Below are 61,851 nucleotides of genomic sequence, written 5' to 3'. Positions count from 1 at the left end.
TTTTTTGTCGTCTTTTCTTTTTACAAGAACAAGTCACATGACTGATGATGTAATAAACCCTTTAAGCACACAACAAAAATAATATACAGTAATCCTTTGTTTATCACAGTTAATTGGTTCCAGACCTGACGGTGATAAGTGAATTTAAGTAGACCTTCTCCCGGCTGGGCAAGCCCAGAACACCTCACCAGGGAGACGTCCGGGAGGCATCCGGACTAGAAGCCCGAGCCACCTCAACTGGCTCCTCTCGATGTGAAGGAGCAGCAGCTCTACTCTGAGCCCCTCTCGGATGACAGCGCTCCTCACCCTGTCTTTTAGGGTGAGTCCTGCCACCCTACAGAGGAAACTCATTTCAGCTGCTTGTACCCACAATCTCATTCTTATGGTCATGGCCCAAAGCTCATGACCATAGGTGAGGGTGGGAACATAGACCGACTGATAAATTGAGAGCTTTGCCTTCCGCCTCAGCTCTCTCTTCACCACAACGGTCTGGTACAGCGACCGCATTACTGCAGACGCTGCGCCAATCCACCTGTCGACCTCATGCTCCAACCTTCCCTCACTCGTGAACAAGACCCCAAGATACTTAGACTCCTCCACCTGGAGGAAGACTTCATTCCCAACCCAGAGGGTGCCATCCACCCTTTTCCGACTGAGAACCACAGCCTCGGACTTGGAGGTGCTGAGTCTCATCCCCGAAGCTTCACACTCAGCTGCAAACCACTGCAGCAAATGCTGAGACAATCGTCTGCAAATAGCAGAGACAAGATCCTAAGGGCCCTGAACTGGACTCCCTTGACGCCTTGGCTGCGCCTAGAAATTCTGTCCATGAAAATTGTGAACAGAATCGGTGACAAAGGGCAGCCTTGGCGGAGGCCAACGTTCACCGGAAACAGACTTGACTTACTGCTGGCAATGCGAACCAGGCTCTTGCTTTGTTTGGACAAGAACCGAATGACACGTAGTAGCGCACCACCAATCCCGTACTCCTGGAGCACACCCCACTGGACACCAGGAGGGATCCGGTCAAATTCCTTTTCCAGGTCCACAAAGCTCATGTAGACTTGTAGGGCAAACTCACATGTACCCTCCAGTACCCTTGCAAGGGCGTAGAGCTGGTCCAGTGTTCCGCGACCGGGACAAAAACCACATTGCACCTCCTGTAGCCGAAGTTCAACTAACGGTCGTACCCTTCACTCAAGCACATTATTTACTTATTTATTTATCTGTATCATTGTTTGTATTTGTAATTTTGCTGCCTCTTGGCCAGGTCGGTTTTGAAAAAGACATTCTATATCTCAGTAAGCTTCACTTGGTTAAATATAGGTTTAATAAAAAATAAAAACAGACTTTCCCAGGGAGGCTGAGGAGTGTGATCCCCCTATAGTTGGAACACACCCTCCAGTCACCCTTCTTGAAAAGGGGGACCACCACCCCGGTCTGCCAATCCAGAGGTACTGCTCCCGACTTCCACGCAATGTTGAAGAGACGTGTAAGCCAAGACATTCCCTCAGCATCCAAAACCTTGAGGAATTCAGAGCAAAACTCATCCACTCCCAGAGCTTTGCCACTGGGGAGCATTTTGACTACCCCAGATACCTCAGCCAAATTGATGCAACTGTCCGTATTTGTGTCCTCAGACTCTGCTTCCTCTGTGGAAGGTATGTCAGTGGGATTGAGAAAGGCCTCAAAGTATTCCTTCCAGAGTCCGACTATATCCTCTCGAGGTCAGCAGGCTTCCGTCCCCACTGTAAACAATGTGGACCGGGCACTGCTTCCCCTTTCTGAGGCGTTGGACGGTTTGCCAGAACCTTTTCGGGTTCGACCGAAAGTCGTGCTCCTCCCACACCCAAGTTTTTGCCTCGACCACCGCCACAGCTACGTGCTGCTTCAGGAGTCCCACAAGCCACCCATGCTCGATAAGACTCCTTCTTGACCTTGAGGGCTGCCCTGACCTCTAGTGTCCACCATCGGGTTCGGGGCTTGTCGCCACGACTGACACCGACCACCTTGCGGCTGCAGCTCCGATCGGCTGCCTCAGCAATGGCGGCACCGAATACGGCCCATTCGTACTCGATATCCTGGGTCTCCCCCAGAATGCAGGCGAAGCTCTGCCAGAGGTGAGAGTTGAAGACTCGACAAAAGGCAGACTCTGCCAGACGTTCCCAGCACACCTCACTACACGTTTGTGTCACCCAGGTCTGTTCAGCATCCTCACCCGCCATCTAATCCAACTCATCACCAGGTGGTGATCAATTGACAACTCAGCCCCTCTCTTCACCCGCGTGTCCAGAACATGTGGACGCAGGTCTGATGTTGCGACAACAAAGTCGATCATAGACCTGTGGCCCTGCGTGTCCTGGTGCCAAGTGCCCTTGTGGACATCCTTATGTTTGAACATGGTGTTTGTTATGGACAAACTGTAGTTCCCACAGAAGTCCAATAACATCACACCGCACGAGTTCAGATCACGCCCTTCCAGGTCACACTGTCATTGCCCACATGGGCGTTGAAGTCTCCCAGTAGAACTACAGAGTCACCAGCTGGGGTGCTCTACAGCACCCCTCTGATGGACTCCAAGAAGGCTGGGTCCCCGAAGGCGTAGAAAAATGACCCTCTCATTCATGGGGGATGACGGAGGCACCGAGCTGGGGGGAGTATTAATAAGCCCACACCAGCTTGCCGCCTCTACCCTGCAGCAACTCCAGAGTCGAACAAGGTCCAGTCCCTCTCGAGGAGTTTGAGTCCAGAAACCAAACTGTGGGTCGAGGTGAGTCCGACTAGGTCTAGTCAGAATGTTTCAACCTCTCGCACAAGTTCGGCCTCCTTCCCCACCAGAGAAGTGACATTCCATGTCCCAAGAACCAGATTTGGCTACTGAAGACCAGGTCTTAATAAAATTGAACCCTAAAAAAACACAGCAAAAATTGGAAAAATAGAGCAAAAAGGCAGAACGTAAAGAAAAAAACTGTTACTGATTAATAACACAAAGCCTTCGTTTTAAATATCTGTAAAAAACTATTTATAAAATAAATAGTAAAAAAAAATATTTACAAAATAAATAGTTTTTAAAATAGTTTTTATCTATATTTAAAACGAACCATAGTGTTTTTGCTTTGGACTCAAAAATGTCCATACGTATGAATGTGAGCGTGAATGATTGTTTGTCTATACACTGTATGTACCCTGCGATTGGCTGGCGACCAGTCCAGGGAGTACCCCGCATCTCGCCCGAAGTCAGCTGGGATATGCTCCAGCATACCCGCGACCCTACTGAGGATAAGCGACATAGAAAATGGATGGATGAATGGAGATACAGTGTATATATATATATACACATATATATATGTGCAAACTTTTTCCACCGAGGGCCGCATACAGAAAAATGAAAGAATGTTGGAGGCCACTTTGATTTATATATATATATATATCAAAGTGGCTATATATATAAAATGAAGGAATGCTAGAGGCATATATATATATATATATATATATATATATAATATATATCTGATATATATATTTATAAAAATAAAATGAAAGAATGCTGGAGGCCACTTTGATTTAATCAAAGTGGCCTCCAGCATTCTTTCATTTTTCTGTATGCGGCCCTCGGTGGAAAAAGTTTGCACATATATATATGTATATATATATATATATATATATATATATATATATATATATACACACTGTATCTCCATTCATCCATCCATTTTCTATGTCGCTTATCCTCATTAGGGTCGCGGGTATGCTGGAGCATATCCCAGCTGACTTCGGGCGAGATGCGGGGTACTCCCTTGACTGGTCGCCAGGGTAGGCCACTTTGATTTATATATATATATATATATATATATATATATATATGGCCTCCAGCATTCTTTCATTTTATTTATATATATATATATATATATAGCTCTAGCTCTGTTTATATATATATATATATATATATATATATATATATATATAAATAAAATGAAAGAATGCTGGAGGCCACTTTGATATATATATATATATATATATATATATATATATATATATATATATATATATATATATATATATATACACATATATATATGTGCAAACTTTTTCCACCGAGGGCCGCATACAGAAAAATGAAAGAAAGCTGGAGGACACTTTGATATATATATATATATATATATATATATATATATATATATATGAAAAAGTTTGCACATCCTTGCAGTACACAGAAAGATACAGTAAGCCATACAAGAGGTGGGCGATACTGTGCAGTTTTGTATCGATCTGATACCAAGTACCGACAGGACGGGTGAGAGGTGGGTGACACCCTGGACGGGTCGCCAGTCAGTCGCAGGATACCAATACTTTGTACCTGAAAATTGTCAAGGTCATTGAATTATTTTGTGAGTTTGCCTTCAATTTCTTGATCATCACTATAACCTGAATAAAACAGAGGACAAAGCTTTTAGGGAAACAAAATTAACAAATTATAAACAAACTAATCAGTGAACAATTTAACAATGTGACACAATATCAACAAAATAATACAATTATTCATTTATACCATGCAATTGTTTGAGCAAAATAAAGTGAAAAATAACCAAATAGAAGCAAAAGCGACTATTTGCGCTCATCCAAATCTTTTTGTCCCCAAAGCCCTCCTTGGGCCAAGGATTTAGAAGTTTGTAAACATTATAACAATATCAACAACGTATCAATACAAAACCATAAAACACAGATATTAGTAAGACTAAACATAGACTAGAGAGAAAAATATCAATCTTATCACGCTAGTATCCATCAAAAACTGATACTGTACTGCCTCTGGTATCTGTATGAGCAATATTTGGTTCCATCCGCCGGCACTCCCATCGCCCAAAAAACAGCATACTGTATGGATACACACATAGGACTTTACGTAAATAGTACCAATCTTGCTAAGTGTAGGCTTTAGCATGTTGCTACATTTATCACCTAATTGTCTATTGAAGCAAGAGATGTTTCCATGGTATCATAAGGTATCCACGCAGGTCTCTAGCGCGCTAGCTGTTAGAATGCTAGCTATTAGCATCGATAGCATTTAAGCTTCGTTGGTAGGTTCAAACAGTTCAAAAGCCCAGCTCAAGACGGCCTCAAATGCCAGACCAGATGTTAGCAACAGGTAGCAGGCCCATTTAAAATATCATTGGGATTTTTTTTAGTAATGATGTCAAGAAGTAATGCCAACAACTGCCTTGTCGCCACACCTGCACTTCCACTCTATTCCAGCGAGGGGCAGCATGCTCCAATTTAAGTGTCCCACATGAAGCTTTACGCAAAATGAATTGTTTTCCTCCAGTAGATTTGTTGTGTGCGCAAAGCAACAATTCTTCTCCTGAAGTTTGCACACGAATATTAGACTTTAGTAGAAGTTCACTGGGACAGGAATAGACTTGTGTCCAGCAGTGCCAGTGTGAAGACTCGCCCTCGGACGTGGACGTGGTCAGTTTGCGTGTCCCGACCCAGAGTGTGACGGACGTCTGGGCAGACATACCTCCCAAACACAGTTTTTATTTTTTTTGGAAAATAACATTAAACAACACCACACTGCCAACTTTCACATTGAAGAAGTCGAAGAGTCCTCCAAGATGTCCGTGGCAGGCTTGAAGAAGCAGTTTTATAAAGCCAGTCAGGTTTGTCAAACTTTTCTCGCCCATGGCTAGCAAGCTAGCTCTGTTTAGCATCGGCGCTAACACTAGTTTTCTAATGCTTAAAAGCAGTTACCGTCGTGTACATGACAGTTAGAAGCTAACACTAGCACATTTCATATATTGTGATATTTTACTGTTTTACCCAAGCTAATTACTACAGTGGAGTTTACTGGAGCCTTAACTTAGCCGTGTTGCGTCTAAATGTAAGCAAAACTGATGTAAGCGTACTTTTTACTGGGAACCATGAAGTTCCAGGTGATCCACGCTGATAAGTACAGTGTAAAGAACTTTACTGAAGTGTTTTTGGGTGTGTATTTTCTTGTTTGAGCTGGAGGACCCGCTGACCTCCTTTTCCACCAGTTGTGTCCAGCTGTGTTGTGTTTTGGCTTTTGCGTTTTAATCCAAGAGGTTAAATGTGAACCCCCGCTGATTTGAAATACAGAAAAGCAACAACACAATTTTGATGAGTTTAGCTGTTTTTTTTATTCCTACTCAAGAATTTCTGCACCGCCCCTGCTGATCTAAGCAGGAAGAGTTTGTATCTGGCTCGGATTCCTGCCAAGAATAGGCGCAGATCACGGTTAGAAACGCAGTTAAAACAATAGCTGCAAATCAAATACATGCATAGAAATATGTACACACAGCTTCTTTCTCTGTACTGCTTTTGTTTTTCCCCTCAATAACAGTTGACACAGCTCAGATTTTCCTCACTGTGGGCATACAGGATGTTAGACTGGATATCTGTCTCCAACAGTGCACACATCCTTGTTTATCTTACACTCTTTCTTTGCCTGCTTCAATTGTGCACGATCATCTACTCTAAATGACTTCACCCTACTTAATGTACACTGCGGAATATATGACCGTGGGATGGAATGTTGTGTGCTTTTATAAACATCTTTTTTGAATTGCAGTGGAACCTGAAAACAGTTTCACACCAGCTGAGTAGCAAAATTTTAAAGTGCATGCAGAGGTAAATAAAGCCGCTTGATGCTGACCACTCGTGCATACCTGTCAACCCTCCCATTGACAAAAAACTGCCATATTTTGGTCATCTTTCCCGACGCCCTCCCGTTAATACTTTCCTGTAGTTTTCACAGGGAAAAAAAATTAACTGGCAAAGTCAGACCTTCAAAACAAAATAAGCACAAAATCAGATTTCGTTTTATTTCATAATGCAAATGTTGACAGGTATGCACTTGTGATACTTCAGTTGCATTTACTAGGAATGTCCCAATCTGATATTGATATCGGATATCAGTCCAATAAGCCAAAAAAAAAGATTATATTGGCCTGCATCTAAAATCTCAGATATTTGCACTCTGATACAAGCACTCCATCCCATTTCATTCATGCAGAACCCATGTGACCACAGCAACAGTGTGTGCTGAAAAAGACGTTGCAGCTGACTGCAAGATTTGTCATGCGCAAGTTTTCTGTGTTGGCACAGAACCAGCAAAGTTTAATACGACCAATCTCATTGCGCATTTGAAGAAGGACTTTCGCAACACCACGGCTTCCTGAATTATCCACCGCTGTTTGAAGCGTTTGCAAAGCGTGAGAAACTTGCACGGGGCAGCTAAAAGTCATTGGCTGTAAGAGAGAAGAGCCAGCCCCTGTCGGTGGTGAGTGATGTCGGGTTTAAACTGGGGTGCTCCGATCAATTGGCCACTGATCAGTATCGGCCGATTTGTGGTTGAATTCGAGGAAACCAGGTTTGCCTGGGGGTCCTGCTGGAGCGCCATCAAGATGCTCTCGCATCCAAATTCTCCTTCAAGCAGGCGCCTGATCCTGTAAGTTTCACCAGTGATTGTGAAAAAATAAGTCAAATATGTTTTTGTCTACATTTTTTTTGGTTCCCCTTTGAGATCATATAGCCCAGGGGTCACCAGTGTGATGCAACCAGCATATTCGTTTTTTTGGGTTGAAATAAGTTATGAAAATAAATGTTGCAAAAATGAGTGCCTCTTGACCATTTTCATTTTGTAAAAGTAGCTCTCACAAGAAAAAATGTTGGTGACCCCGATATAGCCAATAATAAATAAAAAAAATTTACACTTAATCTGTACACTTAATTTACACTTCATCAGTATCTGCTGATTTCACCCATGGATGATCGGTATCGGCAGGATAAAAACCTGATCGGAGCATCCCTAGTTTAAATGCTTCATTGAGTCGTAGAGCCTTGCTACATTATGCCTATTGTCGGTAAAACTATACACCAGACGCATCAAGAAGTAACCGAGTCCGTTTTTGTCATACCTGCTGTTGCTATTATTCTCTGGTTAAATGGTAACACTTGATCAAGCCTTTTCTAACATTCTACTACACAAGTAAATAAAAAAAAAAGTATGTATGATATATCCTGATATCGGATTGGATAGATATATCACTATTGGCCGATAATGAAGGCTGCAATATCGGAGTAGGATCAGAAGTGGGAAAAGTTGTAATCGGGACACCCCTAGCAGCAACTATACATGTAATTTATCATTTTGAAAAAAAAAACATCAGGATGTTACCCACACCCATATAATGTTTTTGGACCCGCCGTTAATTAGAGACTGGAGCTTATTTGCTTTTGTAGACTGTACACTCGGCGACTATATAGGAGGATAGTCTGTGGTTGAATGAATAGAGGCGTTAATAGGAGCACAGTTTTCATCCTTTCTTCCTCTTTACTTGACACCGACATTCATTTTTTCTCAATTTTTGAAGCTGAATTTGAGCTTTAAAAGGCCTTTCTGATTAGTGTCACATTTTTGTTACATTTATCGTTGTTTTATGCGCCACTCCCCTAATCTTGTGTGCATGTAAATAATGCTTATATGGGTTTTGTGTTGGGAAACCTGTGGATGCTACCACATAAGCAGGCATACACATGGAGGTTTAAATAAAGTAGCAATTCACTAGTCAAAAATCCATGCAAGGTGTTTTAGCGTGAATATGAAGGACTGCACAGAGCAATCTCGCTTCTCTTGGCTGTTAAATACTAAGTAGGCCAAGGTTGGAACTTGCAGATATCTTAACTTGTGACCTGAAGGCCTCAAGGCTACATTTCAACTTTAGCCTTGCTCCCAAATATGACTTTAATTCCAGTCATGACAAAAGGAGATCAGGCTGATTCGTCAAGCTGTCATAAGATAGTTACAATTGCTGGATCTAAAAATGTTGCTCAACTCATTGCTGTAAAAGCTGGCCTGCTTTAAAAAAAAAAAAAAAAAAGTCAATATATTTATTGTACTTACAAAGTGGGTCAGAGGTAATTTGCAACTCAGGGCTGTAAATCATCCATGTTATCTGAGATGTAAACACTCAAGATAGTTCTTTTATTTAACTTCTCCATGGCTGACACACTCAACCATGAATAAAGCCTGCTTAGAATTAAAATACCTAGTCAATAAGTCTGTAAACGTAATAGATCACACACATTTGAATTAAACGTATTTGTGGGTCAAATTTTTTCTGTCGTTGGAGCTAATAATGCCTTAAACTCGAATCACTTTGTCAGGGAAAGCTGAGTCATAACTAGTGTTAGCCTTGACAATAATGGTCCAAAAATATCTGAGTTTTTCTGCAAGAAGGACTAACGTGAGATGATTGACAGAAAAGCCCTGATTTAAAAATGACCCCCCAATACAGTTAAACTTCACATTTTGGGGTGGCCTTTTATTGTGGCCAAACCTAAGGCACACCTGTGAAATAATCTTGCTGTGTCATCAGCATCTTGATATGCCACACCTGTGAGGTGGATAGATTATGAGTCGTGAATGATGGATGCTCCCTAACGAATTTAGACAGATTTGTGAACAATATTTGAGAGCGCTAGGCCTTTTGTGTTCATAGAAAAAGTTTTACGTCTTTGAGTTCAGCTCATGAAAAATGGGAGCAAAAACAAAAGTGTTGGGCTTATATTTTTGTTGAGTGTAGTACTGTGGTTCCAATCATTCCTCCCTTCCATATTATGTGTATTATCAATCACAGTAGTGATGCCATAGCTCAGTGCCCTCTTCCTGATAAATATTGTCACGTTTTAATCTTGAGATCTCATGACACCCCTAATAGCTATCATTAGTAGCTAAACTAACTAGTGCGCACATGTTACGTCGGCCTATTTGTCACTACACGATCTGTACCGGAAACACGATCCGTTCTGCGCATATGCAAAACATGTCTACATCTGGTTGACAGCTTGTCGACCTATTTTTTGGCATTCGGCATTCATGTGTCAGGCAACCCTGTACTACGCATGTGCAATATGCGTCATTGCCCTCCCACCCAAAATTGTTTAGGTTCAAGAAATGACAACATAATCAGTCTTCTTTTAAAGTATATCTTTTGTGCAAAGTGGAAAAATGATAAGCCATCTTTTACCGGTTGTATAAATTATTCTATACAAAACTGAAAAAAATTCTGACAAAAACATTTGGTAGCAAGATATGTTAAGTTGGATGTATGGTATTTTTCTGTTTAGGAAAAAACTGTAGCTGCCAGTACGCAGATTTATCCATCTATGCCAGGGGTGGGCATTTAACCTTGAACATACAAGCTGGCAATATGACTTACTAGTAGTCAAGAGTCAATCTGAGACAACCTGGACTGGTCGGCAGCCAATCGTAGGGCACATATAGACAATCAACGTTTCACACTCACATTCAATCACGGACAATTTAGAGTCGCCAGTTAACCTAACATGCATATTTTTGGAAAGTGGGAGGAAACATGCAACGTGGGGAGAACACGCAAACTCCACACAGAGATGTCCAACGGAGATTCGAACCCAGATCATCCAAACTCCTGACTGTACATGCTTACCACTTAGTCACCATTTATGTTCATAAATTTAAAAAATACTAATAAATATCAGTGCTCGTGACGTCACAGAAGCTCTGTTGTACAAAGAATTTTGAGTGGATAAAGTGATGTAGATCTTTCGCATGCGCAGAATGGATCGTGTTACTGGTGCGGATCATGTGGTGACAGTGCTCAAAGCAGGAGGAGGTGCGCTATAATACTAGCAGTATGTTTGAATGTTGGCGCCCCCTAGTGAGCTGGAGGAACCCACTGCATACAGTCCCTGCCCTTTTTTGGAATTTTGGCACAGGTAACAGGTACATTCATGGTGACATATAACACTTATTTTGGTCCTTTTAAGCATTACCGGAACTTTGTTCCTTTGCGCATTGATTTCACATAGCAACATAGAAACTAATGCCTACAGCTAACCTAAACTTTTCCCAAATCCAAAATAAAAACACAGCAGCAGTGGCGGCAGCTCCAATATGTAGCCTTATGTTTTTGGTACTGGTCTGAGACACTGAGCGCAGCACTGACGTGTGTGTGTGGTGAAGCTAGTCGCTAGCCGGCTAATACCTAGCTGGTGTGTTGTGGCGAAGTGTCAGTGCGCCAGTAACGTAGTTTGATCGACATAACAATGTTAATAATAATAATAATAACAACAATGTAGCTTGGTTAATATGCATGCCACATTATATGCAAAAGGAACATTGTTGGCGCTTTTTGGAGTTTTTGTTTTCTTTTTCAGAAGGCATTATAGGCAGAATAAGTGTTTCCCATTACGTTCAGCAATGAGCCGTCTCTTTTTATCTGTTTTTATATCTTTGGACTGCGCAGAAAAGAGACATGTGTTCATGTCTCATGTAAAGATGATGTGCAAAATTCCCCCCCAAAAAGTTCATTTTTCCTTTAAGATAATCATGGGATCCAAATGTAATTTTCAAAAAGACTGTTATTTGTCACTGGGAACAAATGTTCTTTCTGTGGTGTTACTATTTTAGGCTAATTAAGAAACACAGATAACAATTGAAAAATGTTTTAAAAATGAATATCCTCTGGGAAATTTCACCTTTGTATATTCCTCACAGCACAAAATGGCTTGATCCTCAGGATCACTTAAGGGTTAACTGTACACGCAATTTGATATCATCCAAGTTAATATGTTAATATTTAGCCGTAAGAACAAGGAAACAGTAAGGTCTTTAATGGCAGAGAAACAACAGAAGTTAACTGCTGCAGCAAAATGAAAACAATACAACACTCTTGTCTTGTGGCATCTTGCATGATGTAGCTTTGCACGTATCATTCCAGAAAGTTTTGGTCTTATTCTGAATTGTATGACTACAAGGGGATTCCGGTTGTTCATTACAAATTTAGAATGCTAACAGTCGGGGCATGCACTGTGTATTTTTGAGAGTAATACACATTCTCAGCTGAAGCAAATGGTAGTACTTTTGGCCGACAGGTTAACATGTCTATTAAAACCTTATGGTGAACATGAAAAGGCCTCACTCTTTATCCACACCCTCCCCACTTTGTTTGTCTCTATCGCTAGATGGTGAGTGAGAAAGTTGGCGGCGCAGAGGGAACCAAACTTGATGATGACTTCAGAGACTTGGAGCGGGTAGGAAAACGTATTTTGCTGGTTTTAAAGTGAAAACCATTGTTACACGGCTTCAACAGCCAGTAATAATCCATCCATCCATCCATCTTCTATGCCGCTTATCCTCACTCGGGTCACGGGGCCAGTAATCATAATAGTAATAATAATATTTTACATTTTAATTTGCTGTTCCTGCTGTTATACTGCAGAGGGTGGACGTGACCAGTAAAGCCGTAGCAGAGGTGATCTCCAAGACATCGGAGTATCTCCAACCCAACCCAGGTAAGCCACAAAAAAAACAGCTAGCATAAATGTATGTACTCTTTGTTGTAAGAGTTATATCATACCCACTTTCTCCTCTTGCAGCATCGAGGGCCAAACTGTCCATGTTGAACACTATGTCTAAAATCCGTGGTCAGGTGAAGAACCCCGGCTACCCCCAAGCTGAGGGCCTGCTAGGAGAATGCATGTCCAAGTATGGGAGAGATCTTGGAGAGGAGACTAACTTTGGTAAGGTGCATGTTGGGACATAAAGACTCTTTCCTGTGTTTGTTCTTCAGTAAAACTTCAGTGGCCGTTTTATTACCTGTTTTTCACAGTCAGAGCACATAACATGTAGCCCCACTATCAGGAAGTACTGCATTTCCTCCCAATCAATCACCAGGTGCCACTTGAATAAATAAACACCCTTGTTTTTTCACCATGGGAAAATAATGTGGCATCTGTAAAGCTGACATTTACATACCTATGTACAAATGTGTACAAAAAACAATCCATTGTCCTTTTGGATATATGCATATGTGTGTAGCCTATATGTAACGATATTTAACAATACCTTACCCCTAGTAGACGCCTGGTGCAATGTGGCAGTTGAGTAAATAAACACCCCCACCGGCCACTATGAGGAAATGTTGACGCTTTACTGTGTCACTGAGCTGTTCACGCCCGTCTGTTGTGGTTCAGGCGGTGCCCTCGTGGAAGTCGGAGAGGCCATGAAGAGACTGGCAGAAGTGAAAGACTCGCTAGACATTGATGTCAAACAGAACTTCATTGATCCATTACAAAGCTTCTGTGACAAGGAGCTCAGAGAGATACAGGTATTCGTTTACATTAATTACATTGCTCTGTGAAATGGAATTTGGTACATAAAATACAATCGATTGAAGATACTTATTGACTGTTGCCTTCAATCACAGCACCACCTCAAGAAATTGGAAGGGCGCCGCCTGGACTACGACTACAAAAAGAAGCGTCAGGGCAAGATTCCCGACGAGGAGATCCGACAGGCCCTGGAGAAATTTTACGAGTCAAAGGAAGTGGCAGAGACGGGAATGTACAATCTGCTGGAGACTGACGTGAGTTTATTAGTGTCAAGGGACAATCAGATGTGTGATGTGTAGTCAATCCCATGTTAGACTTGACACTTGTGATGTGTTATGTGTTTGCGAGTAGATCGAGCAGGTGAGCCAGCTCTCCTGTCTGGTGGAGTGCCAGCTGCAGTACCACCGGCAGGCCGTTCAGTTCTTGGATGAGCTTTCCCACAAACTTGAGGAAAGGTGCAGTAATGAAAAGACACACAAGCATGCATGCACACACACACACACACACACACACACACACGTACACAGTTAGCAGTACTTATTTCAAATGCAAATGGGGAAAAAAAACTATCTCCCTGTAATGTGAATGCCAGGCCAGTAGTGGGCGATGTCACTTTGTAAAGAAACACTACACTGACTGTATTCCCAGCTCTGTGTTGGAATAATCTCTATCGTTTTATATGGGAGTTTAGTTTGATGTACAGTGTGAGTCAAAACTTTGGAGACACTACTACATTCTATTAAATGAGGAAGTGTCTCCAGACTGTTGAACAATACTGGATGTATTGTAGGTAATGTGCTTAGGTAATTGACTTTTATCATTTACAGTCGTCCCTCGCTACATCACAGTTTGAACATCGTCTCCTTATTCTACCACGTTTTTTTCAAAAATGAATTAATAAATGATCTCTGTTTTGTAGTTGACTATGGCCTATTAGTCGAAAAATATTGAAGGACAAGTCCATGTGTACTGTAGTAGTCTGGTCACTAGGCGTCAGTAATGTTACATTGATGAGACATTACAGTACAGTACCATAAAACAGTGCATGTAGTCAGCCATGGCATATTCGACATGATAGAGTGAAAAGTTCTTTTCCGATTTCGTGTGGAAGTGGCTTGTTACTTTGTCCCTCTTCCCCACTTTGAAACACTTTCTTAAGTTTAGAATAGATAAATTGGAGGCTAACTAGTTACCTCAGTAGCTTGCTACATGCTATGAGCGGCGGCCGTCTCTTATGTCCCTGTAGTGATCCCGTAGCCTTGGCATCAAGTGTTGCGCAATGGAGTGTAAACAAAGACTAGTAGGAGTGTAAAGGTGACTAGGGGTGTTATTTCATGTCTATGGGGCTCTAATAATGGGGGGAAATATTTAGAAGGTCATAAACAGTTTTTCTTTGCTCTATGAAAATATTTTGTTTGTTATTATTGAAACCTACTTCGCGGAAATTCACTTAACGCAGTCAGGTCTGGAACCAATTAACCTCGATAAATGAGGGATGACTGTATATGGAAACTCTGCTTTCAAAACTTTTAGACCCACGTTAAGTGGTCAAAACAAAATGTTTCCCATCGGTTCTCCGTTGGCATGTAAAAAGGGTGTCATGTAAACGCCTTGGATCAGGGCTCCAAAGAAAGCTCAAGGACTGATTGACTGGACTGTATCTTTGTTTTCTTTAACAGGGTGAGTGAGGCTGCGTCCCGACCGAGACGGGAATACACACCCAAGCCCAAACCTTTGTTTGACTTTGGAGACGATAACCACTCCAACGGGGGCTACTCCACTTCAATGGTTCCGCCCCCTTCTCGTAACTCAGGTGAGCCACTCTGCAAGAGAATCACGCCAAAGTTGATAAACTTTTGAGTGAAGCATGTTTGTTACAGGCTAAGATGTTAAATAGGACGTGCATACAGTCATGTGAATAAATTAAATTAGGACAGCTCAGTTAGTTTTAATAGCAGCACCACAATGTGGTGAATTTGTCAGAAAATTAATTTAATAGCACAGGCAACACATGGGGTGCATGTTTTTACAAACTCACCTCATGGGGTGTCCTATTATTTCATGGCAGTAGGACAGAAAATCTACTCCCATCTCCTTTACGCCACTCTTGAAAAGGTCACAAAAAGTATGGTAATTCTCACAAAAACAAAGTGTTTCCACGCAAAGCAGAGGATGCCTATTTCTGTGAAAGTGATCTGACAAACATTCCAGCCATTTCTAACATGATTGCACAAGACCTGCATGAGTCACGTGCTATAAATGTGTGAGACGCATTACAGCAAACGTTTTACCTGTAAGTGGCTGTGTGTGTGCGTGTGCGTGTGTGTGTGTGTGTGTGTGTTTTCGGGCTGGCCATTGTTTGGCTGACCATGTTCCTCTTTCCTGTGGCATCATCAGAGACATAATTTCGCTCTTCCACATTGTTGTTTTGGAAGCACAGATTGTGAGTCAGACAGGGCGAAGCATGAATTTCTCTTGTAGTCTTGTGGTGGTTTCTTTTTTTCTGTGTGTGCTGATGCTTGTGAAACATAGGAAGCAGAACACCAAGTCACTTCTCATAGGTTCAGCGTTTCAAGGTTTTCATTGCTTTCATTGTTTTCATTCAGTGATGTAACAAATCCACATCCTGTCCTAACGCTCTAAAGGAAGCCCCTTCAAAGTCAAATAGCTGCAAATGAAAGCCATGTGCTGCATATTTGGACATGTCCTCTTAGTATTTTTATAGCTTTTGTCTTAGCACATCCTGTCAATCATATTTGGATTGTCATTTATTACCATCTGTAAAGAAAAATTGACTTTTTAATAGGGATGTCCCGATCCGATCTTCAGGATCGGAATCGGCTGCCGATCCGCTGTATTTGTGAAGATCGCATAATATCGGCTTCCGCCACGAGATCGGGCTGATCCGGTTGCTGTATCACATTCGTAACTCTGAGCCACACTCCAACATGGTAGGTGCTGTAATGCGCATCAAAGCTGGTTGCCACTCGACTGGCGCCACCCGTAAGAAGAAAACACAACACCACCATGCAGACATGTCCGCTGTGTACCGTGGTGAAGTTAGTTTCATGTTGGACGTTGGATATTCGCCTCCGCAGCTACAGTGGTAGTTCCCTCTCAACTGTGTCCGGACTGCTGCGTCATGGTGAAGGGAGCTCGCACGGGAAGTGCCGCTCTAACCGCTGGTTTATAATAGGGACCTTACAAACACTACTAAACATGTCGAAACGGCGGCGAAAAACCTTGGAGACTCCTCTGTTATGGAGCGCGAACAGAAGCTAGCGGGGTTTGCATAGTTTAGCTAGTGCAGCTGTGTGTGCGACTCAGGCTGGATAAGTATATTTGTTTGGCTGCTTTAATGTAAGGACCATTTTCCACTTCCCACTGACGAAATTAAGGTTCTGAGTGAAAAAAGACGAGACACACGTTTATCTTGCACCCGGCACATATCAACCGTCAATAGCCATTCTCCACACACACACAACACATTCCGGCTTTCAAAATAAGAGTGCTCTTTGTCCCATTTGTCATTGTTGGAATCGTGTAAACAAAATAAGGGTATCATTAAAATATCTTAGATTAATAACACGATTGGAATGGCATCTTTGACTCCATCTTCCCTAATCACAAGCATGGGCATTACACTTTGTTGAAGATTTTGTAGCAATATGTGCTGAGGCTGACATCCCATTAGAAAAGTTAGCTAAGCGACATCAATTTCTCAAATACTGGACAAAATTGCATCAATAAATGTAAGGATTTTTGCATTTTATTCACTAACCCAAATAGCACACACTCTTTGCTGGTAAAATAAGTGGAAAATGTCAACAAACTGAATTCTTAAAAAATTAAAACTGAGAAACGGAATTTGGGGAAAAATAAAATGGATTTCATGGAGCCAGTTTTTTATGGAGACAGTTTGTTTAAAAAAAAAAAAAACAGTAAAAAAACTTATTCTAAATCACACCACAAGTTGATCTATAATAATGTCAAATGATTAGTCCTACCTTAAAAGTATTTTGCGGATCGGAAGCCAAAAAATGTGGACCGGGACATCCCTACTTTTAAGTACGTTTTAATGGTAAAATGTGTCACTAGAGCCTGGGAAATATTATCTCTCTCACTTGTTTGCTCCACTTTTGAGAGAAGAGGAGCTCAACTCTTCTCACATTTGTTGTCTGTGCCAGAACGTTGTTGATTTTTAAGGATATCGCTTCCAAGATATTTGAGACAGCAAAGGTCAAAGGACAGATCGTAAGGTGCACGTCTGTTCTGCAAAAGTTGCTAAAAGGGGTGTCACGAGACACTCTGTTCACAAGACAAGATGATACACGAGATTGGGTAATGAGAATGAGACGACATTTTAACATTACTTTTAAGAAAAGTACAACGAAAAAAAAATATGACAATATATTGGAATCTACTAATTAAATTTCTACTATGTTACACTCTTCTGCTGTCTGTGTGTATGCTACCGTCCCTGCCCCTACCCACAGAGACAGACTGTATGACTGACAAAAGGGATCACTCTGTTCATGCTGTTGTTCTATGAAACAAACACGATAATCGTGATAATCAATAAATCAGTCGCACAATAAATATAAACAAACTTGATAATTTTGCCTGCCTCGATAAATTGACATGTGCATGTGTGTTTGTTTTCCCTCTCTCTACCAAACAAGGGGGTTCACTCTGTGCCTCTGTCTCAACACCTGGGCGTGTTGGTTCTATAGCGGAAAGAACAGAGTGAGTGAACCCTCCTGTCAGCCATTCAGTCTCTTTGTCTCAGTGGGTGGAGTCGGGGCTGGGAATTTTTCGGTTTTAAACAGAAGTAACAAGGTGAGCCCACACGATCCCATACGATCAGATATGTCGCATTTGTTGGAAAGTAGTGGCAATGAAGAATGGCAATGCGAACAATTTGCATGCGTACCTCAAACACAACCATCCTGTCCGGTTTTCCCAACTAGGGAAAAAAAAACCTGCTGCTCGAGGTACTGCAAAACCTTCGTCCCGACAGTTAATGCTTACTGCAGGCGTTTGGCCTGCAATATAAATGTAAACAAAACAGCGCAAAATGGTGCATGCTCACGGTGTCGTTCACCACATATTAAGCCTTCTTGTTAAGGAATAATACACAATGTTCATTATTTGTTGAAGTGCATTTTTGTTTACATAGACTTGAAATTCAGGTTAATTGGCGACATCTAAATTGTCCATAGTTATGAATGTGACAGTGATTGATTGTCTGTATGTGCCCTGCGATTGACTGGCGACCAGTCCAGGGTGAACCCCGCCTCTCGCCTGAAGTCAGCTGGGGTAGGCTCCAGCATACCCGCGACCCTAGTGAGGATAAGCGGCATAGAATATGGAGACTTGATATTCCAATTTATTTATTGTTTTTGTTGTGTGTGCTTTATAGTGCGAATGAGAAATCTTGTCACATTTGAATCTTGTGAGATCTTGTGACACCTCTACTTGCTAAGTTTTTTTTTTTTTGCATTTAGAACAATTATTTTTAGATGTCAGGGAAAGTATCCTATTGATTCTGAGCAATGTCGAATGGGGGTGGGGAAATTCTTCGATTCTTAGATGCATCGCGACGCAGACATTGACTATTATTAATTGATTCATAAATGTCAATCGATGCTGACAGAACAAAAAAATGGAACAAAAAGACGGAAAGCAGAAATTTATGGTGGTGCACCTACAAGACCCTATCAGAATGGCTGAGCGTAAACTCCGACCCGCACTTGCTGGATTTATAACCAGCATCTGGAAGCACTTTGGCTTTCACGTAGTTGAAGGTAAAAATGAGCTGGACAAGACAACATGTAAGCTTTGTCATACAAAAATATAAAATAAATATTAAAATATTTTGGGAACATTACTTCGCTGACACGGCCATTGTGAATAAGGGCAGCCTACTTTTTGGGGTTATTCATAATGTACTGACATCTGCAAGCATTATTCTTGCGTGAGAGCAGCTGGTACAGAAATCTATATTTAGTTTGAAAGCTGTTTTTGACTTTGCTATACCGCAAAAATATCGGGTCAGAGATTCTATGCTCAGGATTTTAGTTTGAATTCAGAAGTCTATTGTTTATTTGTGAATAATGGCAGATTTGGTATACTCAGAATATGCTGAAGTTTGTTTATTTCATACATGCTGCTACTGGTGCCCTTTACTTTGCCTGCTGGTTCTGTGCAATGGGAAATATGTTGGTAGATGTAACCTTAGATAATGGAAGTAAGTTCATCTGTTTCATGTTTATTTTAATTGTGGATCGTTACAAATATGCTTTGTTTTAGTAGTACACAGTGAGTAAAAAGACATTATATAGAGAAACAAATTATGCATGAAAAAATTGACAAACTATTGATCACAAAAAAAAGATGCATCGATAATCGTTTCATCGTCGCATCGCAGACCTTTGAATCGTAATCGCATCGAATCGTGAGGTGGCCAGAGATTCCCACCTCTAATGTCTAACCCAAGGTGATGGAGGTTCCTTGAGCCAAAGGTCAGATTGTGAGATAAATGTTTAGAAAGTGGCCAAGCATTTTTCTAATTGTTAAATTATTTTAGTCATAATGTCATGAAGAGAACCGTATTGATTTGGAGTGATGTCTGGTCTAAGAAGTTTGAGGTAGTTCTGATTGCCAGTCTACTGCAGAGCTCACAGGTTATTTTTCAGTGTTAGACAAAGAACCCTTCTAATATTTTGTATTTACCGTTACCTGATCCAACATGCCAAAGTTGTTTGTGCTCCCTAAGTCTGTTTTATAACCGGTCTCCCGCAAACTTTTGGCGGTGACTGTTATAAGTCACAGCAAGAAGCCAGTTCATTTTAATGGCGCTAAGGCTTTTGATGATGCTGAGGTTCTTTTAGTTCACATGGTGTACAGTAAGTCGTTTTCTTAGGGTAGCAATCAGACAAGTAGAACTAAAATATAATAGAACTAAGAGGTTAGCATAGTATAGTTCTTTCATGTGTAAAAACTGAACAGACTAATCACCTCAAGGCTTACACTGACAATGCTACACAAAGGCTGACTTTGTTGGTGAACAATTGTCGAGTTTGTGCATGGAGCTCATCTGTCCTCTGCTGGTCTCAGATCAGATCTGTGACAGTGGCATGGGTTGATAAAGAAAACATAAGAGGAGATGACACCAGTAGAAACCATGGCATCATAGGATGTTGCACTTTTGTTGTTTTCGTAAAAGCACTGTTGGAAACTGAAACGTTGTAACCTCTCCTCCTCCTGGCCTGCAGCCCCGGAGCAGCCCAGCTGCAAGGCACTGTACGACTTTGAGCCGGAGAATGAGGGTGAGCTGGGCTTTCGTGAGGGTGATATCATCACGCTGACCAATCAGATCGACGAGAACTGGTATGAGGGGATGCTCAACGGCCAGTCGGGATTCTTCCCCCTCAACTATGTTGAGGTGTTGGTTCCGCTACCACACTAAGGAAGGAAGGAAGGAAGGTAGGTAGGAGGTGAGGGGAGGAGGAGAAAAGCAAGGCGGTTCCACTAAAACCGCATGGAGGACTGACTCTTTAAAAATAATCACCTGCAATTTGATACACAAAACTCAGGTTGTGACAACTTTTGACTGAATACTCCCAATTTCCATAATTCAACGATGCCACCTGCTGGCCACTATGAGAACTGTTTTTTTTGTTTTTTTTTAAATCGACTCATGTTTTCATTGGAACCACATGACACCAATTAGCCTGTCTTTTAAAATGGTCGATTTTTAAAAACCATCAAAGTGATTGCACAGTATTAATTTGGTTCATTTCATTTGCTTTTAGTAGAGCTGCTTACTGGACATGTGAGAGTTGCACCTCCATTGAGATTGACTTGCGTGTGTGTGTGTTGATACTCCATAGTTACACACCATGAAATACAAACGTTGCACTTTTTCGTCACTTAAAAGTAGCCACGTTTTTGTTAAAGCCTGTTTTAACCTGCACAGTGCCTAAAAAAAAAAAAAAAAAACGCTGCTGGCAGCGGTTTACGTTTTTCTGTCCCTTGTTTTGCCATAATGTGAAACTGTGTCCCATTCTGGAATTTATTGTACTTTTTTTTTTTTTTAAGTGTTGGTACATCTTGACCTTTATTGTGCTCTTAATACACAAATACAGTCTTTGTCTTAGGATGTAGCCTAAAGGTGAAAGGGAAAACATCAAGGGAATGTTTTGACTGGGGGACTGTTTAAATAATATTTCATCAGTTTTTGTCTGTTTTGACAGACACCTCCACTGTGTTTGGACCTAATGTGTTTACATGTTGACTCCTTGCAATGTAGCTGTTTTAAAAGGATAAAAAATAAAAAGACAAACCCTTGCTAGCTTCTATTTGGAACAAGGAGGAGTGACTTATGATTCTAGAACCAAAGCTTAACATAGCTACTTGTTGCTGGTTTTCCCCAATTCTAAATAGTGGCACTTTGCTGTGTAACGTCTCCAAACACTACAGAACCCCCCCACCCCAACCACCACCACCACCACACACACACACACACACACACAAGACTAATGTTTATTTTGCATAGATTTGGGTGTCTAGAAAAGAAGTCCCATTCATATTATGGTTGTAAAGGGTTATGTTTTCTTTAATCAGTCTTTATTATTCTATTTTTATATCCAAACCCTTAAAACGTGCATGTAGTCCTTTATTATTGTTATAATTGTAATACCCTGTACAAGTTTTTACATTTGGTATGGACTTTACCACCATACTTGTGTCTGTTATCAATATAATTGTATGTGCATCTTTCCTGACTCCACACTTCTTACAATAAACAAAGACAAAAACTAGAATGTATTTCTTTTTTTCCTTCAAAATACAAGAGAAAGATGACACTTTTTCCCCCCCAATCATTCCAGTGTGTATTGGTTAGAAATACTTTAAATGTGAATCAGCACACGTAATGTATGCTTCTGTCCTCACGCATGCGCCATAATAAATAAAGTCACTAGCACAAAAGGTCCTGAAGAAAAGTTTACAATAGTTGACATGGAGCTGTCGGCATATGTGCTTTTCTTACTAGCACTCACAGGCCGAGCGTCTTCAAGGCACCTGTACGCCGCTCAGCTGACTGTAGACATGCTCCAAGATCTGAGAGTAGGCTTGGTCCTTGGGGGCGTGGCAGCTCAGAGAGCCCTGGATGGCAGTGGGGGAACCACAACAGGAAGTTAGCTCAACCAATCACTGAGGGCTGCTGACAATTTTGATCTCTCACTTTGATTTTGTCCATCATGGTGGTATCAGGACACCAGTACTGACTGAAGTGGATGAGGTCAGGAGCGGCCTTGTAGTAGTCCACTAGCAGCATCTGCATAACAACACAACACTATTAGAGTGTCTTCACAAAGCATCAGTGTTCTACAGCAACTACCATCTCGTTGAGGACATCACTGGTGAGGAAGTTATCTTGCACGTAGGTGACCTCCACAGCCACTGGAATGCCATAGTCGTTGGGTCTTTGCTGCATGGAAAGAGATGTCAAGACATCCACCACACTTTAAAAGACAACAGCAGTGTGCTCACCTCAGGTGGCGGTACGACCCAGAATGGAGTTATAGTAGAGGCCACGCCTTGATTGCCGTGATAGTACGGTCCTAGAAAAGACACAAAAATGGTAGTCAGCGCCTCATTAGGGACAGTTGAGAGGATTTACTGACTCCGTACCACAGATGATGCCCAGACATGGCTGGAAGCCGTTATTGGAGCCCTGCAGCCTCAGCTGGTGGTCCATCTGGGAGTCGATGTCCTGCAGGGAGGGCAAGGCCGGACCTCGCGGGTGACTGTGGTACCAGCCCACCAGAGACAAGCCGCGCATGAACAGGTTCTGGCAGATCTGGACAAATGAAAAATTCTGAAAAGTAAACACGTGTAGACTGAATTTGATAAAAAACAAAAAAAAATACAAGTAATATTTATTGGTTACATGAATCTAGATCGAAATTTAAAGCAATAAGCAGTACAATAATAAACTAGCCCTCCATGGACGCTGCATCATTACTGGTCACAGGAGACACTGGCGATTCAACATGAACAGATCAGGGAGTCTTAGGAAACCAAAGATTGAAGCAATTGACATATCTGGTTTTGAGTTGTTATTAATGGACACAAGAAAGCACCATGGAGTCAGAAATAAGTTAATACTTTCTAGTAAACAAAAGAAGAAGTGGCCATAGTAAGTAGTTATGTTAATTTACTCAACTGCAGATAGAGCCACATTTTTTTGCTTACAATCTTTTTTTTTTTTTTTTTTTTTTTTTTATATATAGTCTTGCTGATCCATCCGATCCGGTACCCAACAATTATATTTGGCTTTTGTAACAAACCTCTGAGTCAGGTCCCTGATCTAATAAAATATCTAATATCCAATAAAATTAGAAAAAAATGGGCGCTCAAAATACTTTTAGGGTAGGACTAATTATTTGACATGGTTAAAGATCAATGTGTGGTGTGATTTAAAATACATGATTTTTTTTTTTTGTTTAAACAAACTCTCTTAGGGCCCTTTGAAATCAGTTTTATTTTTTTCCCCCAAATTCTGTTTTTTCCATTAAAATTTTTTACAATTCTGTTTTTTGGGGCGTTTTTAAAAACATTTTTTTTTGTACCTTTTACACTTATTTTCCACAGCATAGTGTGTATTTGAGTTAGTGAATAAAATGTCCATGAATTAAATGCAAAAATCCTTACATTTATTGATGAAATATATCATTAGCCCATTTTGTCTAGTAATTCAGAAATGGACGTACAGCAGCTTGGCAAACTTTTCTCATGGGATGTCAGTCCAGCACATTTTGCTACAAAATCTTCAACAAACTGTAAAGTCTGTTCTTGTGATTAAGGAAGATATAGTCACCGATGTAATTCCAATCACGTTATTAATGTATGATATTTTTATGACACCCTTATTTTGTTTATACAATTAGACAAACGTGACAAAGAGCGCTCTTATTTTGAAAGCCAGAAGTGCGTCGTGTGTGTTGAGAATGACAATTACCGGTTGATACAAGCTGAATACAAGAATAAACGTGCCTCTCGTCTTTTTTCACTCAGAACCTGCACGTCGTCAGTGGGCTTTGTAAAATGGTCCTCACATTAAAGCAGTGAAACACAACACGGTGAAAATATACTCATCCAGTCTGAGTTGCAAGCACACACACACACACACACAGCTGCATTAGCACGCTCTGCTAACCCCACGTGCTTCTATTCACGCTCCACAACAGAGGAGTTTTTCAAGGTTTTTCGCCGCTGTTTCGACATGTTTAGTAGTGTTTGTGATGAGATTCTGCCACGATTGGACATGTCTGCATGGTAGTGTCGTGTTTTCTTCCTCTTGTCGATGGTAGGAGTCCAGTGGCAACCAGCTTTGAGGTGCATTACCGCACCTACCGTGTTGCAGTGTGGCCCAGAGTCACAAACGTGATACGGCAACCAGATTGGCCCGATCTTGTGGCGGAATACGATATTATCCGATCTTCAAAATACAGGGAATCGGTAGCCAATCCCGATGCTGAAGAAATACACATTCATAGGTGCATATACATATATACACGCACACACAGTATCACTAAATAATGATTAATCACCATTAGCAACTATGTCTGAAATATGCCAATTTTTACTGTATTTAATTAACAGAAAGATAAATAAAAGGATAGGATTATATATGAGCAATGAGGGGTTGCATTCACAGACATCACATATTTTAAGGTAATTTTCCTTGTTTTCAGTGTATTTTCCAGCATACTTAAATGTAGCAAATTGTACATCCACACACACATGCGCATTATACTGTAAAGTTTTCATGATGTTTGGAGTGTCCCTGAATGCATCTTGCATTCTTGCAATGAGAATGAGGAAGTGTCGTTCCCAGGATGAACGGACTGGAGACCCGATACATATAGTATATGGTGTGGAATGGTGTGCTAATATGCATGTTTGTTCGGTACACAACCTCTCTGAAAAGCAAAGTCCAGGCTCACACTGGTGGATGGTGGGTTCAAAAATAATATACAGCTACAAATCTACAAGTCTTTGAATGCTTAATGCGAGTGCCGATTTGTCCCATTTTGTGTGACCGTCCTTGAACGCAACTTCTCCTTTTCTCACATGCTGCACAAATAGATACTTTATTCATCTCCATGAGAAATTCACACAGATGGACTACTATACTGTATTTTCACCCTTTTTTATTTCACTTCACATTAGCTCCCAAATGCTGATATGATGTGGGAATGCATAAAGTAAGATTTGATTACCTTATTGAGTGCTAATGTGCTTATTTGTGGTACACAACCTCTTTGGGGAAAAAAAGTCCAGGCTGTATCTGTAGTCATTTTGTGCTTTTAATTTGATGTTGTTCCTGTCATAGTTTTACACAATACACAATAAATAAAATAAATTAGACGCTATAATGTACGTATGTTTTACTGATGTGTTGATAACTAGCTAGTGCACTGCTAATTCTAGCAAATGCTAGCACTGAATTGACTGAAGCCCCAACATACTGTAGCTGTCCTCAGCTATGCCTGCCGTTAACTTGCAGCTCGTACCAAAGTTTTACAGCCCAGAGACAGCTAGCTTCTAAAAAACCCCCCCCAAAAAAACAAACAAAAAAAACACTCGTTAGTTGGGACACTCGTATGCCATACCACTGTATTCAGTACCTTCCTGCTTCTCTCTGGCAAGTTGACAACGACGACGTAGTCAGTGACAATTCTAATCACAGCGACATTAGATGTAAATAACTTGGGTCTTGTTGCGAGAGCCATTAGCCAGGCCTCTGAAGCGAAATTTACCAATCAAAATACAGTGTTCCCTTGCTGTATCGTGGTTCACCTTTTGTGGATTTGCAGAATTTTTTCTGTGCTTTTTTTTTTTTTTATTACAGCGTATGAACGCTGTAATAGGCCGAGCCAGGCCCTTTAAGAAGAATTGCATTGTGGGAGTTGCGTGTCTCTCTTCTCTCGCTCGTCTGTCTGCACCGCCCTTTGTTTTCTGTGTCCTGATTGGCTGTAGGCCATTGTCAATCAATCTCCTTTGTGCTGCCCTGCGTGTCTCCTGTGTCATCGCTAGCTTGCTTGCTAGCTTGTAAATGAATCGTTGGTTCGAAGGAGGAGGGCTGCAGCAATACTGTATGTTTTAACAAGAATACAAAAATGCTACAGTACAGCGGAACGGAGCCAGGACAAAAAGGCACGGTCACAGGAGAAAAAATATGCGTTAGTGACTTAATTTCTTGGCATCTATGAGAGTGGAGGTCATTATTTCAGTATACCTTTTCTTTTGTCCAGTCAATACAAATGATCACTTCTTTTGTGAGTTGATAAGAAATTTAAATTTACGTTCTTCCTGTGATCTGCTGTGTGTGTGTGTGTGTGTGTGTGTGTGTGTGTGTGTATGTGTTACCTCCTCCTCAACAGCAGAGGCAGTGTCTCTGTCAGCCAGTCTGGTTCGACAAGGAAATGCTCGTAAGATGGTCAGCACTGAAAGCAGCACAAACATTACTTTAAGTTAACTTACATGAACTAACAGGTTTGCATCTAGATCACACTCACGTTGTGTGTTCGTGTCCCATCTTCCTCCCAGGTATCCCACAACCTCACTGGTGGTCAGGTGACAGTGGAAGTCCTAGTGAGCATGCACAAACATGGATGTCCTTTATGCATGTGTGTTTTAACTAAAAGGTCACCCAGAGCCAAAGTAGTGTGTCACCATGAGCAACAGCACGTTACTGGACACAGCCACGTTGAAAGGCTGAAATCTGTTGATGGCCGAGAAGGCCGACAGCTCCACCAGTGTGTGGGGGTCCCTGAGGACGCAAGGTCACCTCATTAACGTTAGTCCACGTAGGGTAAGGAAAGAGGCACCACGAGGAAAATAGACTAACCTGGTAGAATCCCTTGTGCCTAAAGTGCAATATCTGACAGGGATTCTCTCTCGGTCGGTTCTTCGTGGTGCAAGGACATCTGAAAGATGAGGAAGAACATTTTTCAAAAGTTTTATGGGCTGATAAGATGATTTTTGACAGAGGAGATGGATTCATGACAGGCACATACAGTAGCTCCACTTTGAAGATGGAGTTGGGGTACTACATCCTAACCCAACCCTAGGCCTAATCCTAATCCTAGGCCTAGCATGAACCCAAACCCAAAGACCAGGCCCTAACTCAAACACATATGGCAAAAGTGGATGAAGTGTACAATAGTGCTTCATGAGACATACATAATCTGTTGGAGACAGCATTAAAACAAAAAACGTTGTGTTCCAAGTAGGGCTTATTAAAAAGCACTTCTAAATTCCAGCATCATAGATCAATTTTTGACAACACACTATTGTAGGACCTCTGACTCTTAAAATTGTTAAAAAGCACTATAGTAATATTAATACCATGTAGTCCTCCAGATTTGTTGTTTCTGTTCTTCTCATCGGCCTGCACGGCTGATTTCCCTTCCTCTTCGTCCTCGTCATCATCCTCCTCGCTCACCAGGCTCTGTCATAAAAAAGACCAGAATCAACAAAAGCCAAGCAACAACACTTAAGAACATGTATCCTTTTAAGCACATATTTACAAGGTTGTTCTTGCCCTCACCATGTCTGCACTGGGCTGGTACTTGTGCAGCCAGGTGGTCTTATACTGGACCAGTTTCTGACCCCGATAGCGCACTGACGCCCAGCCACAGCCAGACTTCTTGGCTGGGTTGACCAGGCGCTTGCAATGGGTGGCCCACGCGCTTGGTGAGTTAAAGATCTGACCCGTCTCCACCCAGCGGATTTTCCCGTCGTTCAGCAAGTCCCCTATAAAGTTCTTACCCTGAGAGACACACACACAGTGGACCGCCAGCTTGAGCATCATCCATACAACCCTGTGGTCATGTGTTTGTATTTATTACCAAGTAGTGGATGGCCAGGACGCCGTCACCTGGCTCCACCAGGCCATCCTTAAGGAGCACTCGCAATGTGATGCCTCGCCGCGTGAGCAAAGAGCCCCGGCCGGAGGTGGAGCGCAGGTCGGCCTCCTCGCCTCCACTCAACTCCTCCTCGTCCTCCTCTCCTCCGTCCTCAACTACCTGTGGCGAGATGGGCGGCTCTGAGGAGGAAACAACATTTGTTACCATAAAAATAAAAACAACCTATAAAGTTAAATTGAGAGAGTAGGAATGATCTACACTAATGTGCCCCATAACGCACTGACTATACGAACAGCCTTACTCTCAAACAAGCATTATCAATAAATTAGGCGAAAATGGAAACACAACACAAATGGCGACACTTGTTCCTAACGACAAAAAACATCCCATTGAAAATGACATTTTTGCCCCCACATTTAGCTCAACATAAAGTAAAGGAATCCTTTATGCTAAGATCAATTTGGACATTTACCTTTCAATTTTGATATTCAAAGCATGCAGAGAAATTTCTCATGTTTGACTGTTCTCTGGCCGCACAGTGGTATAGTGGTTAGCACGATGGCCACAGTCAGGAGATCGGGAAGATCTGGGTTCGAATCTCTGTAAAGTTTGCATGTTCTCCCCGTGCACACGTGGGTTTTCTCCGGGTACTCCGGTTGTTAGGTGAATTGATGACTCTATTGTCCATAGGTATGAATGTGAGAGTGAATGGTTGTTTGTCTATATGTACCGTGCGATTGACTGGCGACCAGTCCAGGGTGTACCCCGCCTCTTGCCCCAAGTCAGCCTGGATAGGCTCCAGCATACCCACGACCCTAGTGAGGATAAGCGGCATAGAAGATGGATGGATGAATGGATGGACTGTTTTCTGCACGGGTGCTACTGAAGTAAGTGTCTCTATTGATGTTGCATAATTCTATATATATATGTCAAAAAGAAATAAAAACTGTACATTTTTTCCAAATAAAAATATAGTGCATGTGTGTATAGTTTTATGTACTGTATGCTTACTTCAGGCTGACTTGTTAAAAGTGGAAAAGAATAGTAGTAGAGCACGTGTCAGTGGAGGGCGGAGACACTGCAGGTTTTCTCTCCAACCAATTTGTCCAGCAGGTGATTTCATTGACGAGCTCCTTCCCTCAAATTGACGGAGGCGTTGATCATTAAAATCACCTGCTTTAGTGACTGGCTGGAAAGTAACCCTCCTCGGCAGGAGTTTCAAAAACCCAGCAGTAGAATGTAGCTTTTGGGATGCTGACATTTTTTGTCGCCAAATGTGGGATTCGGTTTTAGCACCCCTTAAGGGTTAACCTTTTCAAGACGAACAACCAAAACAAACTGTACGTAACCAAACTAAAAGACGCTGTACTTCTATCCCTACATGTTACAGTGTTCACTAAGGTATCCTAAATGGATAAGTAACTACACTCCAATTAACCGTTTTCTTGGACAAAGACGTAAGTGATTGAGAGATGACAGTGACATTTAAAATGCTAAACAAAGAATTAATCTTAAAAGGTCGTACCAAGAGAAAATAAAGACGCAAATATAGCATTTCCGTCAAGTGCATCTCAAGTAACGCTGCTAGCCTTTTGTTTCCTAGTCAGGACATGGCTCCCTTGCTCTTAACGCTCCCCCTAAGGATGACAAGCTCCACTTTTCATTCATCCTCCTCACCCATCATGGCTCCGAGGACGCCGGGAACAAGTCGCTCCAACTCGGCACTCGATGCTGAGCGGGCTCGGTCGGTGAGCTCCAGTGTGGACGGAGGTGTTTGCTGTCTTTATAAGGGGGAGCCACGTCGTGGCCACACTGGTTGAGGCTATTATTGAAGAAGATAAAATGAAGGCAGTGTAGTTTCCTTGTTGTGTTGCTTTAATGTCAGCTCCCCCCCTTCCTTCCTTCTTCCTCCTTGTCACTCGTCCTGCACGCCAGCTGCCATTATTCTCCCTAATTATTAGCCGAAAACACCCAAAGATCGACAAGAGTCACGAAAGAACAACACGAGTGATGTCAGTCAGTGAAAGTAAACCATTAATAGAAACAATGTGGCGGTCTATCAACGGGACATTCGTGGCTTTCTCGAAGAAATGCATTTTTATGTGCCAGTAGAGGGCAGCAAACTTCCAAAAATACTGTGTTCCTCCAAGGGAGCGCGTTTTGGCGGCACCTGCTGGAAATACAAGATATCTACCCACAACCGACCTCCATGTATGAATACTTCCTTCTTCCTGTTAATAATATTCCATTTTTTTAATTGCCATGGCGTTGCTGGAAGATCTTACCACTTACTAATCAGATATGCTATAGATGATTAAATGGGTATTGATATTTTATAGCAGGGCTATTCAACGTAATTGTTCTAGGGCCCTCACCAAATGGCTAATACAAAGTATAAAGTGATAAAGACCAAAGATAAAACAGAACGAGTATCAATGTTTCCCACAGATTCATTTACTTGGGGGAAAAAAAATTGGACCACCGGAAATAGATTTGGTGCTACCTGTCCGCCCTCGTTCATAAACACAGTATAATGGGACTGTCTGTGAATTAAGTTGTCGTTACAACCCTGTACATTAGCTGGCGGTAACTCTGTAACTCCGCTTCTTAACAAACCTCATGCCCCATTTAACTCATTCAATACTAAAGATGTATTTATATGTTTTTAGAATCCCTAACACCCGATCCCAACAACGTATTTACAACCCCTGGAAAAAATGATGGAATCACCAGTCTCGGAAGATGTTCATTCAGTTGTTTAATTTTGTAGAAAAAAAGCAGATCACAGACATGACACAAAACTAAAGTCATTTCAAATGGCAACTTTCTGGCTTTAAGAAACACTAAAAGAAATCAAGAAAAAAAGATGTGGTAGTCAGTAACAGTTACTTTTTTAGACCAATCAGAGGGAAAAAATTATGGAATCACTCAATTCTGAGGAAAAAATTATGGAATCATGAAAAAAAACAACAACAAAAGAATACTTCAAACACACCACTAGTACTTTGTTGCACCACCTCTGGCTTTTATAACAGCTCGCAGTCTCAGAGGCATGGACTTAATGAGTGACAAACAGTACTCTTCATCAATCTGGCTCCAACTTTCTCTGATTGCTTTTGCCAGATCAGCTTTGCAGGTTGGACCATTTTCTTCAACTTCCACCACAGGTTTTCAATTGGATTGAGATCCGGACTATTTGCAGGCCATGACATTGACCTTATGTGTCTTTCTTCAAGGAATGTTTTCACAGTTTTTGCTCTATGGCAAGATGCATTATCATCCCCAAACGCCCTTTCAATTGATGGGATAAGAAAAATGTCCAAAATGTCAACGTAAACTTGTGCATTTATTGAAGATGTAATGACAGCCATCTCCCCAGTGCCTTTACCTGACATGCAGCCCCATATCATCAATGACTGTGGAAATTTGCATGTTTTCTTCAGGCAGTCGTCTTCAAAAATCTCATTGGAACGGCACCAAACAAAAGTTCCAGCATCATCACCTTGTCCAATACAGATTCACGATTCATCACTGAATATGATTTTCATCCAGTCATCCACAGTCCACGATTGCTTTTCCTTAGCCCATTGTAACCTTGTTTTTTTCTGTTTAGGTGTTAATGATGGCTTTCGTTTAGCTTTCCTGTATGTAAATCCCATTTCCTTTAGGCGGTTTCTTACAGTTCGGTCACAGACGTTGACTCCAGTTTCCTCCCATTTGTTCCTCATTTGTTTTGCTGTGCATTTTCTATTTTCAGGACATATTGCTTGAAGTTTTCTGTCTTGACGCTTTGATGTCTTCCTTGATCTACCAGTATGCTTGCCTTTAACAACCTTCCCATGTTGTTTGTACTTGGTCCAGATCTTAGACACAGCTGACTGTGAACAACCAACTTCTTTTGCAACATTGCGTGATGATTTACCTTCTTTAAGAAGTTTGATAATCCTCTCCTTTGTTTCAATTGACATCTCTTGTGTTGGAGCCATGATTCATGTCAGTCTACTTGGTGCAACAGCTCTCCAAGGTGTGATCACTCCTGTTTAACTGCAGACTAACGAGCACATCTAATCTGATGCAGATATTAGTTTTGGGAATGGAAATTTACAGGGTGATTCCATAATTTTTTCCTCAGAATTGAGTGATTCCGTAATTTTTTCCCTCGGATTGGTCTAAAAAAGTAACCGTTACTGACTACCACATCTTTTTTTCTTGATTTCTTTTAGTGTTTCTTAAAGCCAGAAAGTTGCCATTTGAAATGACTTTAGTTTTGTGTCATGTCTGTGATCAGCTTTTTTTCTACAAATTTAAACAACTGAATGAACATCCTCCGAGACTGGTGATTCCATAATTTTTGCCAGGGGTTGTATATGTATGTCTTTTATGGTTCTTTGCGCGAGAGGCAAAGAGGGGTGATGATGCAACTCTTCGCTAATGCATTTCACTTCAGAGCACTTAAACCATAAAAACGGCCACAAGGTGGCAGAAGTGCATTTGATAAGAGCTCAGCAGGGATCATGTTAATGAACAAATCACACATACTGTAACAGGAAAGACTAAGAGAGAGACCGTAAAAGAGTGTAGCGTGCAGAAAGTTACATAATGTAGGGAAATTTTAAAGCATGCACACGCACACACACGTGCACACACATAGTTCCGTTCCAAATGTGAAAATTGTAAATAGTTCATTGTGTTCAATTTGCAAAGTAGTAGTACAGTAGACGCCCCTACAACATAAATAATTCGTTCCAAGAACCTTTATGTTATAGGGATTTTATGTTATACAAAGCATAAAATACATGTAAATAGCCTAATCTGTTCCAAGATCTTCCCAAACTCACACCTTTGGGCCTTCAAAATATTCAAAGTCCACCAAATATGGTGGGAAAATATAACAAAACAGCATGAACATAGTAGAGTAACAATCCAATATAAAATAAGGTAAATAAGGTACAATGGTCGATGGGGAACGGCCATATAGTCTAGCAACATCACTTAATTTCATACCATCGTCATGCTTCTGGATCATTTCCTGCTTTGTTTCGATCAACAACTTTTCCCTTTTTTTCTTCTCACTTACACTTGGTTTAGGGCCCATGACTCCGGTAATTTTAACACAAAGAAAAGTAATGAAATTAAGAAGAGATTTCAATGCGTGCAAACTAGTTTAAGTAAGAGCGACTACGATGAGGAAGGGAGCTCACATACAAACATGGATGCGCTGGATAAGTCAGCCAATGAGATAAGAGCATAGGCGGTGCCCCGATAATCAGCCAATGAGATGAGAGTGTAGGCGGTACCCCGATAATCAGCTAATGAGAGCATGAAGCCAGAAGGCGTCACCAAGTGTACTCTGTTAGTCTCTCTGTCGCTTGCACGGACTTGATGCTTTACTTTATATGGAATTCCTTACATAATACGATGCGAAAAATTTACATAAATTCTTTACGTTCAGTGGAATTTACGTAAAAGGAGGTTTACGTTATGTGAGGTACTACTGTAGTTATTTAGATGTAAAACAACCCCTTTTTGTGTTGTTTATGATTGGCTGGCGACCAGTCCAGGGTGTACCCCGCCTCTCGCCCGAAGTCAGCTGAGATAGGCTCCAGCATACCCCCGCGACCCTAATGAGGAGAAACGGTATAGAAAATGGATGGATGGATGGATGTTGGTATAGTTGTTTAGACATTTGAGCTGTCACAAAAGCAAAAACTATTTGTGACAGTGAAAATGATGCTTCAAATGTATCTTTTCACAAAAAGCTGTTTTTCTCCCTTTCTAGTCAGGAACTGATAGCTTCCTGAAACTTACCTACTGTACAGTATGTTCTACTGCTGATTACTAAAGAATGGATAAAGGTATAAACACACTTTTTTTCTGATAAAAGGCGGGAGTGTAGTCTTTTGGTAGGGTCCATGTTTATGTAGCCATAGAACATAATATTCTGTGTGCCTTGAAAAATCTGTCAAATCGTCTAAAATGGCCAGTACTAAAGGGGTTGTCTTTTTTAAAAAATGGCTGGGATTGAGTGAGTTAAAGAGATAGTTCAGATTTTTTGACATTAAGTTGTATGGCATCCCAATCAGCATTGTAGTCCATGAACAGTGACTTACTCCCGACTTGGTCTCCTACGTCCAGTTATGGTCAGATTTCTGTGATGAAGAACGTAGTTACGCTTAATTGCTGGGTCATTTAAGTAAAGAGTTTGGCTTCTCAAAACAATATGCGTTCAAAAGATTAATACATTTGCATCACAAAAATGCCTTCTCCAAAAAAATCAGACCTCACAAAACATTCAGTGTTATATTTGTCTCCCGCCGTATTCCTGCGCACTGTCGCCTGTGCATTCTTGTGTATGTGACGAAGACGCTCGTCACATCTTGTGGCCATCTTGTTTACTCATGTGTTCCACAGCGGAAGAAAATGCGAGTGTCTTCGTCACATATACATGAACGCACAAGCAACAGTGCGCAGGGATACGGCGGGAGACAAATATAACGCCGAGCGTTTTGTGAGGTTTGATTTTTTTTTGAGAAGGCATTTTTACAACTTACATCACATGTGTCAAACTCGTGCCCTGGAGGGCCGAAACGCTGCAGGTTTTCTCTCCAACCAGTTTCTTCAGCAGGTGATTTAATTGATGAGCTCCTTCCCTCAAACTGAAGGTGTTGATCATAAAAATCACCTAATTTAGTGACTGGCTGGAAAGAAAACCTGCAGTGTCTCAGCCCTCCATGGCACGAGTTTGACACCCCTGACTTACATAGAACTTCATGCAAAAAAATCTGAACTATCCCTTTTAAAGCACTCATAGCAGGCTCTGTCTTGTTTGTGACATAAAAAAAACAAAAAGAAGCAACAGAAGAAAGTTAATTTGTAGTTCTAAACATATTTGTCTACCTTTTCATGCTTTTACTCACTGAACGTTTTTCCTCTCTCCTTCAGCGTCCATTACATTTACTATTACATGCAAAGACGTCATGGTAAATTTGGCAAACATGGCAAATTTACGATCATGTTATTACGTCTAGTACCAAAGATAAGGTAGGTAAGCGGATGTGGCAAACGCGGTGGAACTGTATTTGTAAAACTGAGATAATTACTAGTTTTACTATTTCCTACATTCCCTGAACGCCTCTTATTGGAGGCTCACGAGGGACTTGGAGCGCCGTTACTAGGCAACTATTGACAAAGGTAATTATAGCTAGCTGGCTTGCTAACCGTGAACAATCAATAATATGAACAATAGTGTCGATATCACATGAACTCACGGAAGAACCGTCGAACCTCGGCAAAGTCATCTTCGAAAGTGGGACCGAGGAGATAAGGCGGCGCGGAGGAGCTTCATGGCTGGAAACACCAGGAAGACGTTTTTCGAGTTGAGCTGCACTTTGCTCGCGTCGCTGGTCTTTTCCTGGCTCGACTGACCATCTGGATGAACCTCATGTATGCTTTTCCTTCTGCATTTCCATAAATACTTGCTTAATAGTTCATACAACAGGAGTTACTTAATTTGTTCCCTACATGTAAAGTTTCATAACTATAACGTTACCGCTAAAACGTGAACACTCTTCTCCTCAACAAAGGGTAGGCACAGTGGCCCCGGTAAGAGCTACCGCCCCCTGAAGACCGGACTGATACACTACAGCTGTGACCCACTCCAACCACATTCTGTCACCACACAATGAAGTTATTAACATGACATTTTATTCCATGTTTGTGATTGAGCTCTTTCATATGAATAAATATTACAAATAGTTTTTACTTGTACTTGTATGATCCTTCATTAGGTACACATGCACAATACAATGACATCCAATACAAGAGCAAGAATATGTTTATTATTGTTCTTGTGGTGTAGAACTGTAACATCATAAGGAGAGATGTTTCTATTCTTTCTATTTTATCCCTCTCATGTATGTTAGTTGGGTAACCAAAATATTACAAATAGCTGTAAATGCAAAAACAAACTCTGGGATCACCTAAGGCAGAGTATGTCCAAAGTCCCAAAAAAGTTCCAAAGTCCAAAAAAAAAGAAATTTCAAAAGTTATAAGGTGTTGAAATTTTTAATGCGAATTGGATAAGAAGCTATGATGTAGGCCAGCGGTCTCCAACTTTCATCACTGTTAGAGCTACTTTAATGGTTTAATTAAGGGATCTTGGGAGTAGGGCTGGGAATCTCAGGTTACCTCAAGATACAATACAATTCACAGTACATCCATGTGATAACACCACTGTTAGTTCAGTGTTGGTGTTTACTTGCCCCTTTAAGTATGGAAGTAACACTGAGCTTGCCCAGATGTTGCGGGCTGCAGTTACACTACTCTTTGATGTCCAGTCGTGGGCCGCAAGATATGATTTGGTGGGCCGCAAATGGCCTGCGGGCCACGAGTTTGAGACCCCTGGTTTAATTCATCCTGAACATGCATATGAGTCAAACTGGAGCACATCACTTGCATGTCCAAAAAGGAGTAGGAAGAAGCAAGGCTTATTTAATCCTACCCCTCATCAGTTTCACATCAGTTACAATACATTTATTCACCTCTTGTTTTTCAGGTGTACTTTGTAAGGCTACATGACAATATAATGCAATAACAGTCAAGGTTTATACTTACTGAAAGGAAGCTACAGACTTAATGATAATTGATAAAATGGTGGACAGAATCGTAGGTTGATAATGAGTGAGTACAGACCATGTACTCACCACAATGAAGAGTTAGTAGTCAGTGTATTAGTGGTTAGATATTGTATGTAAACAGTAGTTCAGATCTCTTCTCCTTTGTATTTTGTGAACATCAACTGCTTGTACTTTTTCTTAAAATCCCTCATTGTTGTGCATTGTTTGAGTTCCTTACTCAATCCCTTCCACAACTTGATTCCACATACACAAATGCTGAAAGTTTTCAGTGTTGTCCGTGCATATAAGTGTTTCAGGTTAAATTTTCCCCTAAGATCATATTTCTCTTCTCTTGTTGATAAGAATTGTTTTACGTTTTTGGGCAGAAGGTTATTGTTTGCTTTATAAGGCCTGGTGATTTTAGGATGAAGACTTCAACTGTGCATTGTATCTATAAAGTTATTTATTCTGTTTTGAGAAAAACCTGAAAAACGGGCGAAAAGTGGCGTTTTTTTGCCATCTTTGGGTCCTGCCGGGACCCCCAATGAATGTTTGGGGGGTTTGGCCCACCTCCCGGGCTGGAAAAGTGTTGTTTCAGCAACTTGAAAAAATGCGACGTCGCGACTGAAAAAACAGGCGAAAATCCACCCCTCGGAAATGTTGGGTTTTTTGCCATCTTTGAGTCCTGCCGGAACCCCCGATGAATTTTTGGGGGTTTTGGCAAACCTCCCGGGCCGGAAAAGTGTCGTTTCAGCAACTTGAAAAAATGTAATTTCTTGACAGACTGAAAAAACGGGCGATAATCCACCCCTCAGAAATGTTGGGTTTTTTGCCATCTTTGAGTCCTGCCGGGACCCCTGATGAATGTTTTTGGGGTTTGGCCCACCTCCCGGGCCGGAAAAGTGTCGTTTCAGCAACTTGAAAAAATGCGATTTCGCGACAGTGCCGGCACTGAAAAAACGGGCGAAAATCGACCCCTCGGAAAGGTTGGTTTTTTTGCCATCTTTGAGTCCTGCCGGGACCCCTGATGAATGTTTCGGGGGTTTTGCCCACCTCCCGGGCCGGAAAAGTGTCAATTCAGCAACTTGAAAAAATGCGATTGCGCGACAGTGCCGGCACTGAAAAAACGGGCAAAAATCGGCCCCTCGGAAATGTTGGGTTTTTTGCAATCTTTGAGTCCTGCCAGGACCCCCCGATGAATGTTTTGGGGGGTTGGCCCACCTCTCGGACCGAAGAGGACCGAAGAGTCTTTTCAACAAGATGAAATAATGCGATTTCGCGACAGCCACTGCACTGAAAAAACGGGTAAAAATCCACCCCTCGTAAAAGTGGCATTTTTTGCCATCCTTTGGTCCTGCCGGGACCTCCGATGAATGTTGGGGGGTTTGGCCCACCTCCCGGACCGGAACAGTGTCTTTTCAGCATCTTAAAGAAATGCGATTTTGCAACAGAAAAAACGGGCGAAAATCGATCCGTTGGAAAAGTGGCGTTTTTTGCAAAGACTATTAAAGTACAGTACTTCCATTTTTATGTATTCAACCCTCAGTGGAATATCACTGAACATCCACAGGACGTACTCTAGCTGAAAGCGATAGGCCTTTCTTCTCTGCTTCCAGCTATAATGTATGCTGTTACATTGCCTGTGATTTGATGCAACACTCTCCGCTTCTTGTTTCCCTCATTGACCAATATGTGAGTATGTGGCAGACGGTGGTGTCGTCACCCTACTGGACATCTCAAGCTGCTCTTGGAGCAAAGAAAAGCGAGGACAGGACAGCACCTACTGTAAAATGTGACCAACACACCTGCAGCGCTCTCCTTCACCTTTTTGAACTGCACCTCTCCAAAGGCCAAGCAGCCATGGTCCTGCACACCTTTTGCAAAGTGCAAGTAAAGAACATTTCCGTCACGTTTGAAGGTTGTTGGCTGAGAAAAGTGAGGAGGTTGCTCCTAATTTCCTCTCTCTTGCAGTCTTCTGCAATGGGAGACAGAGAACTTGCTGATGCCCAAATACAAGCCCGTGTGATGTTGACATGTGGTTACATCCAACGTTATGTAGGTTTACATTGTGTACTGTTCATTCCCGTCATTATCTGCCTCGCACTTTTTACATGCATTCCAATTTATTGAGTACTGTGTGCACACGTTCATGGCTGATACAAGGTGACATTTGATTAACATGTATGTCACTGTGGATAACTAATCACCTTGTGTCCACAGAAGCAGTCAGAGACATTGTACATGCACACAGATGATACACAAGCAGGCATTTTTCTATCAATTAATGTCAACATTGAGGGTAATGACTTATCTTTTCATTTCATGTTTGGATATTGATTCATGACTATTATGCAGGAACATGAACCATTCCAGTGATGTAACAACGTCATTAAAAACGTCAAATGTTCCAAACCACGCATAAAGTTTACACCATTTGCGTAATTGTGGCAAACAAATTGCAAATGTTTCCTAAATGAACAGTTTATTTATACAATAAATCTTGCAAATAAAGCATTATTGTTGATGCATCAGGGACTACTGGGAAGTCGGAGCTTTTGAACACTGACCTCATGCGTTCCAGTTGAAAGTAAACATCAAAGTCTATGTGCTTAAAACTAGTGAATATGCTGATCATATAACAAACCGTGAGCTTTGGCAGCGTTGACATGTCCGGAGTTTGTGTGTGACTGGAAGGTACTGTTAGTAATCACACTTATTCCGAAGCCTAAAAAAGATGTTGAGCTTATTGGTAACTGGCGCCCTATTTGTCTTTTGAATAATGATTATAAGGTGCTAGCCATTGTTTTTGCCAAAAGGCTAAAGCTAGTTTTGGATACTGTCATAGATGAATCACAGTCTGGTTTGATGAACAACAGACACATATCTAATAATATAAGACTGGTTTTAGATTTAATAGATTATTCTGACTTAATCTCTGACAACAGCTATATTCTATTTTTAGATTTCTATAAAGCCTTTGATTCTGTTGAACACCAGTTTATTTTTAGTGCTTTGAAAAAATTTGGTTTTAGGTAGTTTTTTAGCCAAGCGATTTGAACATTATATGCAAATAGTAACTGCTCTATTAAAATGAGTTCCGGCACAACCCCACGTTTTGACGTCAAACGAGGAATTCGGCAAGGTTGTCCTATCTCCCCCTATCTTTTTCTCCCTGTCACCCAACTTTTAGCTGTCCACATTAAATCAAGCTCTCTGAAAGGCATTACTGTAGCAGAAAGAGAACTCATTATTAGTCAACTGGCAGACGACACAACCATCTTTTTAAAAGATTTGTCTCAAATACCTCTTGCTCTAAATATAATGAATATGTTCTCTAACGCTTCTGGTCTACACAGTTAATGGCAGTAAAAGACTCGGCTACTCGCGCAATAGCGAACATTCCTGGCAAAGATACTGTAATATATTTAGGAATTCCCATCACTAAAGATCAGAAAGCTAGAAATGCTTTAAATTTGATCCCAATTCTAGAAAAAGCTCAGAAAAGGTTTAATCTCTGGCTCCTAAGAGATCTGTCTTTAAGAGGCAGAATGCTAAAAACAAAAGCAGAAGGAATATCTAGACTGCCGTCTCACTACATATTAACAGTAAGATCAGATGTTGTTCAAGTTTTTATGGAAAAATAAGACGCATTACATAAAAAAATCTGTGGTCATAAGCACATATGAGAATGGGGGACTTTCTTGGCCTTAGCTTCTCTAAATAATACCTTTAAGATCAATTGGATCAAACAATTCTTGAAAAAAACTAACTCAATATGGAACTGTATCTCCAATTATATGTTCTCTAAAATTGGTGGTCTCAAATTCCTTTTAGTGTGTAACTATAACATAGAACAAATCCCTATTCATCTCTCCAGCTTTCATAAACAAGCACTGCTTGCATGGTCTATGATATACAAACACAATTTTTCACCACACCGATACTCTATATGGAATAACAAGGATATACTTTACAAGAACAGATCCATATTCTTTGGGGAGTGGTTTAACACTAATATTATTTGGGTAAGGCAGCTATTCAACGGCAATGGTGTCTTGTTTTCCTATGAGGAGTTTCTTCAATATTATGGTATACCTATAACTCCCAAACAGTATGCCATCGTATTTGACGCTATTCCATCCGGTGTACTCATGTTGTTCAAAAGTAGTATGTCTGTTAATATACTTGATGCTCCCTTTACTGTCGTAACGGACTCACCAGTTGGTAAAATATGCTTCAACCCATCTGGTAGTAAGAACAACAGTAAAATCCGTGCTCTTTTCCAATATAATATTGTTTCTGTTTCTCCTGTAATAACTTACTGGAACAGTCGTGTTAATAACTTGTGTTGGGAAAAAATCTGGTCTCTTCCTCAAAAATGTTTTGTGGTTAACAAAGCGAAAGAAGTGTCATTTGAAATCATTCACTGATGTTATCCAGTTAAATCCTTCTTTATCAAATTCAAGTATGATGATTTAGTTCTGAAATGTGCTCTTTGTGACTCACATACTGAGACTGTTGTTCATCTGTTTTAGAAATGTGAATATACCCGTAAACTGTGGCAAGATGTTTGTAGATTTATTTTAGATCATATCTGCTGTGATTTTGAGCTCCTCCTGCAAAATGTCCTCTTTGGCTTTGTAAAGAATGATGCTCCAGCTGACAAAGAATATTTTTTCATTAATCTCATTTTAATTCTTGCAAAATTCTACATCCACAAATGTAAATTTGCCAAAGTGAAACCCCTTTTTTATGTTTTCATGAAATAACTGAAGCTGTACTTCAAATCAATATCCTCTGCTAATAACAAGAAAGCTATCAAGACTATAAATCTGTGCTCCCACTTCAATATCCTTAATTCAATTTCATTTTCATTGCTCATGTCCCCTGGTGTATCTTACTTTAATTATTATTAATATTATTATCGTTATTTTTGTTATTTTTTAAAATTTATTTATTTATCACTTTTCTGTTACGTTTTTATTTCTTGAATGTCGATTTCTGTATGATTTATTCTATGTGTTTTTGTTATCCAACTGTTATTTGTTAATGCACATGGTTTGAGGCATTGTTAATGTAATTTGTAAGGCATAAATAAAGTTGATTGAAAAAAAACAAAAAAACGTACCATTAGCCTTACGTGTAATCTCAAATCCTCCCCGGAAGTAACGGGAGGAGACGATCCTTCACAGCTGATTGGACGAGCGGCGATAGTGGGCGTTTCTTTTAAATTCGCGCCAGATGTAGTAAATAAAACTTCTTGCTGTAGACAGACAGAAGACATGGAATAAAGTCATATTTTTGGGCGTGTATGTTACGTTTAACAATGCGTAAAGTCAAGAAAGAAGTCGTAGAACTAGTGGAAAGCGTGAAACCGAAGCGAAAGAGGCAGAAGACGCGTGGAAAGGACGGTAACCCACAACTCTTGACATAAAGATAGTAGTTCAGGCTAACATGCGAGTAACGTTTGTTTTGTTTAAATAAAGCACAGATAATTACACATTTTCACCCACAGAAGAGCCCATGCGTACTGTATCCCTGTCCACTTACCACACCTTTCGTGACCCTGCTGACATTGCCGACTTGCAGACTCACCTGCTGAGCTGGTACGACCTGGAGAAGAGAGAACTGCCATGGAGGACTCTGGTAACTACAATACACACACATAATAAGTAGTCAACGAGGACGCCGAAGGTTTGGGTGACACTTCGTAATGATGTAGTCATGGGTTAGAAGAAAGTCCTGTAGGTGTAATGGCCACGTGTTCCAACACTTCTGTCCATATCATGCACATTTCAATTCATTTTTATTGCCACTGTTAAGATAACAATAACTAGCAATGTTACAAAATGTTGAAGTTTGTAAAATCAAGTCTGTGATTAACTCTATCAGATAAAGCATGACCTGAACTTTGATTTGACACCACATTCACTTCTCTACCCCAAACATTAAATAAGTTAGAGCAGATTTTATGCCTGAAATTAGTGCCTTTGATCCCATTGCTTTAACATTGAGTCAAGACAAAAGCCGTGATCGACCCATGGACCTTGGCAAGTACAACTGTACTACAAAATACAGTATATACAGTAATAACTTGGGCTGTGAAAATTTGTTTTGAAAGTCAACACAGTAGCCATTTACATTTTCGATAATCAGAAAGTCCAGGGAAGAAAATGAAGTGTCATATTTTTCATGTAGGCCTCGCACTGCAGTGCAGCAGCAAGCTTTGTATTCGTTTTCACCCCACACCAACCACAAGAAATACCTAGCTAACATCGATGACAGGAATGTATAAATCCAAGAAACATCCACGTCATATTTGAAAAAAATCTATATTTTGTGTGTTATGTTTTGTCATAATTAAGAGGCATAGAAAATGGATGGATATCTAAATTATCCATATTTTATTTGCGTTTATATTTACAATCAAAGCATCCATATTGAAAATAAGACAACAATGCAAACGCGACATGTAGTAATTCCAGGTAAAAAAAAAAAAAAATTCGCAGATGCAGATTTTAATGACATTTCGTCTGCAGATAAATATTAAAGTAAATTAATATCCTATATACCTTTTTATCTCGTCCTGAAGCGCCGGTCCATTAGTTTGAAAGGCTCAAAGTAGTACTTAACTTTCCAAGCAGTAACTTGATTTGATGTGGTCCAACACTCAATATAAATCCGATACGAAATTGAAGATGAAGAAGTAATCTACCTAACATGTATATGAATGAAAATACACCTGATATCGTATGGAAAAAATTGCATTTTTAAGGATTCCCCCACGGACTCTCCTAACAGAGCGCGCACGCACGCTCAGTATCAGATTTTTTTCATTGCTAAAATACGGGTTTTCTAACATTGCTACAATAACATAAGTCAGCATCCAGACAAAAGTACATCAGAAGGAATATGGACATTAACAAGCTTTTATTCTCTTCAAATTTCTGACTCCTTTTTAGGCATTGACAGAGGCTGATGTCAACACAAGAACATATGCAGGTATGTAGACATTCTCATGGCAGCAGGTTTTTAAAAAAATTTTTTTTTTTTTTTTTTTTACATCCTGCAGCCGTTGTCTTCATGCATTTTTCCTGTTTAATATGAAGTGTGGGTGTCCGAGATCATGCTGCAGCAAACCCAGGTTGCCACGGTGATAGACTATTACAACAAATGGATGAAGGTATGCGTAATGATGATGATGATAATAATAATAATAATACTGACGATGATAATAATAATGATAAAGTATATGAAGTGTAATGTGTGTTCCAGCGCTGGCCCACGGTGTCAGATCTTGCGGCTGCGACACTCGAGGTGACCACGAAAGGCTTCTAATAATATGAATCATATTTTTTATTGATTTGTGACTTCCTTTATTGGTTTTGTTGATGAGTAGGAGGTCAATCAGATGTGGGCGGGCCTTGGCTACTATTCAAGAGGGAAACGTCTTCATGAAGGAGCCCAAAAGGTCAGTGATGTGCGTTGTCAAATACTATATTACTATTTATTATCATGTCATTTGTAATTCTTTTTTGTGTGTGTGTACAGGTGTTGTCCAAGCTTGACGGACAGATGCCTGTCACGGTAGACGGCTTGCTGAGACAACTACCAGGAGTTGGCCGTTACACCGCTGCAGCTATCGGCTCCATTGCGCTGGGACATGTCAGCCAACACATGCAAGTCAGAACCAACCTGTTTTAAACATTAGGAAATGACGACATCTCTCGGTGCCAGGTCACAGGAGCTGTGGATGGCAACGTGATTCGGGTTCTGTGTCGCATGAGAGCCATCGGCGCAGACTGCACGAGTCCCATAGTCACAGAGGCACTTTGGTGAGTTTAGAGTGAGTAAATAGTCAGTCATTGTACATAGTTTATAAATGCTACTCACTTGTGTTGCCAGCTTTATTTAGATAAGTGGATAGTAAATCTATACTGCTATACAAGCTGTCCACAGACTGCTCTGAAGTAGAGATACTGTATATTTATTGAGTTCATTCTGGTTTGTTGTCTTTTAGGGGTCTAGCCAATACGTTGGTAGATTCTGAGCGCCCAGGGGACTTCAACCAGGCCATGATGGAGCTGGGGGCTCGAATCTGCACCCCCAAGGCTCCGCTGTGCAACCAGTGTCCTGTGCGTTCTTACTGCCACTCATACCGCAAGGTAACACTCTCATGAGGGCCAACAGGAAGACGTTGGATATTATTAATTCATGTTATTATGTGTTTAGGTTCATGTCAAACAAGAAAAAACCTCCAGAAAGCTTTTGGGGAAAAAAGACGGGAAACCTCCAGTACTTCCTGACATAGAAGACTGCAGTAAGTCATGTCTCTTTGGACTACTTCATGGTTTTGTCCACTTTTCTCTATTTGTCTCCCTCAGGGACAGATGGAATATGTCCTCTGTGTCTGTCCGAGCCTTGGGATGAGGAGCTGGGGGTCCAAAACTTCCCGAGAAAGCCGGCAAAGAAGCCCCCCAGAGTGGAGCGAACCTTGACCTGCGTAGTGACCCGAGATGGAGAAGAAGGCGAGGAGGAGTTTCTGCTCACGCAAAGACCAAAGAAAGGTTTTGTATAAATTGAAAATGAGCGTATGAATGAATACATGATGTCAGGTCACTAAGTTACCGTACATCACTTTGTGGGTCGGCAGGTTTGCTGGCAGGACTGTGGGAGTTTCCCAGTCGTCTATTAGAGGAGGGCATGTCAGAGAAGGAACACAAGGGGGCGCTGTGTGCTGACCTCAGCAGCCTCCTGGGAGTACAAGTGATTGACAGCTCCCTCAAGTATGTGGGAGATGTAAGTGTGGAATGTTATTATTAAATATTATGATACTTTGAGACAGGTGACACATGATGAAACATTTTCCTTTTTAATCTATTCTCATTCTTCAATTACAAACAAACAGAATGGTGTTTTTTTTTTTTTTTAGGACAGCATAGGACTAACTAATTATGCCAAAATTAAATAGATATATAAAATGTATTTTCCCTTTTTTTTTTTTACAGCATCAGATTGTAATTATGCCAAAACTAAATACAGTCAAACCTGTCTTAGCAGCCACCTTTATAGAAGGGCCACCTGCCTATAGCAGCCACTGAAAAATCCCCCCCCAGCAAATTTACATGTTATAGACCCTGTGTATAGCAGTCACCTGTCCAACGCAGCCAGCAGCCACCCATTTTGTCTCCCTTGGTCAATATCTGACCTGCATATAGCAGCCAAATTACCAACTCAAGTAGAAGCTTTATGCATGAAAAAGATTTGTTTTTCAATCAATGAAGGCGTCGTGTGTAGATTTTAATTACTGAGTCCTAGCTCAGTCACAATCATTCACAAGATCCACACAAACTGTCAGTTGTTCCACATAAAAAAGCCGTCTTCTTTTGAGCTTGCTATTTCCTGGTCAAACATGTAACTTTAAGAGCATTTGCACCAAAACATTACCGCAAATTAGGCTGGGAACAGGACGTGCTCCCAGCGACGCTACAATAATAAAAAAAAAAACATATGCTAGCATGCATGCGGGAGCAAAACTGAGTTTGGTTGTACTTAATTGAAGTATTTTATCAGTTATCAGTTATTATTAAGCCTCTAGCTTCCTTTTAGTAAGTAAAAACCTTGGCTATGATTGCACTACATTGTCATGTAGACCTACAAAGTACACTTGGAAGAACAAGAGGTGAATAAATGTATTGCAACTGATGTGAAACTGATGAGGGGTAGGATTAAATAAGCTTTGCTTCTTCCTACTCCTTTTTGGACATGCAAAATTGTGAATTGTACTATGTGATGTGCTACTGTTTGACTCATGCATGTTCAGGATTAAAACCATGAACCATGAACCATGATAATAACAAGCCTAGTAGTGCTGTACAACTTTTATCCGCAGTCCGCAGTGCCCTCTACTGGTCAACATTATTATTATTATTATTTTTTTCCCCTTTTTTCCTCTACTGGTCAACATTCAAACTGGACGCCAACCTGTCTATAGAGGCCACCTGTCTATAGCGGCCACTTTTGCAGACTCCCTCTAGTGGCCGCTATAGACAAGTTTGACTGTAAATATGAAAAGTATGACCTAAAATATTATTTATTCCATTTCCCATTAATTAAATTGTGAAATCTAATCTTGAATAACTGAATATGATATTAATATTGAACTGAATGTATTGTTTATTTTATGACCATTTCAAGGATTTGTTCTTTTAAAACATTTTAGTTTAATTTCTCTTTGATTGGCTTCATGTTTATTTAAGTTTTGCTTCCAAACATGATATTAAAAGCCACTACAAATGTCATTAAATAAACATATCTGTCATGAAATTAATAAATCAATTATTTAAAGTAATATTTCACAATGTAATTATTTATCTCACATTTTAAGTATTTAATTCATATTTTAATCTAGTTAATCCCCTTTATTATTTTTTCTCAAAAACACTGCATACATGAAACTAAATAATAAATAATAAGGGAGTTCACTAACATGTCACAGGTGGTCCACGTCTTCTCACACATCCACCAGACATACATTGTTCACACTTTGTGTCTGAGAGATGCCGACACGCAGACAGAGAATACACAGTGGCTCAGCAGGTCAGCGCTGCATGATGCCGCCGTGTCTACGGGAGTGAAAAAGGTTTGACTCCATCACCAAATGTTCTTCTGGTGCACACTTAATAGAAGAACGTCATTAGCTTTTTAACTTCTCAGATTGTCAAGCTCTGTGACTCTGTGGGCCTTCAGACGGCGCACACGTCCACAGTAAGTGTTATTTCAATGGTCATACGGTAAATCTGTGTAGGTAAATCTGTGTAACGTTTTCCCCCCATCTTACTTAGGATGGCAAGAGGCGAAAGAGCGGTGAGAAAAAAGACGCCAAGAAGAGACAGAGGGGCGCGAAGAAAACGACTAACAGTATGAAAAAACAGATGTCACTCACGTCTTTCTTCAGGACAACAACGCAGGAACCTTGATGAAAGTTCTACATGGTGAATTTCTACATTTGTTAGAAATGTAGAAATACTGTACATATTTATAAAACTAGATTATATGTGGTTGTCTCTCTTTAAATCATGTTAGTAGTAGTCACTTGTTTTTAAAACGCCATGATGTTGCAGTATTTGTTTTTACTGTAGTATGTATGTTTTATAAGCTGTCCACTAGACCACACGTGTCACACTCGTGCCCTGGAGGGCCGAGACGCTGCAGGTTTTCTCTCCAACCAGTTTCTTCAGCAGGTGCTTTTAAGTGATGAGCTCCTTCCCTCAAATTGATGGTGTTGATCATAAAATCACCTGCTTTAGTGACCGGCTGGCAAGAAAACCTGCAGCGTCTCTAACCTCCATGGCATGAGTTTGACACCCCTGCACTAGACAGTTGTCATGGTAATGATCATGAAAATATTGCAAGTGTCATTGTATGCATTTTAAAGTCTTGACAATAAATATATTAATATGTATTTTTTTGTGTTTTTAGCTGATAGATTTTGGATATCTTCTGGGAATAAGAAGTTTTGGTAATTTATACAAAATATATATATTTTTTCTTGTTTATTACTCTATTTTTACAACCATATATACATTTTTAAAACTTAGTTGGCTGTTTGATATTTATTTAAATCACAGTTTGCACAAAAAAAAAAATCAATGGGTGTGAAACAGCGCCTCCAAGTGAACGGACTGTAAACCAACTCACATTCATACCTATGGACAATTTAGAGTCGCCAATAAACATGTATATTTTTGGAATGTGGGAGGAAACCGGAGTACCCGGAGAAAAATGCACATGCAAACTCCACACAGATGTGGAGGGAACCTACTGATTAATTAAATGAACTCCACAAGATGGCAGTAGCTGCATTTCAAATACTGTATGATGAGTGGTCAGCATCCAGCAGCTTCATCTACCTCTGCGTGTGCTAAAGCAGTGATGTCCAAACTTTTTCCAACGTGGGCCGCAAACTGAAAATCAAAGGATGTGGTGGGCCACTTTGATATTTTTATGTATTGTAAAAAATGTTTATATGTATATTTAAAGACAAAGATCTGTTTAATTATTAGTTATTAGTATCAACATTTCAGATTCTTCTCTTTACATTTTGTCTTTTTGATTTTGGTTTAATTGTATTTCTACAATGTGCCGTGGGCCAATAAAAAACATGCAGAAGGCCACAATTGGACCCCGGGCCACACTTTGGATACCCTTGTGCTAACATTTCTACTGAGCTGTTGGTGTGACGCTCATGCGTGCTACACGTGCAGTACTGTTGTTTCCAATGAACTCATCAGTGGTATTAATGCTGGCTGAGCAGTTTGTTCCTTACCACTGTTACAACATTGGTTCAGTTGCTGCTGTTCTGCAAGATACTTGTTAAAACATGACCACATGGTCAAAGTGAGCTATGTTTTCCTATCCATTTTCTCATGCAATCCAAATCATGATTAAAGTTCCTAAGTTAAGTTATTATAATATACATCATGAGTTTTCAAATTTAGGGAATAACAGCCTCTCTCCAATTAACGCCCCGTCCTCTTTGCGGTTTAGGTAAACAAATATCCTGGCTATAATTGCAGCATGTATGGTATGTACAGTTTATAATAGTATTACAGTAGTATACAGTATATATATCACAGTATTATGTTTTATATTATTATTATTATGCAGTGGTTAGCATGTTGGCCATACAGTCAGGAGATCGGTAAGATCTGTGTTCAAATCTCTGTTGGGCATTTCTGTGTGGAGTTTGCATGTTCTCCCGTGCGTCGGTTTTCTCCGGGTACTCCGGTTTCCTCCCACATTCCAAAAACATTGGCGACTCTAATATGTCCATAGGTATGAATGTGAGAGTGAATGGTTGTTGGTCTATATGTGGCCTGCGATTGGCTGGTGACCAGTCCAGGGTGTAGCCCGCCTCCCGCCTCTTGCCCGAAGTCAGCTGGGACTGGAGCCTACTCCAGCATACCCCCGTGACCCTAATTAGGATAGCGGCATAGAAAGTGGATGGATGGATGTTGTGCTGCTGTTATTACTATACTGTATACTGAATACAGTACTGGAAGCACAATTTCAGAGCACAATTGTTCAATTAAATTCAATGAAATCTAATTAAATATATAATCTATGTAGTATATGTATATAATCTATGTAGTATTGCATGATGTCACCCTACTAAGTACTCACTTGGTAATGTTGCAGCCTTCTTCATCGGTCTGATCAACTCTCTGGTGCACACAATCATGTAGTCTTTCCCCGGCATGCACAAGTAGCCTACCGGTGGTAAAGCCATACGTCACCTCCCTGCAGCTGCTAAGAAGAGATGCACAGTTAGTAAAAACAACATGTAATACAAACATGTGCTCCTCAGCTGCAGTTCCTGCTGGTTCTCCTGCACACCACCTACAACCTGTTCACCGAGTGTGACGACCCGGACGCCATAAACGCTTCGGTGTTTGTGTGCTCCCTCATCCTCACTGCCCTCTTCAGTAACTTCTACAACCGCTGCTACCTGGATGAGAGGAAGCACAAGTAAAAAGTTGACAAACAAGCAAAATACTCAGGAAGAGATGCTGAAGTTGTGTGCAACACTCACCAACGTCCACTAGAGGGCATATAGTCTCTGCAGAAATGATTGTTTCTACATACAGTACATATACACTAGTGATTACATGTTCATTCAGGCATTTATTTATTGAATGGAGAAATTGCATTCAACAATCAAATGTGTGTAAACAAACTGTACATTTTATACATACAATATTAAAAGCTGATTGACTGGTTGCTTTCTTTGCATTACTGCAGAAGAGATGCAGATGACCCCAACCCTTCCAAAGAAAAAGCCACACAACAAAAATACAAGAATGCAGACAATATTATTAAAAACAACCAGCACAGCAACATGATACATGTGTCTCTCAATGGTTCAGTCTAAAAACCAATAAAATACAATAGGGTTATTTTTCTAATGCATGGGTAGAATGGAAGTGTTCACATGGTAGCAAGACAAAGTCTAATTATTGTTTCCATGGCGCCAGTAAAACTGATGATTTAGATGCAATAACTGTAGTATTAAATGCCTTCATGGGAAACTGATGAATTGTTTCATTTTTTTTTGCTGTTGACTTTTTATTAACCTTTTACCGGGTTATAAAATATTTTAACATCACAAAAGTGTTGTATTACATTAAAATAAATGTAACAAATTTTTATCATTTTGAATTTAATTCTGGTAATTTATTTTCATAATTATTAATATATATTTTAATGTTGATATACCAGTATAGTATATTTTTTTATTTAATTGCTTTTTATTATTTCATTGTTATTATTATTATTGCCTTTCTTCACTGATTGGCTGGGAGAAGTCACATGATTTAAATACTGTATTGTATGTTTCTTAAAATAGGTGGATTATGAGAAGGGATGGATGTGGAGTGGAAGTAGATGGACGGCAGAGTGGGCTCCAGTGTTTTTGTTTGTTGTGTCGATGGTCTACGACTCCGTGTACACTGACGGGATGTGGCTCAGGCCGCGTTCGAAGCTTCCCACCTGGAAGAAGACGCCCTCATCTGGGCTGGAGGAGAACTGGCACACCTCTGTGCCTCCTTGCAGCTCCTGAGTCAAGCTGAAGCCTGGAGGAGGATACATGCAGAGTGAACGTCTGCCATCATGGAAGCATTTGCACAGGATGGCAGAGACCTGCAGAGCCCAGAGAGTTGCTGGAGGACATGTGGAAGCCATTGTGCTGGTGGGAAGTGTAGGCGTGAGAATCTCCTGGGGATGCGTGGACGCCACTGACCGTCTGCTCCATCCGGTAGGAGTCCGTGAAGTGGAAGCAGCTCTGAAAGCTGCCTTGGAATTCTGGGACAAGGAGTAAAATAGAAGCCAGACTTGATAGAGCAGCGTTTCCAAGGCCATCACTATATCTAGACTCAGCCACTATTGTAAGACACTTTTGTAAGAACTTAAGTTACTAAGTTGGTCGCCATTGTCTCTGTTTTCACTCCGATTTAACCACAGGAGTCACAATAACGGGAACCTTTCCTGGATGTGTGACCACATTGGTGGTGAGAGTGCATGTGTTGATCTCCACAGAGAAAAACAGTGTTTAAAGCATGAAGGCAGTGACAGCCGAGCTCGCCATGTTCTCTCAGACAGCTGAACACAGGAACCACTGTTTTGTTGGATAATCCAGCAGGGGGAAAGGTTTCCGGCATGTGCATGCGGGTCGGATCTTCAGCAATCGTGCAGATAGCAATAAAGCTACACTAGGTACACCTGCATGGAAATCCAATACAAAGAAGCAGGATCAAAAAATCAACACATTATTCACTAATGACTATTATTATGTTTATTATTGTGGTTGTACTTTGTGCACCTCATCATCATGACAGCTGTTTCTCATGTTTGGGTTTCTCATGTAGCAAAATAATGTAGTCAAAATATTAGTTCTCAGGGCAGTTCGACAACATCGCAAACTGCAATCACAACAATGACAAACACCTGCAAACTGGCAGAAGAACAAATGGGACACCCTCCAGTTGTTTCTGATATAATACGTGTACGTATCATAGGAAAAGCTCAAAGGAACAATAATACTGTATTGAACCGAATATAAGACGGTATTAAAAGGTGTTTTTTTTCCCCAGAAAAAAGGCCGAACAATATAAGCATCTTATATTTGTGTTTACAGGCTTATATGTGCAAGCCAGCAGGTGGCACCAGAGTCAGAGCTTTTCTTCCTCTCACTCACACAAACCAGTGCCTTAAAGGACAGCTGCATGTTTTTTTTGGAATTCTGCCCATCATCCACAATCCTTATGTGAAACATGAACACATATTTCTTTCCCTTTTTTGTGTCTTCTAACGAGAGGTACCTATTCCAACTATAAAGCCCTCTAAAAAAACCCTTTAACAACGTTTTATTGTTTTATATACATGCTGTGATCATGCATTGGTACATTGATGATAACATGTAATACGAGTATCTTGCCGCATTTTGATGATTTAAAACATTACCAAAACTTCTTTCCTAGGTGCATTGATTAGACATAGCCCATAGGAGCTAACGCTACTTCCGTCAACCACAGCAGCATAGAAACAGTCATGACACTTACAATGTCCACTGTCATTGGGAGGGCTGTGTCTTCCCGTATAAGACCTGTGCTCCAGCCCTAAGGTAAAAAATGATGACAGCAAACGAGCATTTTGTTGAGTCTTTGTAGTGAAATTGAGAGCCAGTAGTATCCACTCTTCCGTCTGTCCCGTTGCTGTGGCTCAAGGCGTTCTGAGTGACGTTGAAACTAGCGGCTAGCGAGGTGTCGTGTTACTACGATAAATATTTTTCGTGTTAGCTGCTACAATAACAATATCGCTGTAGCTTGGTTAATATACAGGCCAGTTATGTAAATGAAATTCTGTTGACTTTTTTTTTAGGGCTTTTGTTAGGGCTTTAGCATCAAAATAGATACCTCCCATGACGTGCATTGTTAGCTGGCTCATACTAACTCATTTTCTCTCGTTAGAACGACCAGAAAAGGGAAACAAGGGTAACAGGGAGACCATAGTGGGTGAGTTACATTGTCCTTGTCCTGTGCAACCTAAAACAAACCTGGAGTTAACATGTGTTCTTCCTTATATCTTGAGCTTATTCTTTTTTATTATTATTTAAATATTTTTATTATTATTTTGTATTATTAACTGCATTAGCCTACATAGCCTAATGCAAAACATATTCTGAAAATGTTCAACGAAGTTTCAAGAGCTAGGAGGACAGCCTTGAAGAAAGGAGAGCGCAGGAAGAAAGGAAACAAGAAACAAAGGATGAGAAGAGTAAGTGTATCTCTCCATGTTTTTTTTGGGTCTCCCCAATCTAATGTGTTCAGTGTTCACACTTCTGTTTTTTTCTGTGCTATTGCAGCTGTACAAAGCAAGGCATGGTGTCCATAGAACTCAAGAGGCTGCAAGGAAAGAGCTGCAACTGAGCTTATGTTAGAGGAGGTGAACGCCATCTTGGATGGAAAGCCTGTGTGGGTCATCTGACCTCCACATCGTAGTAGCGAATTAACAGCACTGTGCGGGGTGCTGCAACGACTTGAAGGGGACCAAAAATATGTTGCATGTCATCACCAAAGAGTTGCACTAGATGCCTTCAACGATATGTAAATGTGTACATTTTAATAAGCTTCCACTTGGGCAGCGCTTTCTATCTTTCAAGGTCCTCAAAGTGCTGTTTTATTCTACTTTTATTCATGCATGTTTTTATACACTTTGCATCGCACTAGTGACCTGTAAGCAGAAAATAAATATTTTTGCCGTGATAGTGTGTCAGCTTTATTTGTAATGTTGGAAATGACAATGTCAATCATAATATAACTATCCACCCATCCATTTTCTATGCCGCTTCTCCTGTTTAGGGTCAGCCTATCTCAGCTGACTTCGGGCGAGAGGCGGGGTACACCCTGGACTGGTCACCAGCCAATGGCAGGGCACATACAGACAAACAACCATTCACACTCACATTCATACCTATGGACAATTTAGAGTCACCAATTAACCTAACATGCATGTTTTTGGAATGTGGGAGGAAACCGGAGTACCCGGAGAACATGCAAACTCCACACAGAAATGCCGCAGGGGAGAATCGAACCCAGGTCTTCCCAATCTCCAGACTGTGACTGTGTGGCCAACGTGCTAACCACTAGACCACCGTGCGGCCCTTAACCATAATATCAATAAATTACAAGTACATTAAATCATCCATCCATTTTCTATGCCGCTTACCCTATATTAAATCATACAAAATATAAATTAAAATTATAATAAGCTTAAAACATGCACATAATATAAGCCCCTCCCTACTTATTTGACCAATACCAGTGGGACCAGTGCGCCAAAACTACCAGTCCAGAGTAAAAGTGTTGCCCAAAGTGTGAAATGCTAATGTTCCCTTGGAAGGAACCAGGGAATTATTCTCCATGGCAACCTACCCCCCATGAAGCCCAAGGTGTGAATAGTTCCACACCTCTGCCAGCCCCAAAGATGGTATGTATACGGTACAGTGGTATACGATTGTATGCATTACAGCAGAGATATGCATAAATACCCCCACTTATGCCCAAATATGTGAGAAGGATGTGGCTGTATGCAGTGCCAGATACAGTTGTTTTTATGCAGTGGCAGTTAGAAAACAACACTAGATGAGTTCTGATGGTCATTTTAAGATAACGGTGAGCGATGAAACAGAATCATCAAACAACTGTCGAGCAGCTAGAAATCTACTGAAAAAGACAGGTCGTCTTATATGCAGGGTTTGGGTCAATACCATATTTTTGAAAAGTTTTTTTGCCAGTTGCAAAGCAATTTACATGAAAAAAACAGGATTTGGTAAGATAAAATACTTTGCTGACTGTGTCAATCACAACAGTGCGTTATTGTGCTCCTGCATGGCCTGTCACTCTCTTCATCATTTTCAGTTTTCAGTCTTACCGTTGCTGGGAGCCTGATGGTGGTGATAGTGAGCGTAGGGCTTATGCTGATTTTGGACATGATGCTTCTCCAGTGGAGGTGGAGGAGGAGTCCCTGTTCCCTTCATCCCTGGAGACAGGAGGGGACCTGACACGCTGGAGGACACACAGAGATTCAAGATATCAATCTATCACTCATTGAGTCCTTTCGGGATGACGAGATTACAGACCTCCATGCCGGTCGGTTAATTAATTAACCACGTGGTCTGACAAACTCTGAAGGAAGGATATGCTCGACACACTGCTCTCCAGTATTCAGGCTTTTGGCTTGTTTACGTGTGCCATCACTTCCTTATACAGCGCTGTATTACTGCTACTTCCCTAATCTTTCATGATTGCTCTAATTGTAGGTGGGGCATTCATTGGAAGCAGGCAATAATTGGAGAGAAGCTATTATTTCTGAAATTTGAAAAGTCATTATTGTATATATAACAAGTTCATGTTTTTACCTTAATAATGATTTGGAATGCATGAGAAAGTGGAAAGGAAAACGCTTTCTTTGAGAGCAGTTAATTTATTAACAATATATTGCACAACACAGCAGCAACAGAACCAATGCTGTATTTGCTTTAAAGAGTAAACTGCTCAGCCAGCGGGCATTAAAACTGCTGATGTGTTCACTGTAAACAACCGAATGGCAACATGCAACGTTTCATACAAACAGCTGAGGAACAGCGCAACCAACATTTTAAAGTGCATGCAGTGGTAAATAAAGCTGCTGCATGTAGCTACTTCCATCTTGTGGAGGTAACAAAACCTCCATCAGCAGGTTGCCTACAGCCACAGCTGTTAATGCCAATATTTTTTGGCAGAGTGATAGACTATTCCAGTGTTTTTTCTTACAGTTAGTTAGACCTTCCTGCAGCACCAAGCAGTCTGACATTTGGTTCCGAGCAAAATCCCACCAGCTGGTGTCAGATGTGGCGAACCACCCACAGAAATACACAAATGCCCCTCCATGCGTTCAGGTGAGCTTGTGCAGAAGCTTTCAGCCACATGCGACACCAAGTCTGCACTCCATCATGAGCATTGAACATGCATGTTGTCATTAAAAATACACGTATTTGTGTTTATCCAAGCCATGGCCGTAAAGTATTTACCGCATAGGGAATATGAATAAATATATGACCTCAGAGCAATGTAAAACCGGCTTATTTGTATTTAAGAAGAAAAGTTATGTTGTTTAACATCAGGAAAGAGCAGCGCCCGTCCAAATCTTGATAACCTATATAACCACCTATATAACCACCTAAAATTAAGCTGGCAAGTCACCTCCCGACATATTCAACAGCTACTTAGCGTGCTTTCATGCAGTGCAGATGAGGAATGCAGCGCATAAACTGCCGCCGCTGTGCTACTATTTGCTGAAGAAGCACATGGGTTTACAGAGCACTAAATGAACGCGATGACAGAGCACTGCAGGACACGGCCGAGAAGGGCCCTTAGGTGCCCCTGCTGCGCGCCACCCTGGCTTGGACCTCCTCTGTGACCTACTGCCGCATGCGTGACAGACTAGCTGGCAGAGATGCTGGTTAAGTCAGTGACGTTTAAGGAAAAGAGCGTAAAGCTGTCAAGCGCTGCTGCCAATTCTTGATTTATTCTACATTTCGGTGAGTAGAAACATACAGTGTTAGGGTTTATTTATGCCTGAAACATGCAGGAATGACATAAAACGCATCTTTGAGGCTTTTTTTTTTATTGCCTCGATAAGCTGAGATCATATTTTTTGAATTTCTGGTACGCCCTCTTGTGCCCCTGATGCATCATAAATTTCTGCAAAACCCTCATGAAATTCAGTGGACTTTTTTCAAAGGTCATCTAACGCAAAGATTTCAATCATAATAAAAGTAATGGTGCACCATAATCTCAGGAGGATTTAGTGGGAAATCCTAGAAAAAGTTCAGCACAATGTTACGTAAGATTATTTTACAAGAGCATCACCGCGCGGTCCTGCTGTAACATACTCCACCAACATGGGGCTATTATTTCATACTGTTTTGAAATGGATTTATTCATATTTGAATTCATTAATAATGATTTTGATCTGCTTCCCCCCAAATGTTTTCTACTAATTACGGTGCATTACTTTTTGTACACAATCCTACTAATTTCACGCATAACACTGATCTATTCAAATAATAATCAACGCCATTAATAACAACTGCATTCAAGAGAAAAAAGAGGGGGGTATAAAATGTGTTCATGACAGTAAAATGCAGTCTTAATCTTCAATTTGTAGATTAATCACAGTAAACCTGAATAAGGAACATAGTTCTTAGGGAATAGTCATTCAAGTGCATCTCATAATTACTTTTCAACAGTTAAGGTACTCGCTGGTATTGTACTTTTGTATTTTTCCTAATCCTAGAGCATGCTGAAAAAGAAGCCGCACTCACACTGCCCTACAGCACTCGTGCTTTGGCTCGTTTACATGTGCCATCACTTCATTTGCTTGTGTGTGAGCAATCACGTCAAGCCCAGGTCCACCTCTTTCAAGCGCTCTGGGACCAGGGAAGTGTACCACGCTTGAGTACGAGTGAAACGAACCGGACTTTAGGCGTCATGTGTGCCAAAGCATCACAGTTTGCCTATACTGTAGTGTGACTGTGCCTTAAGTTGTGCAGGCGAGGGGAGTGACTACAATTTAAAACCGGTTCAGGAGTTGTTTGACACTCATCAAGCCATTCATTTCAGTTGCTGTCAGCACGAAGTCAGGAAACAGCTATACTGTTCATATTTTTACAAGCTGTGCTTTTATGTGCAGCTAAAGTGAATCATAGCTGGCTAATCACTGCCAGCTGCCCTTCTCTTCCCCCTTTCCCCACCACTGCTTGCCTTACCCCTGCCCTGCTCGAGTCTATGGCTGGCATGCTAACTCAGGCTGCAGGAATGAGGGGAATCTTTCATACGCCACATCAGCATTTATCTTCACTGACCATCATGTACTTTGCTGTACCAGCCAGCTAAGCCCACCCACTCGTGTTCTGCTGCAATGACAGGACCACTTTGGTGGTTTGGAGTGCATTTTAAGGTGGGCTGTTGGCTAGGTGGCAAAACACAGCACTAATCATGAGCCTCGATCACACAGAAATTCAGCAAAATAGAACAACGTGGCATAGAATAATAACTAGAGGACGTCGGTGACAGTGTCTGGTGTGACGTATACATGTCAGAGAGCGACGATTGTTTTCATTGCAACAGGAAAGCAAGTGTCAGGGGTTAAACTAGACACAAGCAGTCTCCCGCCTGTTACGACTCATATATTATATCCAAAGGCGTCCATTTGCAGCCCGCAGCTTGTCTTCTATTGAGCCCTGGTCACCTATAACACAAAGCTGAGATGAAGGCTGTTTTTTACTGATCCTGACCTACATTGGATTAGTTTTACCATCTTTAATACACAAAAAGGTGAATAATAGAGGTGTCACAAGACAGTCAATTCACTTGGGAAGACGATGCACAAGATTAGGTCCACGAGAGCGAGACGGGACGAGATTTTAACATTAATTTAAAGAAAAGTACAATGATAAAAATCTGACAGGACAAACAAAACAGTGGAGGTGTGTTTTGAAATCTTTATTGTCCTACAAATTGAAGCTAAACAATATAATTGTCAACATTTTTTAAGACCAAATAAACCACTTATGTTATGATAATATATAATAATAATAATATCTAACAATACCTGTATATTATAGTAAAACAGTATTTCCTTTAATGTCATCTTTCACTCTGTAAAGTTGTGGAATTGCCGTTTGTGACATGTATTTTCTCACAGGCAATTTGTACTGATGTTTACATCATGTCTTGAAACGCTGGCTTTTCAACTGTATTAAAGAGCGCTATTTATTTTGTGATGATTTTCCGCACTCACCATTATGTGCTGGCTCTGCGTTTTGATGTGTAATTTTTAATGTGAAACATGGGTCGGGTGGACAAGTTTGAGGTGGGCAATTTCGTTTTGTTGCCTTTTATGTTGCTACCACTTTCGAATAAATTTGGCATACCGGCTCGTTCGTGTTGATGGGTTCACCTTGGTCATTTATAATATTCCCACACGGGGGCTGTGGCAATTGGCTTTGCAAGCATTTTTTCCCTTCCTAACTTCTACTACTTTACCTTGCATTGCTCCTCACAAATCGTCACTCTTTTGCTGTGTGTGTGTATGCTAGCGGCCCCGCTTCCCCCCACATAGACGAAGTGACTATATGAATGACAAGAGGTCTCACTCTGTTCACCGTTGTCCTATGGAACGCCGTTGCTCTATGAAGAGTGAACCCTGCCTGTTCGGAGGTGGGAGACGATAAAAACAAACATGCATGCACATGGCAATATATGGAGGCCAGCAAATTGATCTAGTTTATTTTCATTTATTGTGTGATTAATTAATTAATTAATTATCGCAAGACAGGTTTTTTTTTTAACAAGAAATCTTGTCACGTTATAGTCTTGCAAGATTTCACGACACCCCTAATGAATAACATCAAAATACTACCAATTTTTCTGTATGTGGCCCTCGTTGGAAAAAGTCTGGATACAACTGGTCTATAGTCACTGTTTCGTATGGGTGGACCTTATTATTGAAGAGCTGCTGTTATGGTATGTAAACATTCAGTAGCAACTGAAACAATGACAGAATGCCCCGTGGGATAGATTGTGGTTTTCTATGGCTATGCATTTCTTCTTTTACATTTAATACATATGGTGCTAAACAGCATATAGTGTGTGTGGCTCGCAATTTGGTCAATTTTTTTAATGGACTTATATGTGGAAATAAATTCTGCCTAGCGACAAGTGTTATGTAACCAGAATAAAAAATAATCCGTGTAATTCTGTTGATGTGTGGTTCTGTTTCTATTTTGAATTTCACATTTTTTGTGTTGTTTAGGATTACACTTGTCATTGGAAGACGTATTGGAACAAAAACGGACTTTGACTATCGATTAAATGGCAGTGGAGTCAATCTGGTGTCCAGAAGTGTTATTAAAGACGAAGTGACCATTAATCATTTTCCCTTCACCTGCCACTTGTTGTCCCACTTGGGAGCAAGTATTCAAACTCCACAGACACAATGTTCTCCAACCAACACCCTCCTTTTACACTACCACCATTAATTCCCTCTGATGGATGACTTGGGGGGGGGCTTCTTTGGCTCGGATCGGTGGGAACACTTCTGGTTCTGGTTAGCGAGCTGAAGCTCCGTTCGAGAGACAGAACACAGCATCCTGGCTAAATCTGAGCTAAAGCTATGCCAGCCCTTCAGGCTTCCAAGAAATGTTCTTTTTTGTAGGAGGGCTTTAAAAACTGTGAGTCCTGCAAAAAATCACTGCAATAAACAACGAGGATCCACTCTTAATCACCAGCTGTCTTACAGGAATTTACTAAAAATGTGCACACAGAAGACTGTTAAAGCAACAATATGTAATAATTATACTTTAAAACAACAGCTTCACGCTGGCTATAACAAGGAGAATAGTTTATTAGTCATTGCCAAGACAACCATTAATCATCTATTTTATTAGTCTAAGATATGGGTGTCCAAAGTCTGGCCCAGGGGGCAATTTTATTGGCCTGTAGCATATTCTTAAAATAATATGAACCATGAATCAGAACAATACAAAGAACTTTAGAAAAAAAAATCCATATGCACAAACTTTTAATATAGGTGGACCAGCCAGGACACCTTTCATGTTGTGCTAACTTTATTGTTGAAAGTTATGTCTGTTATGTGTATCTGTACACACTTTGATGTATAATAAAATGATCAGTGGCGCCCCTAAAGTAGAATTTTACTAGGGTAGCAAAATTAAAAATGTAATCTAAATTTTAGAAAAAATACGTCCCAAAACTTGCAAGGCGTCAGGAGAGATGTCCTAAAAATAACTGTTTGTTTTTTTTTGTGTCTTCAGTGAAGTGTTTTGTGTTTTGATGCTTTACAATAAAAGAGAGTGTATGCAGGTCGCTCCAAATAAAATTTTTTGAGACCAAAAAATATAAGAACACAAACAGATTGTACAAAAAAAGTCCATATTTTTCACAATTACAAATTAAACTGCATGAAAATAGGGTTGCCCCTCGTTTATTGCGGTTAATTGGTTCCAGACCCAACCGCTATAAGCAAATTTCCACAAAGTAGGGTTTCGTTTCATAGTTAGAGCATGGAGTACCTGCTTTTGACTTTCTAAATACGGGTTTTAACATTATTAGAGCCCAGTAGACATGAAATAACACCCCAATAGTCACTTTTACACTCCCATTATTTTTTTTCATATCACATTGCGCAGGCTACACGATCACTGCAACCTAGAGAGCTAACTAGTTAGCCTCTCCAATTTACTTATTCTTAACTTAAGAAAGTGTTAAGGACGAAGAAGCCAAAAACTTACCACTTCCACACAGAATGAGAGGAGATTCTTTTTTTCATTCAAACTCAACCATGGCATGTCGGCTTGGCTCTGGTGGCTCAGTAGCCAGTCTCCATGCAGTGTAAAAAGGTAACGTAACCTAACATCATGTCTCATAACATTATTGATGCCTAGTGACCACAATAGTACATATAACTTGTCATTCAAATTTTTTTTTTAAATA

The 61,851-nt window shown here is 40.7% G+C and overlaps 4 protein-coding genes across 7 annotated transcripts in view; 2 read left to right on the top strand and 2 right to left on the bottom strand.

The window, feature by feature from the left end:
* Positions 1–5,296: 5,296 nt before the first annotated feature.
* On the top strand, positions 5,297–21,720 carry sh3gl1b (SH3-domain GRB2-like 1b). Its single transcript, XM_054790152.1, has 9 exons — positions 5,297–5,657; positions 12,028–12,096; positions 12,285–12,357; positions 12,442–12,585; positions 13,039–13,172; positions 13,272–13,430; positions 13,528–13,631; positions 14,856–14,989; positions 20,454–21,720. Exons 1-9 carry the CDS (start codon positions 5,613–5,615, stop codon positions 20,645–20,647), a joined length of 1,056 nt encoding a protein of 351 aa, XP_054646127.1. The 5' UTR covers positions 5,297–5,612; the 3' UTR covers positions 20,648–21,720.
* On the bottom strand, positions 21,709–35,733 carry mpnd (MPN domain containing). Of its 2 annotated transcripts, XM_054790151.1 has the most exons (14): positions 35,390–35,733; positions 29,799–29,943; positions 28,104–28,300; positions 27,803–28,024; positions 27,601–27,703; positions 27,101–27,179; positions 26,926–27,022; positions 26,769–26,841; positions 26,620–26,696; positions 22,876–23,044; positions 22,735–22,805; positions 22,583–22,672; positions 22,427–22,519; positions 21,709–22,347 (listed from the first exon to the last, which is right to left on the bottom strand). In XM_054790151.1, the coding sequence occupies exons 2-14, from the start codon at positions 29,803–29,805 to the stop codon at positions 22,255–22,257; spliced, it is 1,371 nt and encodes a 456-aa protein (XP_054646126.1). In that variant the 5' UTR covers positions 29,806–29,943; positions 35,390–35,733; the 3' UTR covers positions 21,709–22,254. The 2 variants fall into 2 exon arrangements, with proteins under 2 accessions (XP_054646126.1, XP_054646125.1); XM_054790150.1 differs by lacking the exon at positions 35,390–35,733 and having other exon boundaries at positions 29,799–30,318.
* A 6,217-nt stretch (positions 35,734–41,950) lies between these two features.
* On the top strand, positions 41,951–48,185 carry mutyh (mutY DNA glycosylase). The gene is made up of 15 exons (XM_054789541.1): positions 41,951–42,147; positions 42,252–42,382; positions 43,699–43,738; positions 43,846–43,919; positions 44,012–44,053; positions 44,136–44,207; positions 44,288–44,401; positions 44,474–44,571; positions 44,757–44,901; positions 44,969–45,056; positions 45,121–45,303; positions 45,390–45,535; positions 47,235–47,378; positions 47,453–47,503; positions 47,581–48,185. The coding sequence occupies exons 1-15, from the start codon at positions 42,048–42,050 to the stop codon at positions 47,713–47,715; spliced, it is 1,563 nt and encodes a 520-aa protein (XP_054645516.1). The 5' UTR covers positions 41,951–42,047; the 3' UTR covers positions 47,716–48,185.
* Positions 48,186–50,421: 2,236 nt separating this feature from the next.
* Positions 50,422–61,851, bottom strand: part of LOC129189262 (zinc finger protein GLIS1) — a 120,821-nt gene continuing 109,391 nt past the window's right edge. For all 3 annotated transcript variants that reach the window (XM_054790773.1, XM_054790774.1, XM_054790775.1), the window contains 3 exons: positions 55,226–55,359; positions 51,437–51,598; positions 50,422–51,369 (listed from right to left, as the gene is read on the bottom strand). In XM_054790773.1, the coding sequence (XP_054646748.1) occupies positions 51,230–51,369; positions 51,437–51,598; positions 55,226–55,359 (436 nt within the window). In that variant the 3' untranslated portion in view covers positions 50,422–51,229. The remainder of the gene's footprint in view (positions 51,370–51,436; positions 51,599–55,225; positions 55,360–61,851) is intronic.

This window comes from Dunckerocampus dactyliophorus, chromosome 10 (assembly GCF_027744805.1).
Source record: "Dunckerocampus dactyliophorus isolate RoL2022-P2 chromosome 10, RoL_Ddac_1.1, whole genome shotgun sequence".
NCBI classification, from domain to species: domain Eukaryota; kingdom Metazoa; phylum Chordata; class Actinopteri; order Syngnathiformes; family Syngnathidae; genus Dunckerocampus; species Dunckerocampus dactyliophorus.
The sequence above is the reverse complement of the archived record's forward strand: the minus strand, read 5'-3'. Positions and strand labels throughout refer to the sequence as shown.

Coding starts and splice junctions, on each gene's coding strand:
- sh3gl1b (XM_054790152.1), top strand. CDS start 5,613: ATGTCCGTGGCAGGCTTGAAGAAGCAGTTTTATAAAGCCAGTCAG. Junction 5,658..12,027: donor AGTTTTATAAAGCCAGTCAG/GTTTGTCAAACT, acceptor CTCTATCGCTAG/ATGGTGAGTGAGAAAGTTGG. Junction 13,173..13,271: donor AGGAGCTCAGAGAGATACAG/GTATTCGTTTAC, acceptor CTTCAATCACAG/CACCACCTCAAGAAATTGGA.
- mpnd (XM_054790151.1), bottom strand. Junction 27,704..27,802: donor ACCAGCCCAGTGCAGACATG/GTGAGGGCAAGA, acceptor TTTTTATGACAG/AGCCTGGTGAGCGAGGAGGA. Junction 27,023..27,100: donor GGCACAAGGGATTCTACCAG/GTTAGTCTATTT, acceptor TTGCGTCCTCAG/GGACCCCCACACACTGGTGG.
- mutyh (XM_054789541.1), top strand. CDS start 42,048: ATGTTACGTTTAACAATGCGTAAAGTCAAGAAAGAAGTCGTAGAACTA. Junction 43,920..44,011: donor ATTACAACAAATGGATGAAG/GTATGCGTAATG, acceptor TGTGTGTTCCAG/CGCTGGCCCACGGTGTCAGA. Junction 45,304..45,389: donor CACGCAAAGACCAAAGAAAG/GTTTTGTATAAA, acceptor GTGGGTCGGCAG/GTTTGCTGGCAGGACTGTGG.